The sequence below is a fragment of the Papaver somniferum genome, chromosome 3, assembly GCF_003573695.1.
Source record: "Papaver somniferum cultivar HN1 chromosome 3, ASM357369v1, whole genome shotgun sequence".
Classification (NCBI taxonomy): domain Eukaryota; kingdom Viridiplantae; phylum Streptophyta; class Magnoliopsida; order Ranunculales; family Papaveraceae; genus Papaver; species Papaver somniferum.
In genome coordinates, this window is record NC_039360.1 from 140,869,196 (window position 1) to 140,941,284 (window position 72,089).

Sequence of the window (72,089 nt, forward strand, 5' to 3'; positions counted from 1 at the left end):
CAAATGAGAGAATTTTCATCAAATCATGGAAAATAATGTATTAAAAATATAAAACTGGCGTAGGACTGACCACGACACGGTCGGTTGGTCGTGTGTCCGTGTTCCCAGCACCTTGGTCAATATTTTTAATTATTTATTATTTTCTTCCCTATTTTGCATAGGTTCATCGTTTCGTTGTATTTTGAAATACTCGTTCGTGCGGTGACTGTTAGTGCATCGTCGTTGAACACACTTTCACCATTTGGATCGGGGCTTACTTAGAGGTAGCTCAGACACCCAGTTGTTGATTATTTAATATTAATTGTGGAATTCAGTGGAGAATAATTCACAAAACTGAGTGATAAGATGTTTATTATTAATTCATAGGATCAGCTGAGGATTCGACTACGAATTCAAAATAATAAAGTGAGCATTACCATTCCATGGGATCGTAGATTCGACCATAAAATCAGAGTAATTAAGATATATCTATTACCATTTATGAGACCTGTTGTGGATTCGATCATGAAATCGGAGTAATGAGATAATATAGTTATTGTTATTCTATGAGATCAGGCCGTGGATTCGATCATAGGATCAGAACAATTGTTTGTTGCCATTCCATGGGACCAGTCGTGGATTCGACCATGGAATATGAGCAATTGTTATTGCCATTCCATGAGACCAGTCGTGGATTCGACCATGGAATAGGAGCAATAATATATTATTCTGGGAATTCATTAGTGAATGTCACGGCAGAATTAATCTTAATTAGGAATAATTAACTTTGTGGCTCTATACTAGCAAAGCAAGCTGTCTAGGAGGATTAATTATCCCGATATGAGCTTTTCGGTAAGTCATATCCTTTACATAGTCAGGGTAAACTCGTTGTTTGTTCCTGAAGACGTTATCGCTCTATACTAGCAGAGCAAGCTGTCTAGGAGCCGTCCATCTCGTGATACTATATAGAAATAATCACTAAAAGTGTTCAGTATTCATGAGATATGTCGTTGTCCAGTCGTGAGACTACATATCTACATGTAATCCGAGAGAAAGTACTCTCCGTTGAGAATTCAATGAGAGGCCCGTGTCTCAATACTCACGTCTGATTGTTGGATCAGACCTTTGTATAATAATGAGTTTACGATTTTAGCCCTTGTCGAAAATCCACCATCTACAGCTTACAAGGTGTAACTCAACCGGATGATTTAGGTTTTGTGAATTTAGGTTTGATCCTAGTAGTTAGACTCACTACGGTCGGTCTACTTGCGAGGGTTGTGTCTACACATGATTGCTTTACAGAATCCCTCTGCAAGGTCTCGCGTTCTCTTCTTGTGTAAGGAATTATTCAACAATTACGAATATCCTAACCCTTACTAGCAATAGATTAGACTAACAAATATATTTAGTTGGCCACCTAAACAATCTATCAATCAATCATAAATATTTTAATAGTAAACACAAACGATAATCATACAAAGAAATCAAAATAAATTCATATATTAAATCAAATCAAGTTTACAACTTAGAATTCATCCTCAATCAATAGGTGTTTAGCTACTCATGGATGCAGAAACATCCATGATATACATATAAGAAAAGTAAAGAGATAACGTTACGATTGATAATCGCTCCGTATGATGTTTCTTTGCTCCAAACCCTAACAATTTCGTGACATAAAGATGTGATATGATTTCACATAACCTAATACCTTTTTATATGTTTTACATTGCTTGGCGTTCACTATTGGGTTCAGTTCAAGAACCCGACCAAAATAACGAATTAACGTTCCCAAACGTGCCCTTAGGCCTTCCAAGGTGTGAATACACGTTTCCCATTTGATAAGTTCGCGTACCCAGTCCGCAAACTTCAAATTCTAGCAGAAATTTTCGGAAATAAGTCTGCGAACTCGGTTCGCAAACCCAGTTCGCGGACTTCACTGTCTTTGGTATTCAATGAAAACTGTTTTGTCCACAACTTCTTCATCCGAACTCGTAATGACCTCATTCTTTTTGCGTTCTTTTTATCTTTAAATTATCTTAAAGATTATGATGTTAAATCCTTAATTTTAATGAGTTAAGATCGATCTTTGTCCCTTCTCTTGATTTTGAGCGTTTTGCTCCTTTTCGTCCCTTTTCTTCCACTTCTCTTGGACTTGGGCACTTGGATACTTGGGATACTTCTCTTCTTAGATCTTTTCATAAATTTGTAGCTCCTTTTTGGATGATTCACCTATTAGAGGCAAATAAGAGAAAACAAGAGTAATAATACGAATACATGCAAGAATAATAGCTAAAACAAGTATGGAATGGGTACTAAAATCATATGAATTATGCACTTATCAGTAGTAAACACTCACCTACCTGAATGAGGAAGTGGGTCACTTACTATGAGAGTATGATCTGATTCTCTACAGTATTCTGAGAAATGGGATATGTCCACGACCAAAATGGACATAACGACACGAGCTTGGAAGCAAACTTGGATATATCGTGTGTGGTTGTTGTCGTGAATTATATCCAACGCTAGAAGTTCAAGACATCACGTTTATTATCTCTAGCAAGTAATTATGAAAATATCTCACTAAGAAAAGGTTCAAGACCTCATGTACACCGCTGCCTAAAATGGTATTTTTCCTGCGATTTTATGTGATTTTTTCATGTTGTTTTGATGCTTTTGGTATTATTGGAACTTAGGACCTAAGGGTCATTAAGGGATAACTAGCCCATTTTCACTTTGGAAAACGGAACCTTTAGTCCCATGTATGGGAATTTAAAGACGAAAGCTCTCTATACTACTATGTTTTTTGCAACCCATAATATGACCCTGCGGTCAACACACTTTTGTGTGAGGGAGAGGACGTTGGAATGTCTAGTATGACTTTAACATGCACGGTCCTTTTGTGAATCAGTCAAATCGGTCGTGGAATTGGGGTACTAATTTACCAAGATCTATCTGAGTTTTCATGTTTACTGAGGTTTTTATTCATGCGGGGGTTTGTTGGGAAAAAACACGTATTTTATTTTAAAGTTTTTAACTAAATAAAACAAATACGTGTTTCTTTTGTGAATGAAAATCTTATTAGTCATACATCAGGGAGTTTCCAATCTTAAGTTTTTTTGACAGATTATATAAACCTTTAGTCCCACATCGGGGAGTTCCTTTCCTAAAGTTCTATGATTCGATTATATAAATAAGCTTTTCTCATACTTTTGAAAATCTAAGGAAAAGGAGTTTCTCTATATTTTAGAAAGCCCCCAAAAAAATATTTTTTTTATTATTTTCTTAAGCGTTTGCGATTTTTCTTAAGTTTTTTTTTGGAGTTGCCAAGATCAAGTTGAGCATCTACTAAATATGCTAGTAATATGTGTAGTAGGGTGTTTTATCCTGGAGGCATCCGCCCTATGGAGGCTATAACATTACTTTTGGGTGTAGCCGAGCGCTAATGACTTAAGGACGGCGTGTTGAACATGTGACTCACTCTGTTTTCCAAATTGTTGTCATGTTATTGTTGCGGAGACCTGGGGAGATCGTCCGTTTCGTCAAATCGATCACTTCCATCATAAGGGATCTAAGTATCAACAAGTGAAAATGCGGGGGTACCAAAATACACCGCCGACTTCTTCTTAGGAAACCTGTATGGACTAAACTCATATAAAATTCTGAGAGTTACATGAATATTAATCAGTAATTATATTAAGAGTTTATATCTCTTTCTCTCGCGATCAATATGTAAACGAAAGCAAGACCGTGAACCTGATTATACCGTGAGAGTTCTTGGATGATTCTAAAGATCAATATCCAAGATCAATCAAGTCGTATCTAATATTTATGATGGATGTATCTACTTTGATTGATTTACGTATAACCTGTAATATTTTAATTATAAATTTAAACAATATAATGCGGAAAAAAAAACACAGACACCAGAAATTTTGTTAACGAGGAAACCACAATTGTAGAAAGATCTCGGGACCTTGTCCAGATTTGAACACCAAACTGTATTAAGCCGCTACAGACTCTAGCCTATTATCAATACTTCGAACTGGAATGTAGTTGAGACCGAATCCACCGTCACAGTAATTCAGTTATAGTCGCGCTCCTTACGCCTCTTGAATCCCACAAGACTCTGCGCAATTGATTCCCTTATATGACGTCCTTTACAACCTAAATTTTGCTTCAACTCAATTGAAGACTTTAAACCAATCTGTCTCCCAAAGATAAGAATATATGTGATTTCCGTTTTGATCAAAAGATCAAAGTGAGATAGGAAATGTTTGCAATAGACAAAGTCTAGTAAACCTCAAAATCTGGTACTTACGACTCCTGAATAGTAGCTTATATTATTATTCACCTCACAAATAAAGCATATTCTGATTTCAACAAAGAATCACTACAGAGGAATATACTTGTGGAATCACAAATTCTGATACGAATAAACTTATTTCTATATATCTTGCCTGATCGGAGTGAAACTCAATAATCAGTAGCAAGATCAGGATACACGAACGATCAAGATAAAGATAGTCGGACCTGGATTCATGAACCCCTAAGAAAAATCTTTTTAGTTTCTAAACCTAAAAAGGTTTAAAAGAGAGGACAACTATGGTTTACAACTAGGACACACAAGAAAAGTGTCGGGGATTCAAAAATCCCAGTTGCTTGAGGTTCTCCTTATATAGACTTTCAAAATCAAAGGTTGTTTTAGATTTACTCTAAGGTAGCTTTGGAATCAAGCAATCAATAACCATCGTTAGATGAATTTTTGATTTGAGATTAACACAACAAAATATACACTCTGGTTAGGATTAAACATAACCGGACCGTGTATAATGACTTGTTCATGAAAGGTTAGCCAAAACTAGCCAGCCGAACTATAAGCTTAACCATTTTCATATAACACTTTAAGACTTTAATCTTGAGTCACAACCATAGGTTATAATGTGATAAAAATATGTCTAGATATGTTTTACAGAGTTGTTCAAATGCCCATTATCTCATATAAATAATTCTGATGCATCTGAAAATATTCGACTGGGTAAGTACATGTACTTGGTACGGGTACTTTCTTTCTAGTTCGTGAGTTATTTTGTCATGGTACATGTACCTGGTTTGTATACCCTTAAGACAAAACAAGTTCAGGAGTCTACAAAACATTTTCGGTATGCATACTAGGTATGTGTACCATCCTGAGTTCACGAGTCAACATACCTTTTTTTGGTTTGCATACTTAGTATGTGTACCAAAAGTCATTGCCGAACTATATCTACGCCGGTACGTGTATTAGGTATATGTACTACGGCTCCGTACCTATAACAGTTGCGCCAGTACGTAAGCTGGTACGTGTACTGTCATGTATCCAGATTTATAGTAGTTATATATCTCTCTAATAATTAATTTAAAACATTCCCGAATAACATCAATGACACATATCACTGTTCCAAGATATCTTCAAATGATTAACTTGAATCATGATTTAGGTCATAAACAATAAATTCTTCTGAACCAAATTCATCAAATTTTGAGCAAATGTTCTTAATCTTAGTCAACATATTTCGAGAATAATTAAAATAAACTTGACTCAAAATTTTTGTTGTGCGTGTAAAGTTCACTTTAGTCATGCGGCATAGTCTCATAGATAGAAAGGTGAAAACTTGAGTAATAGGTGGTTCAGTCTTCACTTACCTTTTGTTGATGAAGTTCTCTGAAAGCTTCGGTTGATCTTCGCCTTCAGACGGTAAAACGCATTGATGTATGGTACTCAACTACACACTTATATCTTAATCCAATACTTGACTAAATGCATACTAGAAATCAAGATATAGTTTTGATCAACTAAATTTGACAACAAGCTTGAGATGGCAACACTTGTGAGTTCGACTAAGCAACGCTCTAAGAATATCTTTTTATCATTTGATTTTTTCCTTGTTTTTGATTATTGCACCCAACACATATCAATATGTACTGGGTGAAACCCTATTAATATCGGTATGTACTGAGTATCATAGCCATAAAATACTCAAGGGTACCTTACGAATCTTATAGCATTTGGATGATATGAAAAGTGGTGGTAGCCTCAGTAACATCCTTATCATGAACCTGTCAGCAAAAAGTAACAAGAAAAATGAAAGCCGCAACCAATAGGATTTAGATGTTTTGTATATGCGGAATTTTTGGTAGAGGGAAGATATAAGAATGGTGATGATGAATATTAGGAAGCTTTGTTTAGGAAAGAGATGGGTGCGGATATATGTACTTTCATTAGGTGTTCAAGTTTGCCCATTTGGTAACTAAAATAATACATAATTCTGCATATAACAACAAACATATGGTGGTATGTTCGGTTGTATTTCTGTTTTTCTAGCCGAACCTTCTCTCTAAATCCATTAAAGAGGATGTTTGGCTACCTATACTTCCATTTTACCAGCCAAAACTATAACTACTTTGTTGATCTACCCTTTAAAGGTTTCATTTTCGCAAATCACTCATTACCGAATCGTTATTATGAAGATTAAGGATTCGTATTCCTCAAAATTGGCTTTCAAGTCAGTTATTAATCTCAAAACCTAGTTTAAAAAAAACATTCCCCAAAACTTTTATTCTCGTTCTTCCCTTTCAAATGATCTTTAATCTTGATTCTCTTGCACTAAATTAAATCAAATATATAATCTAATCTTAATAACATAATCTATTACCTTAAGTAAGTTATTAGTAATAAATTAAAAAGGGTATTTCGGCCTTTAAGAAAAACATTTAGATATGGGTATTTTCAAATTACTTATAAATAACCTACCAACATGGGAAGAATAGTCCCCCACAAACATAGGAAACTTGTTTTGAGGCACACCCATTTTATTTTGAGGCATAATGGTGCCAAAATAGGGTCACTAAATAAAAAACATCATAACCCCTTATCCACCTTTTTTTTATAATAACATAACTACCCTTAATTAATTAGAGTTAATAATTATGATTAGATTTAATGACAATGATTTATTAGTAATGTTAAGTTGTAAGTACTATATTAGTAGAGAAATCAGATCTTTGTGAGAGAGTTTCGTTTTTTTGAGAGGGAGAAGAAGTGAAAAAACCTAGATTTTTGAGATTGTTGAAATTCATGATGGGTGATTCAAATGACGAAGGAGAATCTTCATCTCGTAAACACAATATAATATATAAGTATGTTTAATGTCCTTTTATAGGTTGAATTCCTCAAAAAACTGATTTTTCACATGCAAGTTCGCCGAACCAGGGTGAGGTTCGACTGATAACCGGTATGATACGTAGATGAACATTTCGGCTCATTCGAAATATAATACTTGTTAGCCGAATTTTTATCTTGAGTAAAAACACAAGTTAAAGGTTCGATATATAAACTAAAAATCGAATCATCCAAACCATTTTTAAATAACAAGTTCGGCTTATAAAGTAAATAATCCGCGAACCTTACATACATAGACACCATGAGAAATTAGTCACAAGGTTCTGCTAATAAATCAAATTTTCGAATCAGCCGAACCTGGCAAAAATACATCTTTTACCTTATTGTATGGTTCGGTTAGAGCTGTCAACGGGGCAAGCTAGGGTCAACCCGGCCTTAGCTTGACAAGCCATGGACGGGTTAGGATCATCCATAGCCCTAGTACTATTCATGTACAAGCCAAAAATCCCAACCCTAGCCCTAGACGGGTTGGCTTTAACGGGTTGCGGGTTGGCTTGTTAAATGGGGTGGTTGAAACGTAAAATCACTTAAATGTATAAAAAAATTAGTGGGCAGAGGGATCACTACTCCGTAACCCTAAATCAAATGAAATTTGGATTGTATTAAATCATTTAAGGAAAAATGAACTTTAATTTCTATCACAAAACCCTAAAATTCTTAAATTAGTAACTTAAAATTCCTAAATTAGTAACTCACATGAAATTGACGGGTTGGCGGGTAACCCGCGGGTTGACCCTAGCCCGGCTTGTTTTTACTAGGGCTAGATATGACAACCCTAATCGGGCTTGTTTAGACAACAAGCCAAGCCGAGCCGGGGTAAAACAAGCCAAGCTAGGTCCAACCCGCGGGCCGGGTTAGAAATTGACAGCTCTAGGTTCGGCTCTATTTTCATATTATCTAATCAGCCGAACTTGCAGTTCGCTAAATATATTAAACTAGGTTCTGCTGATAATCGAGATATATACATATAAGTCGAACTGTTCGTAAGCACCTTCAGGGTGACGAGCGGAGTGAAGTTCGGCTTCTAATTCGTATCAATTATAAGACGAACTTCACTTTGTAATCGCAAAAAGCTACGGTTTTCTTATGATTAAACTTATTTTGTCAATAAAAAACAAAAACAAAATAAGAAACGAGTTTATATAAAGTATCTTCTAATACTCATTTCACGAGTCGGTTGAATTTCTGGTTGAATTTCAGTTTCAAAACCTCAATTTCTTCTTGTTCTTCAATTGACGAATTAGAAGAAGAATTTAAACGCCTACCTAGTGCTTGTTTCTTTATGCGAGTCATTTTATATCTATGTTTAATAGACGATCAATGCCTAGGGTTGGGACATGAGGGTCTCTTAACGCCTTATTTTTTATTCTTGTCGGAGTTACTTCACAAAGACTTGCCATGAGAAGGAAGAAGCGGGGGAACAAGCACACTTGGAGAGCGCAATACAATAGAGAGTTGTATGTTGCGTTCGGGAAGGACAAATGCTCCCGAAAAACAAAATTTTCATAAATCGATGATTAACCGTTGCAATTAAAAAAATATGGATTTTGATTTTAAAATTAGAGAAGAAGAGAATGTGTTTAAGTTTAAAGGTGATTTTGATATTTGATATTTGATTTTAAGTTTTTAAGGGTAAGGAAACTTTAGTAATTTAAATCGTTTAAGGATATATAGATAATTTCACTATCCTTTAGACACCCCTTATAACCCACCCTACATGAGATAATGAATATTGAAAAGTGAAAACTACTATAACCCCCCTACTACATGGGTTCAATATAGAGAAGCCCCACAAAATGGATCCTTCACTATCAACTCCGTACTTTTGCTTTTTGATACTACTAGGCCCAAAACTTTAGAATTTCGGGCTTGTTAATAAAAGTTTTATTTAAAATAATTATAACAATACCAAAAATGCCCTTTAGTATATATATGCAATAAAACTAGTTATAGGTTTCATTTTCGGTTTCATTTTCTAATTTTTTTCTCTCTCCACTGCTCTGCAAATAACGAAGAATAGAGATTCACCTGATGAAACTCGAAGAGAACTTGAGGATTCAGCATCACACCGAAAGAAAAAGATAAGTTTCCCATCTATATTTGCAGTCCTGTTGAATTCTCATTATGTTTTAACCAAAAACAAGTTCTGGAAAGTTCAGTGACAACTTCAAATACCTAATAAGTTCGATTTTACGTCGGATTTTGATCAGATTTTAGAATTGTTGCTTCGATCTATATTCCTTGTATCATTTTCTTTGATTTGAACTGTTTCTTTTCGATTTCTTTTTACGAAATATTTTTAGGGTTTGTAATCAACCCTGATTTGTAATTTTTTATGATTTCAACTAAATTTTCTCGACTGTTCAAATCTGTTATAATATAATCTTTATCTTGCTTTTAAGATGAAAGATTTGAAAGATTTTGAAAGAAAATTACAAAAAAAAATTATAGGTTTCTTTATTGAAAATCAATCAATCTATTTATCTTAAATCTTGGTTGAAAATAGGTTATCGTATTTGAAATCTTCGAATCAACATCTCTACGAATTTCATCTACTTTGATTTTCCAACTGACTGCTTGTATCTGATATTGAATGTTTTATTATAATGCAATCAAAATTGGAATTAGTTGTTTAAGACACAACATCATATGCAGTATGATTGCAGGATGTCAAAATCCAATGTGATTGAATTTGTCATGTTGATGAGATCTTTTTAGGTGATGTTGTACTTGTTGTTCTTATGTTTATTTAATATGGTAATTATATATCTATTTTATGTTCATTTTTCGCTGATTATAATGGTTTTCATGTTGTTTTGTGCAGGGGCAAAGGAATTCACAGATGCATCTCATAAAGGTTCAGAAACAATCTTACTCAAACAAATAAGACTTTGTGTGATACTCATTAACTTAAAGTCAATCTAAACTTATATATCTCCTAGGATGGTTACCTGAGGATAACTTTTAATATGTAATCCGCACATCTATAATTTATCTCAATATTATCATATAATGCTAGTTTATGAATGCAAGTTTTTGAGTTTCAATTGCTAAGACATGATGCAATTTATATTTTAAGCTTGAGCTTGATTTCTATGAACTGGTATTGTCATTTGATCTCATTCATTAAGTAGACCTCACAGATTGGAGTCCATGGCGGCTCTTAAAGGCATACCTGCTGATTTAATTGAAACTCATCTTTGTTATTCAATTTTTCTAAATTAACATCTTACCTTTTCAGAGAATGAATTGTGTTTCCATTTTCATATACTTATGGTTAGGTCTTGTTATTATGTGGTCGGTCCAAGAGGAAGTAGATGCGGATGAGTTTCTTTTTTTTCTAATGCTGCAGGATTTGATGGTTATATGGTAGATTTAATATCCCAAAATTATTTAGTGCTCACATTGGATGAGCCGAGAAAAACCTTCTTTTGCAGTTACACAAACCATATGGATGTGTAACTGATGATTACACAAACCATATGAATGTGTAACTGTCGATTACACACTCCATATGTATGTGTAATTTCCTATTACACGAGCCATATGGATGTGTAACTGCTGATTACACATGCATTTTGATTTCACACACTCGATCAGAATCCATGCATATTATATTGTCTGTGTTGTTTTGTGTGGTTTGTAATAGAGTTTTCCTATATTTGAAATTCTATGTAGTTAACATAGTGTACGTGCCAGATACACGAGCCATAATACTGATGTGTAATTGCGGCTTACACATGCCATATACATGTGTAACTGCCGATTACACATGCCTATGCTACTACTAGGTTAATGATTTTATTCATTTCATGTAGTAGAGTTTGCTTATGTACGAACTTTGTCCAAGTTTTTAGTTGCTTTACTTCTTTTAACTGCCTTAGTATTCAAAATGTTCTTTTACATTTATTTCATGTTATTTTTATGTTTGTGTTAGTGAAATTCTCAATATGAAGGATCTTATCTGGTCCAAAGTAGCGGTGGTGGTGTAGGTGCAGGTTTTGGAGCTAGTGGTGGTATTGGAGTTGGAGGTAGGGTGTGAGTGGTGACCCCTGAAGTATTGCGTAATGAACCTTCGGATAAAAAGTAATCCCTCAAGGTGAATGATTCATATAGGGTCCATTAATTACTGATTGTGGTCTTGTTGCTTTCTTGGAGTTGTATAAACTGTAGATGTCTGGAAGCATGTGAAAATTTATCCCTTGATGTGATATAAATCATTTGTTAGTTTGTTGGATCCGTTTATGCTAAAGGGCATCGGTAAAGTTCCTTATCACGTCGATTTTTTTTTATTTGGACAGGTCTGATGTTTTCAGCTTTGGTGTAATTCTATGGGAACTAATGACCGAGTCAGTTCCATGATCGGAGTTAAACTCGTTACAGGTATACTTCAGTACCTTTCTTCCCCTAAAGAAATCAACTACCTGAACTACCTGGAAAGATAATACTTCGGTTGTATTACTAACTTGACAGAGTTGCTTGATAATTTGAGTTTGGTTTGGTTTGACTTTTTCTTTTTCTTTTCGAAGGTTGTTGGTGTTGTTGGATTCATGGATCGTTGACTAGATATTCCAGAAACACTTGATCCTCGACTTGCATCCATATAGAGGACTGATGGCGAAGGTAAATGTATTTTATGTCACAGTTTCCCTATTCACAACTCAATTAAGTGTGCCAACTGAGACCCAAATTCTGTTATGTTTAATACACACAGTGAACCTGAGAGTTTCCTTCATTCCAAGAACTAATTCAAAGGATGATAGAATTGATACAAAAGTTCTCACACTAGTGCAGTTCAAAATAACTCTAAACCGTAGTGGTATATGGAATAGTATAGGTCAAAAAACTATGCACATGTAACCTCTAATTACACTATTCATATGTATGTCTAACTGCTAGTTATAAATGATAATTGGATGTATAACTGCTAGTTACATATGCTAATTGGATGTGTAACTAGTTTGACTGAACCGAAATAATGCATGGTTCTGTTTATTGGTGGTACTGTTGGAGTTGGTGGTTATCCGTTGATATTCATATAATTAAGGCTCTCGTGGTTTAATATCTTAAAAGTGCTATGGTAGTTTTACCATCTTTGCATTTAGACTTTTAAAGACCAACATGAATGAACTTCAAGATTTTTTTGTTTTTCTTTTCACATGTGTATTTAGTGTGATAAACTATCTTCTGTTTACATCAGGTTGGATCCCCTGCACATGTTGGCCTTGTTGCTCATATAAATATTATTGTACCACCAGGTCTTGATCTCTCTTACAATTTGTCTTCATCATCGTGTTTGTTTGATGAGTTTCACAGTGATCTCAAGTGGATCTCCTATAACAGTTGATGTTAATTCTAGTTGATTTTTTTTTTGGGAGAGTTTTTTTTACTATACCGAAACTGTCGATTGATGGGCTAGTTATATGCCTTTCAAATTAGTATGTTGCATTTTTAGTTGATAAGTGTTATTGAGTAGATTTTCCAGTTTAAGAATCGCAAGTAGCTCTGTGTGATGTCCATGTTTCTAGCGCTGATGAAGAATATGCTCTGAGTACACAAGGCATATGGATGTGCAACTGCAGATTACACAAGCCATATGGATGTGTAACTTCCATATGCACGTGTAACTTTCGTGTACACAAGCCATTATATGTACTCTGTAATCATAATCAGCTGCTGATGCTGCTACTGCTCATTTATTTTTTTCATAGTCCTTGGTTTTCATGTATTGTAATTACAACTCTTCGGTATAAGTCAGGCTTCTGCTCTTTGCTCTGCATAGATGATGTATTGTATTAGTCATGATGTTACATGGAGAGTTATATGGTGTCTGAAGCTCGGTAATAACAAGTAAATGTATTCAGTACCATGGTTGTTCTTGAAATACAAGTGGTCTTCTAGTTGGGTTGTTTTCATATAGTGTTGTAGTGGAGGTAGCAGCAAAAACTTTCATGTTTGATCTTATGATGGTTGGATATGTAGTAGCTTTGAGTGTCTCCAGATTATAGAATGGTTGGATAGGTAGTAGCTTTGAGTGTCTCCAGTGTCACTAAGATCTCTGTTGATTTTATGTCACCTTCATGTGAGCCTATTTTTTGTTTTAATAGCAAACCACCATTCTGTAAAAAGAATTTCTATCTGAGTTTGGATAATTTTCTTTTTTTGATGCTCAAAAATAACAATGAGGTTGTTCAATTATAGGTTCAAGTTCTTATACTTCAGCTAAGCTTTTTTGTTGTTTAATTTTGTTTTTCAGGTAACTTTTCGTGCTAAAATTGGTAAAGCAAATAGGAATGCAAGGTTGTTCAAGATACTGCAGCACAACTCTGAGAGGTAAAAACTAAAGTCCAAGAACTTTAATTCTTTTCTCAATTCTCAACATTTTGTGAACATCTGTAACTCTTAGTTACATGAGGAAAATGCACATGAACTCTTAGTTACAGTAGGAAAATGCATGTGTAACTACCAATAAACTAGGAAGATGTTGATGATTTTGCTAGATTCAATGTGAAATTGAATGCGACTGTTGTTAAAAAGAAAGAAAAAATGGAACTAGAACCAAAACCAGAAGTAGTGGTTGTTTTTGGTGCTGAATTCCAATATGAATGTGTAACTTCTAGTTACACTAGTCAGATGCATGTGTAACTGCTAGCTACACTTGCCAGATGTATGTGAAACTGAATATACATTGTTGCGTGTACTGTTCATTCAATCTTATGAAAACTGATTGTTTGTTGTTATATTTCAGGTTGTCGATAACTTCATAAAAGCTAATTGCTTATTTGTAGTATTGGTCTCACTGGTACTAGAGTTGACGATGATTATACAAGTCAAATGCATGTGTAACTCACAATTACACTAGATAAATGCATATGTAACTTTCATTTACACGAGACAAATGCGTGTATAACTCCTAATTAGACATGCTAAGAAACTATTGTAATTTTAATAATATTTTAATAATTTTTTGCTTAAATTTAAATTTTATTTAATTAGGGGCTTGATAATATGCATAAGGGTATGTGTGTCTTTTAATAATTCGGGGCCTAAATTTAAACTTCTTTTAATTAAGGGCTTGATATTATGGGTAACCCATGGGTGGGGCCTCAGCTAATGAATAAGTATGTTTCAAACATGGGGAAATTAGGGGGAGACCCAAAAAAAATAATATTCTCATTGTCAAACCCACAATTAATTTTGGGTACCGTGACACCCATAATTATTTCCGTGACACCCATAATTATATGAAATTCTTAAAAATGTATACATGACGGATTATGCATCAGGGGTATAATTGGCAACGCAACTTGGATATAACATATCTAAAAATCCGCGCCTTGGAACGTTACAAATTTTATATCGTTGGAAATCTTTTTAAGAGAGCTGCGCAACGAGTACAAACAAGAATATCAAATTTTTGTTTTTCACGAAAAAATTGGAGGTGATCATCATTTTAGGCAAAATTTTCAAAAACTTGATACATAACCATTATGCAGCCACCAAAAAAGATGCATAACACATTCTGCAGACGCATAACAAATTATGCAACCATTTTCTCCACTGCATAACAAATTATGCATTTGGATAACAAAGTTATGCATCTATAACAAGTTACGTAACCATTGTATTAGTGCGTACATAAAAAATTGATGCATAATGCATTATGCATCTATTTTGTCGATGCATAAAAGATTATGCAACAATTTTCCCGATGCATATTGCATTATGCAGCCATATTTTCGGATGCATAACAGGTTATGCATCCATTTTCGTGACTGCATAACATGTAATGCAGATGTTATTGTAGGTGCATGACAAGTTATGCAGTCTTTGTTTTTGTTGGTTTTTAATAGTGAGAAAAAAGTTGTTGCATAATGTGTTATGCAACCGTTTTCTGGAATGCATAACAAGTTATGCAACAAATTTTGTAGATGCATAATAGGTTATGCATCCATTTTCACGACTGCATAACATGTTATGCAGACATTTTCTCGACTGTATGACAGGTTATGCAGTCATGACGGTCATCATCATCTTTCCTGTTTCAATATCTCCCATGCATACAAACCAAAACAGCATAAACACCCAATTTCAGTTCATTGTTGTTGAACTTCCGGCAACAATCCGTACAAAACCAGCCAAAAATTATCATTCCCTAACTCCTTTGTGTTCAGTCACATGACCAACCACAGATTATAGACTACATTGCCTTTCTGAAACTGCAATAACTCATAGGGATGAATTAGTCAACTAAGTTGGTAAGCATCAACTTCTTATTGAGGTCCTGAGTTTTCAAAATTTAAATTTCGTACACATAGAGATCATTCAAGTTCCCTTGCCATCACAAATTTGTTGCGGCGGAGTTACAAGAGTAAAGGGAATGTGTGTGACTACAGATGACAGACCTCTTGCCTGCAACTGCATCAAACAAGTAGCTACCTGCATCAGTGTCATCAAAAAAAGTGTTGTTACTTCCCTTCCCATTGCTTGCAACCAACCTCTTCCCTTCCCTATCTCCGCCTCGTTCGACTGCAACTCGTACGCACCCTTTGCATCCATTTCAGACCATTTTCCTCCATACCAGGCCTTCCACAGTAACCAACACCACTAGCAAATCTGTATGTTCTCAACAACAACAGCCGCTTCATCTCCAGAATCTGTTCTTAACTGACTTCTCATCACCATCTCTAACCCTTGAGTCTCTTCACTTTCTGTAGCTTCTTAACCAGATTCAAACCAAATCAGAACTTATCTATTTTGCAGCCAACCTCAAATTCAAATCAAACCCATGACCATCAACACCTTTATCCCCTAAAACCCCATCTAATCACACAAGTTCTTCATTAAATTTCTTCACATAATCAAACATCCTACAAACCCTAACTTCTCTGTCCTCAACCAATTCAGCTGGATTCTCAAACTCACTGTGTCAGTCTTAAAATCGAAGAGACCCATCTACTAATTTCATCGATTCTTCCCTGATTCTTTCATCAAGAATTCTTTGGTTCCTCATCTCTTTCTCATCACAGACACACAAATTCATCTCTCCTTCCTTCAGTATCCACCAACACAGCATCTTCCCTGGTTTCTCTTCGAATTCACGTGAAGAACAAGCTCAACACTGTAATGATTACCGACTAATTGACGGAGTTCTTCTTTCTTTTCCTCGGTTTCTTTCTATATTTAACCTCACGATAAAAAGAGAGAAGAAGAAAAGAAGAAAGAAGAATAGTATGGTAAATCTCACAATAAAACTAAATTTCAATAATTCTGGGTGAGAGAATAATTTTTCCTTAAAAAATAGGCGCGCGCCTTTAGATTTCTGGGCGTGGATTTCACATTAGGGAAAAGTGTAAGAATGGGTGTGGCTGTAGTTTTCACTTCAAACATAAAGTGGTGCCCAAAGAATGGTTCTAATTTAATGGGCTAGGGGTTGCCATGCCCGGCCCGTCTTCACCCATTAATTAATGGGCTTGGCAGAGCCGCCCGACCCAATTTACATTTCTAGGATGATTGAACTCGGTTAATTCTTGGTTAGAATTTTTGTTTCATTAATTTAATGCAATTATGAGAAATGATAACCCTCCTCAGGAATAATAGTAACCAACTACCCACTATGTAACTCCTCCCGTATTTCCTCACTGGTCATGAACTACCTATATGCAGTGTGCCTACACGTGAATCACTTGGAATATTCATAACTTTGCTACTCATCAGTAGAGTTGGTGTTCTTCCAGGTGATCTTGATACCTTAATTTTTGCTTTCATGGAGATATATAAAATGAAGAGGAGTTCATTGTTAACAACGCCGTAATTCTTTTTCGTATTTACTCCTTTTTTGAGGGGAAAGATTTCTTTTTCTTGTAGCACAGATCAATTACTTCTCATATTTCTTCGTAATTACCGTATATCGTGTCGGGGTATAACCAGAAAGCCCATTGAGTTCATTTTTGTTAATTTCGTCGTATTTACTGTACATTTTCGTAGTAATATGCAAAAGCGGCGTTTATATGAAATTGAAATGCTTAAAATAAAATAAAAAATGAAATTGAAAATCCAGTCCTAAATTCGGTGTTGTAGAGAAGGGGTTTAGATGTGCTAAACGATTCTGTATCAAGTACGTACGAGAGAAACACAAAATTATCCCTTTGGGGATTTTTAATATAATACTATTATTATCAGGAAAGAAACGGCTATTTTGTCACCCCGCAGTGATATGTGGGCGCACGCGTCCCCGTCTGAAGAAGCATACAAAGCTAGAGATCGATTGGTCACTCTCTATATGAGTTTTACATGTTTGACCTTATGCTTTCAATGAAATTGCTTTACCTAACAATCCTAATCCACCCCTCCAGGATGTTATATTTGTCTAGCCTGTTGTCTTATCATATTGACCAAAATGCCCTTTCATATTTTTATATGATCATTATTTTTATCGTATTTTTGTGTAGGTTAGCCAGAGAGCGACCGTTTACATGCTATCATCAGAGAAATATAAAGTAGAAAAAATCAAACAAATATAAAGTTGACAAAAAAAAAGGAAAAATGGGTGTTTTTCGTTTTATAAATACTTATCTAGTTAAGTTTCTATATGAAGAGGGATGTCCTTACACTTTATTATCACATTATCTCACACGTTGGACGTTATTTTTGCGAATAAGAACCAAATCGTAGAGGATTTGAAGCTAATATTTTGGGGATATGTTACTATTACATAGCTCTACGTCCTACCAAAAATGAACATATTCCGAGACGTATATCACCACCATCTACTACTTCAAAAATGAGTCGTTTGAAATCAACAGATTACTGGCCGTCGAAATTAAGACCGATAGATTGGGAGGTTTTATATTTTGGAATGTGCTCATTTTTGGTAGGCATGTAGAACTTGGTAAGAGGAACATATCCTCAAAATATTAGCTTTAAATCCGTTACGATTTAATTTTCATTCATAAAAATGACGACCAACGTGTGAGATAATGTGATTAATAAAAAGTGTGAAGGAAGAAAAATACGTAATTTAACATTTTTTTTTGGTTGGTAACCTAGCAACAAGCTGGCTCCAACACCTTTTTGAATAGCAACACCTAATCTATGAAAAATAAAACTGCATATACCACTACTAGCATCGTTATTAACTAAACAATTATTCAAACGTTTGAAAACCCACATAGTATCCTCACCAAGCTCCCCTAAAGTAGTGAAGGCTAAAACATCCAAACCATAGCCATGTAAAGCGCATATATCCAAATATGTAGTACGTTTACGCAATACAGCTTTCGAAATAGCTTGTCTAGGAATGAAAGAACGAGTATCTTCACCAGTGAAGGGAGATTCCCTTACGTCTGTAACTAATATCTATACACACATCTTGGCCATTCTCCAAGTTAAGGACAAGGATATCCGTGAGATGTAAATCCTTATTATCACATGACAAAAAACCCAAAACAACCTCTTTGCGCGCGGGCACACCAGCCTAGTAATAAATGTCTGTGATTACATCACGTACAAGGTCGTGTCGAAACTTGAGTCCAACATCTTTGGCACAATGGATCGCGTGATCACCAAAGATATTCATAAGTCTATTGCAGCTAGAGCACAAACCATCCTCCACAAACAAGGGGATGCCAAGCCGGTAGCAAATTACCGCCCTAAACTGTCTGGGTCCAAGGCATTGGTCAAGCCCGCTAATGGGTACTGCCAAAAGATAATCTTGTGCATCTTTGACCCGGTTACATTGCACATAATGGAGTTTCTTGCAGACATCGATATCTGAACATGGATTCGCTTCTTAACTGCATCAAAATAAGTGACTTCCAGGGAATGCATGGAAGGGGGGTGGTATCATCGACACAATTGGAAGGAAATCCACATACCTGAACGAAATTCTGAAGAGCCAACTGATAAGCAGAACCTTTATCTGTTGAAAATAAGCTACCAAGTATCACCTTCTGCATCAAAGCGGTCCGACTCTGGGAGGCAAGTTAACAGTAGGTGCGAGTGTCCGCCATAGTGTAGATACCAAGGCCACCATCTTTGATAGGCAAGGTGGCAAGTCTATGCTGCAGAGGCCCATAACCGGCTCCATCCCCAGTGACTAAAAGTCTAAACTGGAGTAAATGGTCATCAAAGAGAACTGCGGCCTGTTGCAGAGCTGCAGGATTGGTAGTGCGCATTGCAAAATATAATCTGGACACACCGGCGCAATTGCGAAGTAATAACATCTCACTCTGAGGGTCTTTGAGTTTTTTGATGGCAAACATTAGTTGGACAGTCTTGTTCACCCTGCTCAACACCGTGTCACTCATGAAATTCAGATTCATACTCACAGGCCCCCCAACAGTTTAACGCCATTACTAGGCCTACCAATATCATTGGGTAAAACACCTTCAACAATGCTTCGAGGATCAACTGAATGCTAAAATACTTCAGTTTTCTTAATATTAAGATGTAAACCACTAGTCGGCCCTTCAGATTCTATTATACTCAAGGCTTTGGCCGCCTCAAGCGTATCACTAGTAATAGTACCATCATCAAGGTACCAATCATGTAAATCAATCTTGCAATGAGATGCAATGAACTTCACAAAAGGATGAAGTGTCATGGCGAACAAAAGGGGACCAAGAGGATCACCTTGTTGGACACCAAGCACAGAAGAAAAAATATTTTGGTCATAATACAATCTAGAAGGCCTAGCGTAAAAAAAACTTTATCCAACGTGAAATATCTGGACAGTGAAGTCGAACCTCCATGATGAGATGAGTTATGCACACCATGTTGAAGGCATTATAGAAGTCAATAAACAACATTGACATTCTATCCGAATGACCTTTCAGCTCCATTAGTCCATTTACAACATGTAAAATAGTCTCTCCCCCGACCGGCACACCAACACCAAACTGATGATCCCCAAATAAGATGTCATGACCTTGCCGACAAAGTAAGCAGCCACCTTAGACACAAGTCGGCGCCAAATAGTACCAACTGAAGGTTCCAAGCATTTTCTAGTTAATCCTTTTCTTTATTGATTTTGTTTTTACTTGGATGAAAAATTATGAAAACAAGTCTAAATAAAAAAAATATATAAATTTATCCTTGAATAATGGGTTAAAGGGGAAGTTGAGTTATAGTATAATGGCCAAATTGTCATCATTTCATCACTGCGATCTTCCGACTGGTGCATTCCAAAATAACTCTTACTCTAATATTTTTACCCTTTGCCATGAACCCAATATCCAGTAGTTTGAAATTTTTAACGGATGTCGTTAAGATTATCCAACCATATTTTTCAGAAGATCACATATCTCGAATTACTTCTTATCCAACACATTAATCTTTTTTTCCCCCTCCAACTCTAAAGTCGATTGTAGTGGAAAGACCATTTGTCTGCATAGCGGAAAATATTAGTTTTATTCCATTTCGCAAATCGCCTTCAAACTAGCGGTTTACAAATAATAAATAAATAATATACGACTACAAATATTGAGGGATCACTTTAGAAAAGAAATCCTTAACCGTATACTATATGCGTTTTCCTTGTTAAACATTGTAATTAAAATCTCGAAGCGTTTTAGAATAGTAAAATGAAAAAATTGATGTTTCAGCTTTTAAATTTCGAGACAATTGCTGGTGTTATCGAAGAGAGTAGCCCAAGATAATATTTGTATGATGGTCATTTTAAAAAATTACAGTTCATTTAGTATAACGCAGATTCAATAACTTATTTTTTTTCCGGAATGATTAGCATGCATAAATCGCATCATTTGGCTCGATTATTCCAATAAATAAAATCGTCCAATGTTCAAAATACATCACATTTATGGTTATAAGAAAAAGGCATACCATTTACAATTAACATGAAAAAGTACAATATATTTTAAATGACTTCCTTCAATTAATTACAAAAAAAAAAGTTAAATGAAATTCAGTTAATTGTGCCAGCGGCTCAGAAAAATGAACTGTTCACCTCGTATAGAAATAAGCCAAACACAATATATCCAGAAAAAAATATGAAATGAATTTACTAATACCTTGAAGTGTTTTAAAATAAAAAAAATGAAAATTTTGGTGTTTCAGTTTTTTTTAATTTTAAAATGTTTTTGAAGAAAATAACCCAAAACAATATTGGTATAAAATTTTGAATGATCATTTTAGAAAATGACACTTTAATTCATATACTACGGATTCAACAACTTATTCTTATTTTTCGGAATATTTAAATCAATGACGAAGATAAAATGTAAAGGAAAACTGATAACTCCAATAAATAAAATCGTCCAACGTTCAGAATACAGCTCATTCACAGTTATAAAAATAAAAGGCAGATCATTCACAATTAATAAATAAAAAAGTACAATGAATTTTAAATGACTTACTTCAATTAATGATAAAAACGAAAGTTGATAAATTTATATAATTGTGCCAGCGGCTTGAAAAAATAAATTGTTCACCTTGTATAGAAATAAGCCAAATACAATGTATTTGGAAGAAAAATGAAATGAATTTGATTTATTAATTTTAATATAATATGAAGGGTATTTTAGGAATATAAGTCACATTAATTTGTAGTTAAACTATAGTATATGACATAATACAAAAACCCTACTAAATCACGTTTTACATGGAGGGTCCATCCTATATTTACCATGACAACTCGTTTAGTAACCTTTAAGGATTATATCAAACTTAAATTCCTACCCACTGGATCATAAGAAATGAAAAGATTAATGGGCAGAAGGTAATGTACAATCAGAAAAAAATGAGCCATTTCTAATCATGTCTAATCATGTACTGTATTCAATATTATATATAATTCATTCATCAAACGGAAAGGAAAAAACCAAACAAGTCCCTTCCTAAAAAGAATCATCAACCCACAACTCTAAATTCTCTCCGTTACTTGGTTTCTTTCTTTGTTAGTAAATTTTTTTGGAGACCCATTTTTATTTGGGGTTTTTCTGAAAATCCATGTCCTTCACTTCCATTTCTCTCCTTTACCCTAAAATTAGTCTCTCATTCCTACATAAGTCCCCTTTTCTTCCTTTGTCTCTTCAACCCATTTTCACAGACCCCTCTTTCTCACTCACTCTCTCTCTTTTCCTCACTCTATCTATCTCTGCGGATGCAAAGCATTTCATTTGCCGTTTCATCGATAGTTTTTTGAGAAAATCTGGTTTGGGTTTTCTTATATTTGATGAAATTGGTCTACAGAGAGAAGTGAGAGTGAAAAGAGAGAGCTTGGGGGGATTTACAGTAAAAAATAAATAAGAAATGGCACCAAGTTTTGATTGCACAGGTCTTCTTTGTGCTGAAGATAGTCTTTTATGTCTTGATGAATCTGATATTGGGGATGATGATTTTAATGACGGGTTTATTGTTTCAAAAGATGTTATTACTAATCAAAACCATAACTTTTTTAATGGGGATGAGGATTTTTCTCTAGTGGGGTTTCCTTTACTGAGTGAGGAGTGTATAGTTTTGATGGTTGAGGGAGAATCTGATCATTTACCTAGAGATGATTATTTGATTAGATTAAGAAATGGCGATTTAGATTTAAAGATTAGACGAGAAGCTATTGATTGGATTGGAAAGGTGGGTTCTTTGTTCTTTGTTCTTTTCTTTCTGATTTTGACACTGGTAATCTTAAGTTTGTTCTGTGATTTCATTTAGCTATTTATAGTATTTGTTTGATGGAATTGATATTCACCTTGTGTGTTTCAAGTGTTTTATCTAAAGATGGGGACTTGGGGATTCTCTATCCCTTTTTTTTTTGGTTAGAATAGATATGAACTGGATCTAAGTAATTTTCTATTTTGATTTGTATTCTGTTGAATCTTCTATCTTTGATTCATAAATCTATAGAAGTTTAGTATTTACATTGTTTTTGTAGTAAAATGCTTAATTTTTGATTGTTTTGATTGCACAGGTTCAAGCCCATTATAATTTTGGACCATTGTGCGCTTATTTATCAGTTAATTACATGGATCGGTTCCTTTCAGCTTATGAACTTCCTGTAAGTAGATAGCAATCAGTATCACATTGCCGAATGTATGCTAATTTTCTAATTGTTACATTGCTTATTGATATTTTATGTGTTGTCTGTCTTTGTATATGTGTAGAGAGGTAAAGCTTGGATGATGCAGTTATTAGCTGTAGCTTGTCTATCTCTAGCAGCAAAAGTGGAAGAAACCGATGTTCCTCTATGTCTAGATTTACAGGTGAAGATTATGTTAATTATTGCAATGCTGAATGTGAAATGTTGAAACCTAGTATCTATATGCATCCTGATTAGTATTCGGTTTATAATGTATCAGGTTTGTGAATCAAAATTTGTATTTGAAGCTAAAACTATACAAAGAATGGAACTTCTCGTTTTAAGCACTTTAAAATGGAGAATGCAACCAATTACGCCATTCTCTTTAATTGATTATTTCTTATGGAAGATTAACCATGATCAACGTCCACCTAAATCATCGATCACTCGATCGATTGATCTCATATCAAACACAAATAAAGGTTTGTAAAATTATTTCTTTTTGCTTGTAAACATCAAATGTGAGTAACATTGGTTATGGTTCTGATATTTTTTGGTGTGGGCATCGAACGCAGGGATTGACTTCTTGGAATTCAGACCTTCTGAAATTGCTGCAGCAGTGGCAATGTCTGTATTAAGAGAAACCCAAACAGCATTTGACATTGATAAAGCTATATCATGTTTCATTCAACATGTAAAAAAGGTAAATCTTTTTTCTTTAGCGTGGTCCCATTTTAGACGATTTAGAACCGACTTAATGATCAAGAACAAGTAGACGAATCCGAATTAGTGAAGCTTTTGTTGTCCACCCATGTTTTGGTTTGCAGGAAAGAGTTCTCAAGTGTTTTCAAATGATCAAAGATGTATCGTCATCAGCATCAATACCTTCTTGTATTAGTGGAATTGTTAAAGTTGGAAATAGTTCTTCATTACCATCCGCGCCTCGTAGTCCAATTGGGGTTTTGGATGCTGCATGCTTGAGCTATAAAAGTGATGAATTAACAGTTGGGTCATGTGCAAATGAATCACATTCAACTCATGCTGCTAAGAGAAGAAAATTGAACAACAGCAACCCATATGAAGTAGTAGATTTGAAGTCATGAGAGAAATGGGGTTTCTTAGAAAGGAAGTCATGAAAGTAGGATTTTTTTTTATACTTGAACCAAAATCAATTTAGTTTGGTTTGGTTGAAATGGAAATTTTGTGTGTGGTATTGCCCCCTCCCTAGAAGGCCAAAACAAGAACCAAATAAACAAAAAAGAGAGATAGAACCAAGAGGCAGCATAAACTTTTTGTGGCAGGGTAGCAGTGGGGAATGGACAATGCTCTCATGGATTTTAGCATGAATGGAACAGTGATCATTAGCACTATGAATTTCGAACAACAACCGTAGAGGATGGAGAGAAGAAGAGCAGAGATACTATGGAATCTGGGTAGAAGATTACAGGTTGATGTTGTCTTCCATCACTAAAGAACCGAAAACATACAATAACAGAAAGAAGAAAGAAAATGTGAAGGGGGTTTTATTGTTTCTTTTTAGCTATTATTTTTTTTCTTTTGTGAAAATATTAGGAGAGTCTTATAAAAAAAAATCAGTCCCTGTAAGGGAACAAAAAAAGATACTACCCTGATAGGATATTTCTTTTACTATTAAATTAGTTTTTTTCAATATAATGAAATTTAATTTATGCCGTTAAAAATATGGATAACCAATTCGTTTTCATGAGAATCTTCAGGTGATGGTAGTGCTATAATTACTGTCATCACCAGTGATCCCCTCTTTCTTTGTTTGACTTTGACCGACTGTGTGTCTCTGGCCTCCAATCCTGGGTTTTGCTGCTTCTTTCTCTGGCTCGGAAGACCTTGGGAATGCAACATGCAAACCGCCAACTGATGAGATGAATTCGATGAGATCGTGAGAAAGCATCTCAAGTGAGAAAAGAAAAGAAAAGACCCAATGGGGACCCTTCCCTCGCTCCCCCTCTTAAAAGTTTGGGGATTTTTTTCTTCTCTTTTTTAAATTAAAGATAAAGGTTCTTTATAAAATGACGGGGGAATTATTCTTTCTCTGTCTCTAATTTAACACAATCTTTCACATTTTTCTATTTGGCAGTCGGTGAGGACTGACTTGGCTATCGTATACAACATGCCTTCTCCACTCCCTCTTTTAGATAACATCTGGACTCCTGTATTTGCTTTTGGCTGACTCGGCTGACCACGCATCATGTGACTCATCTGCATGTGATACAATTTTTTAATGTAAAACTTATTGGAAAACCCATACTATATGGGTTCAAACCCCACGAAATGGATCTTTTCATATCCACTTCATACTTTTATAATTTGTAATTTCTACGTCCAAATTTTTTAATTTTAGAGTCGGATTTCGAATTTTCCTGGAAACCCGACGTCATCAATTTTTTAATAAAATTTTTAATATCAAACTAACCTCCAATAAATAAAGTATCTATCTTACAAAAGCAAATACTTTTGTAGCCATCTGACGGTTATAAAGGGGTCTTTTAAAGACATCGACGACTCTTGTTCTTTTCAAAATGGAAAACGTGAATCGTGGTTAAAAATGAAGCTCATTTTTAGGCCCTAATCCGATAGACGGGATCACTTTTTTTTTTAACCTTTCGGGTACAAAATCTAATTAACACCAATCCTATTAAAAGGATTTTCTTCGGTCAATTCTTCACCCATTGTTTGTCGGTTATACAAGCCATTATCAAAACCATTATTTACAGCATTCAATCCCTTAGATTGATACCTGATAATCAGCTTCTTACGTTACAGGAATCTGTTGAAATGTTCGAGTACAAAAATCTCGAGATAGGTTGTCATCTTCCAAGGTTTCTGAAAAAGCGGGGGTCTAACAACACCACCCAATATTTCGTTTGGCAATCTGAATAGACAAACTCCAATATACTTTCAAGATAATCAACTAGACAGTTATACTCAATCTCAAAAGTATATCAAAGAGTTTTATATCTTTATCTCTTGATTCAATCTGCAATCAGCAAATAGGGATTTGCGAGCCCGATTGAATATAAGAGGTTTAACTTGAACGGTATCAAAGACCAATGTTCAAGTGTCAACCAATTCACTTAACAACCATAAGGCCGGATGCAAGAACTGATTGATCTTAACGTACAACCTGTGATATTTCTATTATATAAATAAAATATAATGCGGAAAAGAAATAACACAGACACCAGAATTTTGTTAACGAGGAAACCGCAAATGCAAAAAAAACCCGGGACCTAGTCCAGAATAAACACACACTGATAATAAGCCGTTACACCAAATTCCTACTACCTATTCAGACTAGATGTAATACCTTCTTCAGCACTTGTAGAACTCCTAGCAGAATACCGATTCTCTTTAGAAATTCTTCACACAAATCTTCTAGCAGAACCTAGGCTCTTTTTAGAAGATACCACAATAGGATTGATACGATTCGATATTTTGCTTGCACAAAACACCGGTTTGATTTCCATTTAGATGTAAATCAAGGTTTTGGAAATCTTGTGTTTATTTTGATAAAAACAATTACTAGGTAAAAGTAATATCAAAACAAACTTGTAGATTAGGGTTTTAACTGACAATCAGTATGCGTACACACAAGGAGTCCGTGAACCTGATTTCCGTAAGTAAACTTGGGTGATTCCAAAGATCAATTTCCAAGTTAAGAAAACCCTAATAAATCTACCACAAGAATAACTAGAATAAATCTAGAGATATCTTGTTTAAAACTTCTCAAGAATTTTTACGAGATGCCTCAAAAGAAGTTTTTCTTTCTAGTCTCCAATTTCGACTAACAAGTGTTGGTATACGATCGGAAACTGAAATCTATCAAAACCTAGGGTTTATGATCAACAACTCTTGAATGGTTTTATATCAGAAGAGAAAACCTTAGAATATACAAGAGGTGAAAAACCTAGATTACAAGTTGTATGATCAATCACGAAGATTAAATCCAACTTGGCTTTGTGATCCCTAATACAAAGACTTTTATCTCACCCTCGTTCACGAAGAACGGAAGACGTGGAAAACAATCTGCAGAGCTTACGCCAATTTTCCAAAGGGATGAAAAATGTGTAAACTCGCGAACTCCTTATTTATAATGAACAATAGCTTGGAAGCTAAGCAAAGCTATTTTCCTTTTACCAGACTCTCCTAAATATGGGAGTCTTTCCTAAGTTACAACTCTTGCCAAAATAATTAAATAAATAACTTATTTAGCAAAAATCACATTTATGTGAATAAATCACATTTTAACTTAGGCAGGAATCACAAACACTTTAATATGGTAAAGTGTTTGGACCAATAGCTAACTTGCCTAGATAAGGAAACATCACCAACTTGACCAAAAATCCATTTTAGTCACGCATTGGGCCCAAGTTCGCGGACCACTCCAAAGCCCATGAAATGTTTCCTACTAATGAATTTAATCACTCATAACTTTATCGTTATGACCCGGAATTGAGTGATTCTTGGCTTATTGGATTCGCAAGCTCATTCACTATAACATGAGATCCTTTAGGGATAAAGGTTATTATCACCAAAGTCATGAATCAAATAACCTCAAGTATATATACATAAATGTACATTTACCGTCATCGGAATTGTTCCATATAGTGAGCATATATATTGATAGATTAGAAAGGTGGAATTGAACAAGAATCCAAATGAAATCAATCACATACCTTTGATGAAGTACTTGTTGATGTCTTCTTGTAGTCTTCAATCTTCAACCTTCATCCTTTAAGGATAGCTTCGATTCAACTTCTTAGACCTAATCTAGTCCTAAACTATCTTTAGTATGCTAAATCAAGAATGCATTTTGGCAACTAAAATTGACAACTAACTTGACATACCAACGCTAGTGGGTTCAACCGAGCAGTGCTCTAACAATCTCCCCCTTTGTCAATTTTAGTGACAAAACCATTTTACATATGGCTTGTATTTGTTAAAAGTAAAAACGACAATCTTGATTTCCTTGATTCTTCAACTCTTCATGTGTTCATCCTGTACTTGTTGAAGATCCATCATAGTATTATTACACAACATCAAAGTTCATTGTATCACAACTTTGACAATAATACTACGGTGATATGTATCACTCCCCCTTAGTCAATACTCCATCTCACATGGAAACCACCCTCCCTTACACAATGATTCGAAAACCATATGTATATGTAGTAGAACTACACATTAATTCTCCCCCTTTTTGTCAATAGAATTGGCAAAGGTACAAAAACGGGATCCTAATGAAATTTTCGAGAAGAGACGTTTCATAGACTAAAAGCAAAAATACATACCAACTTAATTTAGATGCAATCATAAAGCCGAAGCTAAATGCATTCATCAAGGAGTTTTAAGATACAAGATAACCCCTATAAAATTCCACAGCCGCACACCCCGTAGGATATTACTATTAAGCACAAGTTCAAAAGAACTCTCCCCCATTTGATGTCATTCCCGAAAGAACAACAAGAGCGACCTTACTCCAGAGATAAGGATTTATAAATTGGATTTTAGAAAACCCACAAGGAGATATGATTTAAGAACCAATCATTGAAAGTCTCTCATGAGATCATGTTACTAAAAAAGTTTAGAACTATCTCATGGTAACAATACACAATATGTGATCATGAAGATCAAGTATTGTGATCATCTTTTCTAAGATACAAACTTGTATAAATAAGACTTGATATGCTTAGAAGGAAGAATAAACTTTTCCACAAGGATTTACACCAAGAATGGTTACCATAAGAGTATGAAAAAATTTCTTTGACAATAAAAACCAACATCCATGGCTTTGATAATTGCTTCTAACCTGTTAAATTTAGGAATTTCAATCACAAATCAAGTTAGGTAATTAAGACTCATACATGTGGTATCTAGCCATATGATCACTTCCATATAAACCATATTCTTCTTCACCATAACTAGTTCAATTGACTCAAATGAACTAGTTAGAGAGTTGTTCAATTGCTATGAAATCTTATGTAACTACACAAGACACAATTGAAACAAAGACGATTCGATTCGATGAATCGGCTCATGAACTTTATAGCCACGGTTTGCATAAAGCATTCCTTAGTAATTTAAGTTTCATGTTCAGAGCACATCTTTAGATCATAACTACTTAAGCTCACAAACAAGTTCGCGGACTTAAGATAACCGGCAGAGTTTTCCAAACGCATCATAAAATCTCGGCAAGGAGACTTCCGCCAGTTCTCGGACTAGGTTCGTGGACTAAACGCGCAAACAAGTTTTTGGAAAACCCAGCAGAAATTCTCGGTAAGAGAACTTCCGACAGTTTGCGGATTGGGTTCGCGGACTTGGCAAAGCCAATTCCTCTGGTTTCTCTTGATCAACAAAGTTTGAAAACTTCGGTTCAAGGAATACATGGTTATGTAATCTAAACCCTTATTCCAATAATTGAGACATTTTCAGAGGACGTTATATAGCCGTTACTCACAGACCGTTTCACGTCAGAGCAATTCCCAAAGTAATTGAAACTTTTCATGACTTTCGTCACTAGGTGAAGATAAACTTGATTGAAGCGAAAGCTTACCAACACATGTCTCGAAGAATATATAAGCGAGTTAAACTCAACTCGAAACAATAAATTGTTCCACATATTCAGAAATTTTCCAACTTAATATGTTCGCCCCAATTCTTTTGCAATCCTCACCGCATTTATTAGGGCTTCTTGGCGAGGATGCACTTTCAACACAATCAGGTTGTGCTGAGGTGAGCAAAATCTTGCTCACTACAGGTATTCGAAACAAAATCATGCATGGACTCTAGGAATTTAAAAACTTCCTTGAAACTTTCAATAAATATTCCATACATTTTTAAGATGTTATCCCTTGTCAAACTCTTGTCTGGGAGATCCTTCTTAATAGAACTCGTTGCTTTATTGGTCTTCTTTGGTACCCATTTCTGAGTAGCTTTTGGAGCAACGTATTTCTTTTTCTCCCCAATATAATTGTGAAACTTTCGGAAATACTAAAAGAACTGATATTATGAGACTCAATTTTTCTCCAGTTTGGAACATCAGATCTTGTCATCCTAACAAAATCATATCTGGTTTTATCTCGTTTAAGAAATCTGCAATTCCTTTGCAGGTGACCTGGTTTTCCACAATAAAAACAATGTTTAGTATAATGGAAAAAGTTATGTTTAGTATTACCTGAATATGTATGTGCTTGCTTTGGAGCTTGGCAGGATTTCTTCTTTTCGCCATCCGTAGTTGGTAGAGATACTTTACTTTTGCCAACCGTGGAAGGTTTTGGTTGAGAAGAATATTTAGCTTTGACAAATTTTACCTCTTTGCAAATACTAGAAGCGTCTATTCCTTCATAGCCCAATCCTCGTGTATCACGATGAATTCTACATGCTCCCAATATCGAGGTTAATTTATCTGAGCTGCTATTTCTAGACAAACTCTCTTTTAAGCTCAAGTTTTCTTCTTCCAAACTTTTGACCTTCTCAAGTGAAATAACTAGATCATTCTTGGATGATTCACATTGAACTTTGAGATCTTCTCGTTCCGAATCAAATAACAAGTTCATCTCAATATTCTCCAAGTTATCTAGCTTTGATTGAAGAGTAACTTCCCGATCTCGACGTTCGGCAATTTCTTCTTTAAGCTTTCGTATTTCGTTGAGATAATCTCTTGCACCAATAGAATCAAGTTGTTCTTGCAAGTCTTTATTCCGACTACGAAGTCTGTCATATTTAGCTTTCTCACTGAAAATGGTGCTTTCAGCCTCCGAAAGTTTCCGATGACTTTCTTTAAGAAGATTATTAGCTACTGGATCATCATGGAACACTTCTTCGTCAGAATCAGTATCAGAAAGAATTTTTCCAGAAGCTAATGCAACCTCGCCTATGAGCTCTTGAGGATTATAATATTCAGGTCCATCATCGAGAGTAGGAAAGTCTGCTGCATATGCTAATTGTCTACGACTCCAGCTAGGACATACTGCAGACAAGTTCCCGAAACCACGACAGTTATAGCATTGTGCATCATCCTTAGGAGATGTTACACTTTTAGAAAAACTCTTTTTCCTGTCTCTCAAGAATTTTCTAAATTGTCGTGGAGTAACATCCTTAGTATCTGGTGAACCAGATTTATCCTTAGAGGATTCAGAATTGTTTGCAACTTTAAGAGAAATCACCTCTTTTCTTGCGTGTTCATTATCAAAGATCTTTAACTTTCCAGCAAGAGTACTTCTGGAGAGTGTAGAAAGATCGTTTCCTTCTTCAATGGCATGTTTCTTAGACTCGTATCTTGATAGTATGACCTGAGAATTTTGCACTCAATATCTTTCTCCGGAATAGTTTTTCCTAATGAAAAAGAGGAGTTAACTATTTGAGAAAGTCTTTGGTTAAACTCATCAAAGGTTTCATCATCAGACAAGCGAAGGTTTTCCCAGTCAGAAGCTAGATTTTGAAGCCTTGCTTCTTTCTCTGCGACATTCCCTTCGAATACGGTTTCTAAGATATCCCAAGCATCTTTAGACTTATTGCACGTAGTCACGTGGTGCTGAAGATCTGGGGTAATGGCATGGTGATAGCATTCAAACCGTCGGAGTTTTGCTTTGCAGCAAGTATCTCGGCAGGACTGTATTCACCAATGTTCTTGGGAACGATTACATCTCCAACTTCCACAACGGGAGCATCATAGCCATTAACTATATATACCCACGATTGAAAATCACGTGCTTAAAGAAAAGATCGCATAGCAATTTTCCACCATAAGTAATTAGTGTCATCAAAGGCTGGTGGTACGTTTATAGAGATAACACCTTTGTCTATAGAATCAGATTGCTACAAACACAGACTTATGAGGTCTTAGCGTGTTTGCCTACTCTGATACCAATTGAAAAGGCGGGGGTCTAACAACACCACCCAATATTTCGTTTGGCAACCTGAATAGACAAACTCCAATATACTTTCAAGATAATCAACTAGACAGTTATACTCAATCGATCAAAAGTATATCAAAGAGTTTTATATCTCTATCTCTTGATTCAATCCGCAATCAGCAAATAGGGATTTGCGAGCCCGATTGAATATAAGAGGTTTAACTTGAACGGTACCAAAAACCAATGTTCAAGTGTCAATCAATTCACTCAACAACCCTAAGGCCGGATGCAAGAACTGATTGATCTTAACGTACAACCTGTGATATTTCTATTATATAAATAAAATATAATGCGGAAAAGAAATAACAAAGACACCAGAATTTTGTTAACGGGGAAACCACAAATGCAGAAAACCCCCGGGACCTAGTCCAGAATAAACACGCACAGATAATAAGCTGTTACACCAAATTCCTACCACCTATTCGGACTAGATGTAATACCTTCTTCAACACTTGTAGAACTCTTATCAGAATATCGATTCCCTTTAGAAATTCTTCACACAAATCTTCTAGCAGAACCCTAGGCTCTCTTTAGAAGATACCACAACATGATTAATACGATTCGATATTTTGCTTGCACAAAACACCGGTTTGATTTCCCTTTAGATGTAAATCAAGGTTTTGGAAATCTTGTGTTTATTTTGATAAAAACAATTACTAGGTAAAAGTAATATCAAAAAAAACTTGTAGATTAGGGTTTTAACTTACAATCAGTATGCGTACACACAAGGAGTCCGTGAACCTGATTTCCGTAAGTAAACTTGGGTGATTCCAAAGATCAATTTCCAAGTTAAGAAAACCCTAATAAATCTACCACAATAACAACTAGAATAAATCTAGAAATATCTTGTTTAAAACTTCTCAAGGATTTTTACGAGATGTCTCAAAAGAAGTTTTTCTTTCTAGTCTCCGATTTCGACTAACAAGTGTTGGTATACGATCGGAAACTGAAATCTATCAAAACCTAGGGTTTATGATCAACAACTCTTGAATGGTTTTATATCAGAAGAGAAAACCTTAGAATAGACAAGAGGTAAAAAACCTAGATTACAAGTTGTATGATCAATCATGAAGATTAAATCCAACTTGGCTTTGTGATCCCTAATACAAAGACTTTTATCTCACTCTCGTTCACGAAGAACGAAAGACGTGGAAAACAACCTGCAGAGCTTACGCCAATTTTCCAAAGGGATGAAAAACGTGTAAACTCGCGAACTCCTTATTTATAATGAACAATAGCTTGGAAGCTAAGCAAAGCTATTTTCCTTTTACAAAACTCTCCTAAATATGAGAGTCTTTCCTAAGTTACAACTCTTGCAAAAATAATTAAATAAATAACTTATTTAGCAAAAATTATATTTATGTGAATAAATCACATTTTAACTTAGGCAGGAATCACAAACACTTTAATATGGTAATGAAAAGTGTTTGGACCAATAGCTAACTTGCCTAGATAAGGAAACATCACCAACTTGACCAAAAATCCCTTTTAGTCACGTATTGGGCCCAAGTTCGCGGACCACTCCAAAGCCCATGGAATGTTTCCTACTAATGAACTTAAATCACTCATAACTTTATCGTTATAACTCGGAATTGAGTGATTCTTGGCTCATTGGATTCACAAGCTCATTCAATCTTTAGGGATAAAGGTTATTATCACCAAAGTCATTAATCAAACAACCTCAAGTATATATATATATATATATATATATATATACATGTACATTTACCGTCATCGGAATTGTTTCATATAGTGAGCATATATCTTGATAGATTAGAAAGGTAGAATTGAACAAGAATCCAAAGAAATCAATCACATACCTTTGATGAAGTACTTGTTGATGTCTTCTTGTAGTCTTCAATCTTCAACCTTCATCCTTTAAGGATAGCTTCGATTCAACTTCTTAGACCTAATCTAGTCCGAAACTATCTTTAGTATGCTAAATCAAGAATGCATTTTGGCAACTAAATTTGACAACTAACTTGACATACCAACGCTAATGGGTTCAACCGAGCAGTGCTCTAACAATTTCTATGTTTCTTTCTTCGACATACTCTCTCAAAAATTCTAGGTAACTACTATCTTCGTCTGGATTAATTTTATCTAAGATTTTTATTTGATTGGATTGTAAACAACTCAAAGACCATCTCACAGGTTCTCTTTTGTATATTCAGATTTGGGTTTTTAGAGTTTCTTAATATTAGTTGGTGGTTAGTCAAATTTGTATACCCAAAACTAAACTAAGTATTTTATTCGGCGAAATGAAGAAGAACATGATACTCATTGAGTATCAATTTTTAGTTTTCTCATTAATGGAATAAAGTTTTCCAAATGAAGGAGAATCACAATGCCCCGCTATATCCCAATCTTTGTTATCAGTTTTCTCTCTTACTGAATACTTTCTGCAGAAGAGAACAATAGAAAAAGAAAATTAGTGATTAGTCTTGCTAAAGAAGTAGTAAGTATATATGTCTTATTAATCTTCAGTTTATTATCTCAAACTTATGGGTCTAAAAATCCTCAGGAACCACAAGAATATTAATATATGTCTTATTAATCTCGAGAATTAGATAAATATGTGTCTTATTAATACCTTATGGCAGACAACCAGAATCAAAGAAATTTTGGATAAGTTTAATAATTTCGTCCCCTATTATATGTCAATGTTTCTGAAAGAATCATGGGGATAACCGTCCGTACCCGGTGCCCCCAATAATTCATAGACTTCAAAGCATTCCAGATTTCATCATTTTATGGAATTTCTGTTAATTCAAGGTTTTCACAATCAGAAATAACATAACCCAAGCAATTATCAAAGCATTGATCTATAACAGCATTAGAGGTGTATCATTAATAGACTCAAAATGATTTTTTAAAAGATTGTCTAGTTGTTCTTTTCCTTCTATCCACAAGCCAGTACCGTCTCAAAGTTTGCTAATGTTATTAAAACTCCTCCTCCATGAAGCCTTAATGTGAAAGTACTTAGTATTCCTAACATGATCTTTTAAGAATATGTCATGCTATTCTCTTGCTAATATATGTGTTCAATTTTATCCCAAGTTTCTAATTCATTTTCAATTTTTTTTAATCTTTTTCCTATAAACTAGATTTCATGGTTTATTATTTTCAGCATCAATCTTTTTGAGGACCAACTCTTTATTCTTAAAATATTGTTGAAATGATTTTTGTTTTAAAGTTTAAATCCAGATGCTAACTCATGAAAGTATATCAAAAAATTATTATTATTCCTAATTTTACACACGGACCAAGCATTACTAAGAAAACAATCAAAATCCTTATGTTCCATCCAGTCTCAAAAAAGTTTGTATGGTCATTCATATTTTGGGAAAAATGGATTAGAGTCAAACAATATGGGTGTGTGATCATATGGTACCCTAGTTAAATGTAAAACAGCAGCATTAGAGTAACTAGTATACCGGGATTGATTGACTGGCACCTTGTCTATTCTTTCCCTAATATTTTCCACACCTTCTTTATTATTTGACCAAGTAAAGGGATCCCCAATATGATTCAAATCTAATAACCCAATTTCTTGTATTGTGTCATGAATGAAACCAGTGGCACTATTTATTTCATCGTTCCCTTCTTCCTTTTCACTACTATCTAAAATAAAATTTATGTCCCCCATTAAAACTCATGGCACTTCTGAATTACCACCTAATTGTTTAAAGAATTTCCACTGCGTATATTTCCCCGGGCATCAATAACACCCTAAATATAGGAAACCAAGCAAATGAAATTCCCTATTTGAACTCTTATGTGATAAACATTATACTTAAAAGCTATCAATTTCACATTCCGATTATTTTTTCATGCAACTGCAATACCTCATAATCTACCACTTGTTGGTATGATAATCCAATCATCATAAAAAATTCTCTTTAGAACAATTTCCATTTTTTTCGAATTTCATTTTTGTTTCGGAAAGAAAAACTAGATCAGGTCTATATTTTGAAGACAAGTATTGAAAATGATTTTAAGTTTTTCGGGTTATTCCCCCCTTGCATATTCCAAGATAAAAACTTCATACTTAAAAAGCAAATATTATAGTGTAAAAGGGAATTTAAAACAAAATTAGTGCAGATAACTATGCCGAACGGATTACGGAGAATGACTTCAATGCACCCTAAGTCCAAGCAATATGTTGAGGGATTCCCCTTATCTATGACTTATTTAAGGCTAAGGGAAGTGGGTGTAAAGCCAACCTCATAACGGTGTTGTGCCATCCCTTCGCTATACTTTCTGTGCAAATAGTACTACACGAATACCCAGTGTCCGTGTAGTAAAAAAAAAACGAGTAAAAGTAAAAAAAAAAAGTAGGAATGACAAATATGTACTATTATTATAGGCCTAGTTAATGGCAGGTCCGTCCTTCAAAAGAAAAATATATTGGACCCAAGTTTTTAATTCCAGGTCATGTACACGTGCATGACCAGTTATACGTAATTTTAAAATACCCATGCTTCCCTAGATAAAGTAAAACCGTATCTTTCATTTTTTGCTAAATCGTAATTTATGTTCTTCATTTTCTCTCTTTGTTTCTGTCCGGAAGAAGAGCTCTGGCAATGGAGACGAAAATCCAAAAAAATGTCTTTCATCGATTGATCAAGTATCATCAAGCAAGATTTTCCCATAGATCTCATCTTTATCTTCTTCATTTTGATCATCTCGAACACCCAAAACGATTGTGAGATTCTTTTTTTAGTTTCTTTTTTACTTTTTTTAGGGTTTTGATTTTCCGATCTATTCTTTTTCATTCAATAGTTATTTTATTTGTATAATTAGTTTATTTTGGTGTTCTTAATGAAAACTGAATGTTAGATCTACTACTTACAAATTGTTAATATATATCTGAGTTTTTAGAGTTTGTTTGTAGATTTGTGATTGTAAGATTCAGCAATACATGTATGGTGTACTGAAGATAATGTGATTTTTCTGTAGATATATGATGTACTGAATATAATATGGTTGTTGTGTATCTATCAGATCGTAGCATCCATATTTGTGTATTTGTTTGTGTGCTTTGTATGAAGATAAATATTAGTTTGATAATATAATGATTCGGTATCTATTCTTGTACTTGATGATATTTTTGATTGGGTAGATTGTGAATTTCAGCCTACTTTACCTTTTCAGTTGATTGTCTTTTTATTTTTGTAAAAATCATGATTTTCTTGTTGTTTTTAATTGTATGACCACGGAGTACATACATAATGTACTGAGTATAATACGGCTGTTGTGTATGGATAACATGTGTAACATCTTGAATCTGTGTATATATGTGTGCACTTTATACGAAAATATAAGTATTAGTTTGATAGTCTAATGAATGGGTATCTTTTGTGTATTCGTTTTTGCTTTTATTTTTGTTTTGGATGGATTCGTGTTGCGTTTCAAGTTAGTTACATGAGCTGCGTGTATACGGACTTTGCAGGATGGAATAACTATTCTGGTGTTACCTTAGATTCATTGAAGCGGTTTCGTACTTCAGTTGACACCGTTTAATCAGTACATATTGTTTGTACCGTGATTTTTGTCCTTGTTTTTTTTGCTTTTGCATCATTTATAGCTGTTTATTTTTGTTTTCGTGAGTATTGTCGTGGACCTTTATGTTATGTATCATTATAGAGACTACCATTTGTTGTTTACAAGAGTTTGAGGGGGTATCGCCCACTCACTCATTAATTTTTTATAATGTTTTCAGTTTATTTGAGTTCTTCTTTGTTAATATGTATTTATATCATTTGTAGTTGTTTTTTTTCATTCGTTATATTATCTCATATGGTTATTTTGATGTTTATTTTTTCTTAAGTTGCATTCATGTTTCATCTTCTTAGATTGACGAGATTATCATAATTTCAGGCTAGGTAGTTCTTCAAGTTTTTGCTATGAATCATAAGTGATTCATCTTTTTTGTTTCAAATTAATTATCATATTTGCTCAGTTGATTTGGGCATTATCCAACAGTACGTCATTTTCTTTCCAATGTATTGGAGCGTTTGTAAGTTTGATTTTTTATTTTGAGTTTATGCTGTCATATATATTTTGAACATGTATCTTGAATACTGACAAACTGACTTATGAATTCAGTGAATCGTTGCAGGTGTTGGTATCGATAAGCAGTACAATAGATATGTACTCGAATTTGTAAGCAGTTCAGCGGATACATACTCTATTTGTAAGCATTGTGGCAGATATGTACTAAAATTTGTAAGCATTGTAGTGGATATGTACTCGATATTGCAGCTGAAATCCATTATTGAAGTCTCGACATACCCTTTTTGGTTGCTTATTTGGGCATTGAAAGATACACAAGGGAAAATCAACCACATATCCCCCCGGAAGTTCCACCTAAAAGATGCACATCTAGCCACAGGTAAAAGCTTGTGAACCTCGGAAGCGCCACTCCGCGCATTTGCAAACTAATTCAGAATGATGTTGAGTTACTAATTACTAGTGGCAAAAGGAATAGTGGAGATCCAAGTAGATATGAAGGAAGACATCGAAATATCTAAAACTTACGATCGTTATTTACTTTAACTCATTGTGAATTGTTGCATTCTTGATATACTGTTTCTGCATGTAATATATATAAAAGTATCTGTATGTCAATAACAGGTGCTAAATATCTATTAAAATTGATTAACTTTTTCAATATAGCCAATGTGTATTGACATTTGATAATCAATTTTCTTTTGTGTAGCCAATATAAACTGTCAGTTGATATCGATCTAGTTTTCTTTAGTTTAACCATGTATATGACATTTCATAATATCAAATTTGACATAGTTTTTTTTAAAGTACGACCAATATGTACTTTCAGTACAATATACATGTATTGTAGGATCATATTGTAAAAATGGACCTAGTTTTCATTGTTGTTAGCCCTAACACGCTAATGGAATCAAAATCTTCAGAATCATCGAATAAATTAGCATTGTTCATTGTATTATTTATTGCATACTAACAATTAAAATATACATCAAGGATACATGATTAAAACAAAAAAGAAGAATTGAAGATAGACAAAGAGAAAAAATTAAAATTAGTATTGTTCATTGTATTACTTATGGTACACTAACAATTAAAATATACATCAAGGGTTCATGGTTAAAACAAAAAATAAGAATCGAAGGCAGACAAAGAGAAAAATTAAACATAGAACTAGATCGTCCACTACAATGCTACCAACACCAAGACCACCAGCACCACTACTAAATTATGGCTCCCGACACCACTACCTGTTGGAATATATTGTAAAAATTGGTTTCATGTCAGAATGAGTATGTAATACAATTAGACCACATCTATATAACTTTCTACTGAATTTCGTGACAACCTTACCTGCACAATTAAGTAGTTTTGTTTCAGTATAGCATTTATGTATTGTAATCATAATGTATAAAACACGCACACTCATATATGTAAGCATAAACATGGGTTTTTTATCAGTATGAGTGTTGTGTAATGGAAAATTATTGTAACTAAAACACACAATTATATAAGTAAGCACAAACATGGGTTTTCAATACCGGGAATATTTCTAGTCGCTTTAGCAATCTTAGATCCTTTGGTACCGTAAACATGATTAAAAGGGACCTTTATCATAGTGTTTGTTCCTCATATTACCTTTCTCTAGCCTAATTTTATCATTATCCTTCACCATTTATACATCAATGTAAGCACCAAATTGTTTCAAAACCTTATTAGCATCATTATTTTTCTCGACGCCTTCGATCGAATCATATATGTAAGCATAAAGAATCATAAATGAAAGTATAAACATAGTTTTTCGGTATGGGAGATACGTACTCAAATTCATACTGTCTAACAAACATACAATCATATTGAAAGCATAAACAAGGTTGTTTAATTAGTATGAGAATTATGTAATGCAAATTTATAGTTCATAACACACCTACAATCATATATGGAAGCATAATAGTAGTTATTTAATCAGTATGGAAGTTATGTACTGTCAATAAATAGTGTCTAAAACACACACAATCATATATATAAGCATAAACATAGTTTGTTTTCTTTTCTTCAGTATGGATATATGTACTCAAAATTCATATTGTCTAACAGATGTATAATCATAAGTGAAAGTAATCTAATGCCTATTTCATCGGTATGGGAGATATGTATTGATGGATCATTGTCTCATAAACCAAAAATAACAAGCAACATACTGATTATATTCTAGCATAAATTTTTTTCATCAGTATGGAAGATATATACTGGTGGATCATGGTCTTTGGAAGCAAAAATAACAAGTTGCATGCTACCTTTTCATATATTTCTCTGGCATAAATTTTTTTCACCAGTATATGAGTTTTGTACTGGTGGATCATCGTCTTAGAAACCCCCCAAAAAAATGCATATAACTTTCTCATGATTTTCACCAGTATGCGAAATATGTACTGGTGGATCATTGTCTCATAAACAAAAATTACAAAGAAAACTGAAATAGAACACACATTCGCATACCTTTCTTCTTCGATGCTGATACTCCTTTATTGGTTTTTATGTTCACGTATTTTGGTTTTTCGTCTTGATGATCTTCAAAATCACCTTCTTCTGACCAAGAATCAATACTATATCTTCCTCTATTACTTATTCTTCTTGAATCTTTGTACCGATACTTCTCATCTTCTCCAATTTTCTGACCTAGATATGAAATTAATTTTTGTAGAATTAGTTTTGCTTTTTCTGAAATTTAGAATCTAGGTTTTTATGATTTGGATTTTTTTTTGTCTGAAAACATAATAGGGTTTTAGTTTTTGTGATTCTTCGATTGGATCACTTGATAATCTAATGGGAAATGGATTTCAGTGGTTTCGTTTTTCTGAAAATCTTTTAGTTTTTGTTTTGCAGGTGGTGTAGTTGAGAAGTGAAGAAAAGGTTGCTTCACACGTATCAGTAGTAGGGTACGGTGGTCATTTCCTTGTTTTAAACAATTATGGACCATAACATAAGTATATAATCCGGCTGGACACGATAATACATAACTATATAGGCCTTGGACTAACCAACAAATTTCCCAAAAAAAAGGTGAAAAAAAGAAATATTAACGTAAAATAGTGAAAGCCAAAAACGAAATAGTTTCTGTAAAGTGAAACAACAAACGGATACTCAATCTTCATGTGATTTACGTATGCTACAAAACTCATCAGATCTGATCAACTTTATACAGTAGCTAAGGGATATCGTTATTCCAAAGCGATATGGAAGACCATAGTAGTTCCATTTCGCTACAATTAATCTATAGCGTAGCGAAATCACCAACCACTGTGCTTGGCGTAATAAGTTCAAATAAAAAGAAATAAAAAAAGTCTAAGGAGAGTCTGAAAAACTAAAATTAAAGAAGATAAATAGTATATGAAACATACATTTTCAAAACCTCCAGCACTCTGCCCTTTCTCTTCCAAGCTTAAGTCCTTCACTTCTTTGGAAACCATTTCTTCTTCATTTAGAACTACTTCAGTTATCTCAATGGGAATTTGATTCTCTAGTTCATCATCTCAGCCTTATTTTCGGTAGCTTCCTTATTCTCGTCTAAAATAAATAACATAACATAAAAACAATGGTAAAATCACTGGGTAATGATACCAGTGATCTGAGTTCAAAACTCGCCATCACCAAATTCTTTTACCGATAAAAAAAAACATTTTGGAGATTAACCCAGTGGATAAGGGATGTCGAATTTTACTTCCTAATGACCTTACCAATATGAAAAAGAGTACTCCCCTTCAAAATTTTCATGTGCCCCAAAAAAAACGTTCATCTAAAATCTCCCGAAACCTATCCCTTTCCGTGTTCATTCCTTCAGCTGAAACTCGGAAGACTTTCTTCACTCGTCCACACCACCACCACCACCACTCTCACCACCACCGGTGGAATCTCAAAGCATCACACACTCCAGTAGCTCTCTCTCTTTTTCTAGATCCCTTTCAGGTCTTGAATTCATACTTTTCTTTCGGATCTTTGCTTCTTTGTGGTAAATTTTACCCAATTCAATTCAGTTCTGGTGACTATAAATGGCATCAAAATCGTTGAATCGAGGAAGCGGAGGTGATAGATCAAGTAAAGTATACTCAAGAAAATCACAGAACAACAACAAAATATCTAGTAAGAACCTTCGTCAACCTACATCTTCTTCATCTAAAAAAACCCTAGAAAAAAATAATCAGCAACCGCCTCAGTTATCTCGTTTCGATGCAGCAGCTTCAGACGATTCATCTAATCTGAACCGCCGGCAACTCAGTTCTCGTGGTGGTGCTGATACTGCTCCTCCTTCAATTTATACGTTTCCGTTGCAGTTAGAAAACCGTGTTATTATTAATGTTTCTACGAAATTGAAACAGGAATTAAGAGAGATTCGGAGGAAACTAATTACTGAACTTGATCAGGTACGTAATTTGGTTAAGAAGTTAGAAGCTAAAGAATCACAACTTTCTAGTGCTAGTAATAATTATAGTAATTCACAGCTTTCGAGTAATTATGTCGCTGATAATAGTGGTGGTGGTGGTAGTGTGAAAAGAGAGAAATTTAAAGCACCATTACCTCGACTGAGTGTTTCCTCGATGGAGGATAGTCAATTAACTGATAATAATGCACAAAAAGAAACTAACAAGAAAGCGAAATTGAATAGTGGTAAGAAGAGAAGTGGAGAAGGAAATGGAGGGTTTGGGTTGGACAACAATTCTAGTAAAGTTTTTAAGAATTGTAGTGATTTGCTTGCGAAATTGATGAAACACAAACACGGATGGGTATTCAATACACCAGTTGATGTTAAAGGTCTTGGTTTACGTGATTATTATGTGATTATTAAGAAACCAATGGATTTAGGAACGGTGAAAAACAAATTGAACAAGAATGGATATAAATCTCCTAGTGAATTTGCCGAAGATGTGAAATTGACATTTGATAACGCAATGACATATAATAGGAAAGGGCAAGATGTTCATATCATGGCTGAAGAGTTGTTGAAGATATTTGAAGACAAATGGGTGGGCATACAGGCTGAACTTAATCGTAAACCAAAGTCTATAATTGATCATGAAGTAGGTGTTCCTAAATCTAAATCTATTGGGAAAAGAAGTTTTTCTCCACCTCATCCTCCGGAAACGAAAAGGAACTTCGATAGATCAGAATCGCCTGTAGTTCCTGTTAATACCCAATTGAAACCTTCAGATGCTGTTGGTGCAGGTCGAATTTCAGCTCCAAAGAAGCCTAAGGCAAGTGATATCAACAAAAGAGAAATGACTTATGAGGAGAAGCAGAGACTTAGTACTAACCTACAGAGTTTGCCTTTGGATAAGCTTGATAATGTTGTCCAAATTATTAAAAATAGAAATTCATCGCTGCTCCACAATGACGATGAAATTGAAGTGGACATCGATAGTGTGGATACAGAAACTTTGTGGGAGCTGGATCGCTTTGTAACTAATTACAGAAAGGGTTTGGGTAAGAAGAGAAAAGCTGAAAATTCTGTTCAACCCATAAAAGAATCTGAGCAGATAGTTGAGGAAACGGTAATATTCTAGGCGCTATTATTTATTCATTTTTCTATTTCTTTTTACCGGTACGAGATTTTTGATCTGTTGGTTCATTCTGTAGAAGCCTGATCCTCCGACGGTAGAGCCGCCAAAGGATAAAGAAACAGGTAACAGTAGCAAAGTATTAAGGATCACCTCTAATTCTCCTGTTTGTCTTGTTGAATTGGTTAAGATCTAATAGTATTTTTGTATTATACTTGCAATCTACAGCTCTTGATATAAATGAAAAAGATATGTCTTCTTCATCTCCTGTTCAAGAAGAGAGGCGAGAGGAGGCTGCAACTAGATCAAGTAGCTCTAGTAGCTCTAGCAGCGACTCTGGATCCTCTTCAAGTGGTAAATTTGTCTATCCTCTATAGCTAGACAAGTTTATCACCATGTATTTTATATTTTTGATTAATCTGAGTTTATCTGCCTGATCCATTTTTTACTTGTCTTCATATGCATCATCCAGATTCAGACACCGATAGTTCCTCCGCATCAGATAGTTAGGCATTGACATAAGCGTTGCTTGGAATTGCTTCAGGTAATTCAATATCATTAGATTTGTGTGATTTACTTGTTTTAGGCAATTTTCTGTGATGTATCAAGTCCGAAATAGTGTCTCACCTTAGAGATTGTATTAGGCTTTCAGGTTAACGCATACTTGCAGCTCCTTATTGTCGCATGCTTTTGAGGTCTTTAATAGCAGTATGTGCTTTTCATGTGTTTGTGAGGTACTTAAGCATGTAGCACTAGAGAGTAGAGACACCATAAGGTCAAGGACATAGTCAGCAGTAGGATACATTGTGTTTCTTTTGGATGTTCTGATTTGTATTAGCTAGCGCCTAGCGGTAGCTGAGAGAAGGGAAACGCCTAAAGCACTACCTTTGGCTAGTATTTACTTAGTTAGGGGGCCTTCTGCGCTTTCCCAAGTAAGCATGAAGATTGCTATCATATCGGTAACTAGATTTCCTTGTCAGTGTTTGCTTTTAAGGCGTACTGAGTGCGTACACCTCAAAAACATATGCTTTATTTTATGATAGTCACATTTTAAAATCCAGTCCTAAGCTGAATATCTAGGGTAATTTGGATGCCTAATTTTGTGACAACATCTTGGTGTTGTTCTATTTAAATATCTGCAGTCTTAAGTTATGTAACATCGGTAAGGTCGTTGTTCTCTGACATGGTACCTGATAGTGATGAACCTAACAGTGCCTACAAATCAGCTAAATTTGTCATGATAAACCATAGTTATATCTTTCAATCTATTCGTGATTGTAACTTGTAAGCTGTATCTCTAAGCTGCAAGGACCATTAGAGGAGATGGACCACATGGTCAATAAAGATAAACAAATGTTCTATAGCCACTACCTGAGATCCTAAGATTTATATAGATCAAGATTTACTTGAAGAAATTGTTCAGGTATTCCACTATGTTCGTGCAGTGTTTTGGGCACGACAAATTTGTAGAAAAAAGCTTCATTGATGTGTTGTACTAATCGAGTTCCGATGTGTTTATTTCAGTAAGTTTTCTGCTATGATAATCACAGTACTAAAAAAATGATAGTTATAGACTTCATTGTTTTTGCAACTGCCAGTTTTTGCAACTGCCAGTTTTTGCAACTGCCAGTTTTTGCCCCGGATACAGTTAATTTCCCGTTAAATCCTATAGACATTGGTTTATGCACTTAATGACAGGAGCAGATGCGAATTTGCTTTTCCCGTATGATTGACAATCATTGATAAGAACTTGCCCAAATACCTAGACATTAGCATATGCACTCGATGACTGGAGCAAATGCAAACTTGCTATTCCCTTATGATTGACAAACGTTGATAAGAACCTACCATATATGTGGTTAATGAGAATCAACAACATTTAACCCAAGTTGTGGAAAAATAAGAGGAGAAACATTCCATCTTAGGAATTTTTTAGTCATGCATCACCATGATCCATGGATGTTATTTATGAATTTCAAAGGGCGCTTAAACTGTAGTTTGAAGGTGGGATACTATTTTCTTGTGCAAAATGATGACAAAGCTGATTCGAATTGCATCTGTGTTGTACATAACTTTAATCCATAATGTTCGCTCTGTTATGGTCCGACAGGTTACTGAAATGTGGATAGATGATGGCTGAAAATGTGGATAGATGATGGCTGAAATCTTGACGAAGCACACTGCTGCAGATCTGTGCTTTAGGGTTGTTAACAGGTCTGGGACTTTTGAAGCCTCATTTTTGACAAGTTTGAGACTTTTGAAGCCTCATTTTTGACAAGTTTGGGACTTTTGAAGCCTCAATATACATGGTGAGATCTGGTGCAATGGGTGTGTTGTATTTGTAGATTAGTTGGTCAAAACTCCAACCAATTTCCTGTATTTGTTTTCTGTATGAATATTTGTATAAAGTGTATTCTTCAAAAGGGAGTACAAGGCTGCCTATCCTAGGATAGATGTAAGAGGGTCAAGCTTGATAAAGATAATCAAGATGGGAGAGTAGTTGAGTTCAATAACATCCATCTAGATTGACATTAAGCACCCAGTGTTTGTATATGTATTGACACTGTAATGGTAACCACGTAGGTTAACGGAGATTTTCCTAGTTTGGCTCACAATATTCTTCCATTTGTATGAACAGTGACTGTTCTCTTTTCTTTTCTATTTTGATGCGTCTAGACTTGACCTGCTAATCCATGTGAAGGTAGCAGCTGCTCAAGAATGGCCTCAAGGCTATTTAATGTGAACTATGAGTGGCAAGGTGCTGCTGCGTCTGGGTTTAGTGTTGAGGTATTTGAGTTGTAGTCGACTACCATATGGTTACCGGAGGATGATGGTGGCTGCTGCAATGTTTGGTCTCATCTTTGTACATAAAATTTTGAATCGGCCATCTGAATAAAGCAGATGTTTACAGTTATGGGTGTATACAGTTATTCAAAGCATGCTTTGGGGGTCGTCACGAGTTCACTTGATTTTTTTCTGAGATCACATGTCGACAGAAACAAGCGGCCATAAAGTATGCTTCGTCAAATTGACATACGTGTCCCTAACTCACCCTCGACGTGACAAGTAATGAAGACAATAGATATCCGTTATCTATCCATCTGACCTGCAATGCATACGGAAAGCAAATCTTCTTTTTTTTTGACAATACCTAAAACAAGAAAACTAACGTAATCCTAAAATGATCCACATCGAATTTAAGTCCACCTCAATCTCTAACCATCGGTTTAGCTCGCAGATTTGAGATATCCTCAAAATCAATGGTGGATCAAACGTAAGGAAGATTATTTTATTATACTCTCCAGGTCCACTGTAGCATCACTCTTCATTATATTAACCCAATATCATTTGGAATTTTTCTCAAAAGGAAAAGAAAACAAGAACAAAAGCAATTTGAGAGAGAAAACAGAAATGAAGTTTTGTAAGAGATATCAAGAATACATGAAAGAACTGGAGAAAGATTTGCCCGGGGTTCAATTTAAGAAACACAAAAAGATCTTTAAAAAATGTAGAAGGAGACAATTCCCATCTCAGACTCATGAAAATGATGACAGAAAACAACAATCAATTTCTCATTGTCCTAACCATTGCTCTGGTAAGTAATATATAACTCTGAATTAAACATACCTTTGATTCAATATCTGGGACTGGTATTATTTGTGGATACTCTTGGATTTGTATGTATTTGAGAATAATCCGAGGATCCGGAGCGCAAAAGACGCACGTCATTTCTATAACTTGTTAGATGTTTTTGAGATGTCAATATTCCAATTCGCTTGATCACTTTAGTGTGAAAACATCATCTGCAGTCTAAAAAAAGACTCGCTCGTAGCACCTATTTGATGTTTGGGATCAATTGTGAACTCGGAGACTTTTCTGAGTAACGTTCTTTGATCTCATTCTTTTTACTGAGTTATTATTATTAGTACTTCTAATTGGGGTTTTTAATGAATGTTTTGATTCTGTAGTTTGTGATGGGACATTCTTTCCATCTCTCCACGATGAGATGTCTGCAATTGTGGGTTGTTTCAACCGGCGTGCACAGAAATTACTGCAAGTTCATCTATCTTCGGGTTTCAAAAAGTATTTTACATGGATTAAGAGAAAACTTGTGAAAGGGAATCATGTTGCTATGGTTGAAGAAGGCAAAGAGTTGGTTACTTATGCAATGATCAACGCCATTGCCATACGGAAAATTCTTAAAAAGTATGACAAGGTAAGTGTCTTTTATGGGTGAAATGAACCATGTAATTGTTCAGGTGACGATTTCTTATTTGGTTTGTTTATTGTCTTTATTCAGATTCATTACTCAAAGCAAGGGCAGGCATTTAAATCACAAGCGCAGAGTATGCATACTGAGATCCTTCAATCTCCATGGCTATGTGAGCTAATTGCCTTTCACATTAACTTGAAGGAAACCAAGAAAGACATGAGGAATCTACCCGGATTTTTTGAAGAATGTTTGGTCACTTTTGATGGTGGGAAGCCATCGCTCTCTTTTTCCTTGTTTGATTCTGTCAAACTTGATATCGACTTGACGTGTTCCATATGCTTGGTGAGTTCATTGGTCTATTTTTTCTCAGATTCCCACCATTCAAAATGAAAATAAAACTGTTTATGCGACAATCTGTGCACGACATTTTACGTTTTTGTCATCATTGCAAATTAGGATCCCATCATTTCTGTAAGTGATTGTAAAGTGATATCAAGTATTCTACAAAGAGAATCAAGATTTTATCGATGCTCATTTGAGACTGGTTATTACCAATCAAATCCACTACACACTGACCAAAATAGTTGGATTATGCTTGTATCAGGACACTGTATTCGATGTGGTTTCTCTTACGTGCAGTCATATATTCTGTCACATGTGTGCTTGCTCTGCCTCGTCAGTTACAATAGTGGATGGACTTAAAGCGGCGGATCCGAAAGCCAAATGCCCACTGTGCCGAGAGGTAAATTATGTTTCTGTTCCAAATTGTCCCATTGCCACATTTCATGCTATGTCGAATTAAGGTTAAACGTTACTTGGGGAAGCCGCATGTTTATATGATGCAAAAAATTTGAAATGGGATTACAGGAAGGAGTATTCGAAGGTGCTGTGCACTTGGAAGAACTTAATATCTTATTAAGTAGAAGGTACGCTTCATATATATGCCGTTACTGCGAACGCACTACCGCACTCGGTTCTAATTCCATTTGAAACACAACCTTTAAATTATTTCGGTTAATCTCTGCAGCTGTCCTGATTACTGGACCGAACGGCTTCAAACGGAAAGAAAAGAGAGAGTTCGTCAAGCAAAGGAACACTGGGAATCTCATTGTAGAGCTCTCATGGGAGTCTAGTGTACAGACTATTCGAATTGCCTCGTTTGTGATTCGCCATATTCTTTTGTATTCCTAGGATAAGAATTACCTCGTTTGTGATTCGTCATATTCTTTTGTATTCCTAGAGTAATCTGTCTAAAGGGTTAAGAACATGTTGCCAACTTAGGTTAAATCACTAGTTAGCTTATATGGTCCATCGTTCCTTTTCTCTTATTTTGTTTTCTTTTTGTTGCTTCATGTTGTTGGCGGGTGCATTTATCCGACAAAACAAAGCCTTGTATAATGTTTACAATAAGTGAGTATCTTAATGGAGTTGAGCAAGGTTGTTTTTCTTATAACTGCGGAATTGGTCAATGACTAAGAACTTAGTGAACCTAAAACCAGAAATATATGCAGTATAAAAGCTCAACTTCGATGGCTTGCCGTCTCTGCCGATCATAAGTTGTCGTATCAGTATCTGTCGACACTGATCCAAAATGCATGCTTTATCTATATTTCCTGTATCAGTTGGTAAAGCCGATCGATAAAATATGCTAAATAATACTAATATTTTATTTTATTTTTATGCAGAAACCAAATAATAACAACCGACTCTGGATAACTGTTGGTGGACTATCCAACCAGACTCCCGAAATATTAAACTTCTCGCTGAATTTTGCTAATTCATCAGCTAAATAATACTAATTATAAACATTATTTCATTAAATATCTTTCAAGATACCGGATAGGACACCGATACCTGATATGGCGAACCATGCTCCCACGGCATTGGTTGATTCTCATTATATCACGATGCAAAAGTCAACTTTTGTGCTATTAGTTGCTTCTTAATTCACCGGGTTACAAAAGTCCAACATCAGTTGATTCTCACATCTCCCATGATGCATGAGATTCTCTTTGTATCGCAAAAAAGGAGCTGACAAGTGACATTGCCATAGTTTTGAGCAAATGCGAAAATCTTCATTTTTTAGGTCACAGGTGGCCAATGCGTTCGTATTCCATATATATTCCAGATAAAATAAAAAAAGTCCAACACCCATATGGAAATGTTCTTAAGCAAATAACTGGTCAAGGTAAATGCTATAGAAACTTGGAAAAATCCAAAGCATAATTTGTCATTATAATACCCAGTTGTCTACAAAAGGCTTGCAATAAGCAGCAAATCTAATAATTAACTCCAAAACCAAACAAAATTGAGAACTTGTAACCTAAATGTCAGTGGCATGTAGGTCTCATTTCATTTGTTTTACATACAGCTCGAAATGCAGCCTACTGCGTCATTAATTATATCATTCTCGTCTTGACCACAAAAATAGGCTAGCCAAACACAAAAATAGAAGCAGCATCCTTATATTTTACTTGCATTGTTTATCTGCAGCAGCAAGTACAGTTTAATATTGAGTAGCCTCGTATATTATTCGGTCAGCTGATGTCTCATATTTCAATCAGCTTTCAACCTCAAAATTTCACTGGCTGTCCTACGCCGGAAGTAGGGCATGTGCTCCTGCAAAGTTGAGGATAGATCATTATAAGAAACTCATACTCACTAACCCACCAACATCTGAATTTATTACATAAAATTCCATAAATAGAAAACTCAATAAAGGAGAAAACAAGCTCAATAAAACTTTTTACAGTTGTATTTCTCAGACAAGACAGTGTTTGGATGTTTAAAACGATTAGCATCCCATGTTTGGCATGCTCTCTCGGAAATAGGTAAGCAGCAATGCCACGACAAGTCACAAGTACACAGAGAACAAAAGAACAGATGTAATACACCCCATGGCGTCATTTCTTAAGCTCTCATATCATATGCAACTGAAGCCTGATAGTGATTATACGGTACCTATTTTTTCAGTGTACGCTGAAGGTCGATTCTATTGCAGATCTTTCTATTACTTTGTTATGATCTTAATCAAGTGGCGCTTACCAAGCCAAAATTCAGAACTGCTTAAAATAGCAGCAGTATTCTACACAACAGTTGGTAAAAAGTGCCCAATTTCACTATTTTCAATGAGACATACTTCTACATCAACTAGGGAACCTAGATGAGGGTTGCCTAGGTTAGTTTTAAAAAGTAACTACACATCCGAGACATGTTTGACAAGTAGCCTTCCAAACAATTAGGAATAGGATACATAATAGAAGGGTGTTCATGAGGAATTCACGGGAAAGCCGTTGCAGTTTGGCCTTATCATCTTCCAATGTAAAAACTGTATCAGTATGCATCAGTATGCAAAGCCGTTGCGGTTTGGCTTTGCATCAGTATGCTGCCGACTTACCAACCACCTACACAGTCTTAGTAACTGCACGCTGGGATTTTGGTAATAAATATAACACAAAAGATTATAATAAAGTAAGAACGTTAACAACCGTTATATGTTTATCCAGTGATGTAACTTACCTGACTAAAACGAAGCCCAAGACCTCTGCTGTAAAAATCGGAGTATTTAATCATGAACATTCCACAATCCCACCTGTTGAATAAACCCCATGTAAATAAAACGGAAAGCACAATTAAGATATCAACAAATTAGGGGATGACGTTAGTTGCCACACCTTAACTCTTGTCAATTATGAATGCACAAACAAAAAGAGGCTTCTAAGAGCACAATAGCATTTTTAAAGATTTTAAGTGTGCTGTTCTAATAGATGAATTGCCTTGTGAAATGTTTTGAAAACTCTTCCTAATGTTCGTAACTTCTTAACACACCTGTCTTGTTAAGTCATTTCGCTACTAAAAAGTTAAAACTACTAAAGAAGACATTCCTTTACAACTTTCCGCAGGAATATTGCATTTTTTATCAGAAGAAACCACATACCCATTTTGTTGTTCAGGAAGATGTTTAACATATTCACGTGTCCAAGAGCTCACATCAATATCTTTTCCACTCTTATCCTTTACTTCGTCCACGAAATACCTAGCCTGACCAGCAATAACATTGACCACGCTGAAGGTATTAAAACTTTCAATTAAGACTAGTTATGAAATTGAATGGAATCCTGCTGAAGTACAATAAAAATGATTGAACTATTTTTTTATCCAAGATGTGCCAAAAGTACTTGATAATAGAACATAAAACAAAATTGGAACTTGCTGGAGTACAAGTTGCCCCACATTTTAAAAGAACAGAAAAATGTCACAATTGCTGCCAAACATACCAGATTTTCCAAGACTTCAGTATCGACGCCTTTAAGAGAATCAAGATATTGGAGCTTCTCTTCCTTCTTATTGATCACTGCTAAGCACCAGTGTATTTGTTGATGTATGGGGACAAATATCTGCAGAGCATTAATAAGTCATTACACTTACAAAACCTGTGACATAGAACAAGTTCATCAATAATCAAAATAGTATTCGGAGAGAAGTGAGGAAAACAGTATACTTTGTCACACTCAATAAGACCGTATCCGATCTTCCTTTGGGTAGTCCACCTCTTGACGGCTTTGTAGTCATATCCTGTCCTCCCACTAGCCAACTGAATTGGGACATTGGAGGATAACAGAAAAGCAGGGAAACAAGAGCTCATTGTCAATAAAGAGAACTCTTACAAAATTGAAGTCATCATAAAACCTAGACACTAGTGAAGAGGAACAAATCATGATGAGGATAACCTAACCTTCACAATTTCTATATACGATTTTTTTTTTGACAAAGAAAAATATTTGTAAGCAAATACATGGAGCAGGAATACTTCTCAAGGTATGTGATCAAAAAAGTGGTACTTAACATCAAGAAAGAAAGCATCACTTTTTATATTTAAAACACACAAAGTCCAGATAGTAGCAGAAGTAACAGGCCTAATGGGCAAACTTGGCGCTAACAACATCTGGAGGGTATATCAGTGCACAACTCATACCTTCTTATAAAAGAATGTGTTGAAGAAATGGCATTTCAGAAACTTTTTTGGTACTCGCCTCTCCCGCTCCTTCAGTAATTCCAGATAAACATTTATGACCTACAAAAAAAAGAAAAGATATGCATATCGAGGAGAAATTCGAATTGTTAATATCAGTGCCTTGTAGCATAAAGCAGCTTCTAAGACATGTGAAAACTAGGTAACAAAGCTTTTCCAAATTAGCCAACTGAGTGAGTGGGAGTTAATAGCGGTGTTTAAAAACGGCCCATGATAATGCTTTTCAAAACTGGTATTAGTGTAAGAAGGGTCATTTAAATACAAGAATTAGCCCTTTGATCATCTCCTTATAAAATTCCATTAAAGTGGCCATCAATTAAGTTTGTCAATGTGATGCTTAGTAACCTTCTCTGATACATAACATAATACCTTTGACGTCTAATTTCATATAATGACCTTCAGAGACTATCTTTATCATCCTAAAGATAGTTACAGCCATGGAACACAGTCTTCTTTTTCCTTCTTTAGTTTTTTTTCACTTTTTCTAAGAAGAAATAGAATACAATCGAAACTGATCAGTGGTCACTGACTTACCTCATCATTCAACCAACCACCTGGTGTCAAGCATCGTAGAAGTTCCCCAGTAATCTCAATATTAGAATTCTCATGTGCCACCAGAACTTTCCGCCTGTAATATAACGACTAAGTTAGGAACTCTTATTCCGCAAATAAATGCTATTTACTAGAGCCACTAACTGGAGTTCCATAAATTCAAACTAGTTATACCTTTTTAATGATGAAAAGGCAGCATCAACTTCCCTATCCTCCTCATCTGTAAGAGGTGTAAAAAGTCCTTCAACTACATCCTAAATACCATTGGCATTTAAAGAAAAAACAATGATAATGAGTATCGCAATGATAAAACCAATGACTGAAGCGCAATTCACAAAAGAGTAATTCAAAAACACATTTTACCTCTTCAGTTTTCTTTGAAGGTCTTGGGAAACCTGATAATCTTTTGTTCGCTAAATCAATTTGAAATCCCAAAGATTCCAACTTAGCATTCCTTTTCTCTGCTGATTTGTAAAGCGTTTTGTGCACAGGCACGCCCGCATATTCCGAATCTCGATCCACATACAAAGCTTCCAACATTTTACCAGTCTCATCAACTTTTGGTTCCTGATTGCTCACATCCGACACCATCGAAGACGACCCAACAGGATTATTAGCGAATTCTTCATATTTCTCAAACAAATATTTATGTCCACTAGTTTCAATAGGTTGTTGTTTCTGTTCAGAAATCACTGACCTTCCATCTACTACTTGAACAACTCCATCCTCTATTACCTCTACTTCATCAACATTCAAATCATCCTTAACTATATCCACCTCCCTCTCCTCCTTCTTCTTCTTACCCGAACCCCACACTTTTCTCTTCGCCTCTTCTAAGTGACTCAAAAAATTCCCCATTTCAGTATCTCTACCTATACTCCACGACAATGATGATAAAACCCTAGGTTTACGAACAGGGGCATGTACTGCTCTACCGAAACGCTTACTAGGTTCGGGATATCTACGAACTCTAGAAGCTATATTTGTTTTAGTTTCAACAACAACAAGAGAGGTCTCTGAACTAGTAATTTGCATAGATGAAAACCTAGGTTTTTTCAATACTTGAAAATCAATAACAGAACTTGGAGAAATTGGAGATTGAAAAGAATTTACGGCAGAATTTAAGTTGAGATAATCGTTACCACGCTTACGGTTATTGATAGTTAAGGCACCCATGGTGACAAATCTTCAGAAATTCGTGTTTGAATCTTCAATCTGAACGAAACCCTAAGAAAGAATACTCCCATTTAAGGTTTATCATTACAATTAGAACAAAATCAAGACCCCCCTTGACAAACCCTAAATGAATTTGAGTAATTTGAAGGATTGATTAAACCCTAGAAGATGATTATTTAGAGTGAAGAAGGAAATCCTAATTTGGAGAATCCGGAGATCGGGAGGGAAAAAGTAATGAGATTTTACAGAGACAACTCCCGCCTCGAGCAAAAGTTGGGCGTGATACTAAGAAGAAAGAGAGTGAAAAAATAAAATAAACCTACTATAGAATTATTTTTAAATGGCTAATCTCCTTTACACTTTATTTTTCTTTGAAGTCATTTACACCCAGGACAAGGTGAAAAGAAATAAAAATGCTCAAGAAAAAAGATTTTTGTTTTGTAGCTTAAAAAAAGAAGTGGGAACACAATTGTGGAATACTCTCACAAATTAGGAAGAGCAAAGGTCAAGTAAATTGACTATTCGGGGAAAAGGGGTGCATTTTGTCCAACTCTGCAACAAGGTATCAACCATGTGCGAGTCTGACTCAATATAACCCGTCCACTGAGTTTATCTGATTCATACCAAACCTGCCCTTCCTAGTCAGTTAGGTTAACTGTTCTGGTTAAGTTTTTTTAATGAGTTGGGCTTACTCTGATAGAAAATTGTGGTTTTAACTCTCTTATAGAAATCCAGTTTCTTCTTTCGAATTAGAGATACAAATTATATAGTTCCAACTCTCTCCAAGATGTTCGGGATAAATTTTGACTGTATTGGAGCCGTCACTAGTTGGTAAATTACACTAAATTGAAATTGAAGCTTTCAGAAAAAGAAACTACATAGAAACCGGTTTAGTTCATCACTTATCCACCGCCCAGTAAAAAAAAACTGGGAAAAACCTTTCAGAATCTATACATACTTAGAACATCATGAACAAAATACTCCTGGTCTCGTAATAACTGCACATCAAAGGAAAAACCCCAAGCTCAATTACCAGAAGAAATGCAACCTTGACCATAGTCATTAAGTGCCTAATAGTTGTCACGAACTGTCTAATAAGGGAGGGAATTACATCTGTTATTGAAGTGATTCCATTAAGTCTCCCCACAACCAGAGCCTCACCCTTAACATAGGGTATCAAAGCAACGATTACAAGATAGAAAAAGACCATATAAACAATAAATATGTAACCTAAGCAATAATGGCATCAGATAGCCGTGACCTAGCATCTACTCGTAGTTTTCCGACACCTTTTGAAACTAAATCTAGTCCAGTAGTAGTTGTATTCAAAGTTTCGGCAACCACTTCCAAAGCTTGAGAAAGCAAGCCATCTTCATGTGTTTCAGATGACAAATTTGTAACAACAGATAATGCAGCTGTGGAAAACATTGAGAACATGGGACTTGCAGTTGTGGAGAAAAACCAAGAAATATAGTAGAGAATGATTTGGCATATTGGAAAGGGGAGAAAGGTTACTACACCGAGGAATATCATATTGCATGCTAGAACCTGGACACGAACATAGCACATTTTTAGGATCAATTTAGAAATTGCAGAGCAGACTACAGAATAAACATATAAGAGAATGTATTAAAAAATTCCAAAGCACAATTGAGCAGTTTCAGGTATCCTGCAACTGGTTTGATAGTTGAAGTCCGAGAACTTAGTATGCATACCCGTATGCGTACCCGCTGAAAAGTTCAAGTCTGAGAATTCAACTGAGTTTGGTCACGTACGACAGTATGCATACCCGTTTGTATACTGGCGAACCCAGACCAAATCCGAAACTTTAAGTATGCGTACCCGTTTGCATACTTGAGTGGGTTAAGTTCTAAAATCGGTTTGTTCACGAACAAATACATTTATTTATTAAGGAATGCAATCTTTTGCAAACTGTGGCTATAATGTTCATGAATTGATTCAGGTGAATCAAAATCGATTTTGCTTCAACTGTGTCTTGTATACTTCTATGAGAATATAAACAATTGAACAACTCCATAACTAGTTTCATTTAAACTAGTTGCAATTAAGATGAACAAGGTTGATATGAAAGTGTTCATATGGCTAACTTCGGTTAACTATTGTTGAGCCAACTATGTGCACACGTTTAGGTACGGTTACTTATATCTAAATGAAGTCACATTTTATTTGTGTATAACAAGCTAAGTTCGATCTAACGGTTGAAAGATATTATCTTGACTCTAATCAGGTTTTCATCTAACAGTGAGTATTGAATGTTTTGTTACCAAGGTAGCATTGATTGCAAACCCTGATTTGAAGACTATATAAGGGAGAACTCTAGCAACTAGGAAACCCAATCCCACACCTCCTGTGTTATATTAGTTGCGACTAGAGTAGATTCTCCTTTAACCTATAGGTTTTTCCTAAAACCATTATAGGTTAACGACTTAAAGACTTCATTGGGATTTTGAAGCCAGACCCAACTATTTTCTCTGTAGTTGCGTGTTCTGATCTTACTTTGTTCTATCGTATTGAGTACTATCTTCTCTAAGATTTGCTCGAGATTTAATCTCCGATAGGTAAGATAAAAAGTAGTCACAAACATCTTCGTCTCATCGTTTGTGATTCCAAAATATCTTGTTTCGCTTCCATACGATTAAGATTATTGTGTGGTTATTGATATTACTAGGCTGTTCTTCAGGAATATAAGTCTGGTGTATCAATTAGTTCTTGTTCACCTTGATTTATCATAAGACAGAACAAAAACTCGTAGGTATTTTTTTGGGAGGCAGATTTATCTATTCAATAGACTTTTCTGTGTGAGACATATTTGTTTATCAAGTCTTTGACTTTGGGTCGTAGCAACTCCTTTGTTGTGGATGAGATCAGCTAAGGAAATCAAGTGCACAGAATCCGGTGTGGCTCAAGAGGCGTAAGGAACGCGACTATACCTTAATCTGTGTGAGATTGGTTATGGCTCAACTACATTCCAGTCCGAAGTTAACTTGTAGTATGCTAGAGCGTAGCGGCTTAATACAATGTGGTGTTCAAATCTGGACTAGGTCCCAGGGTTTTTTTGCATTTGCGGTTTCCTCGTTAACTGATGAGTGCCAAATATTGCATATTTTTATACCTTTTTATTGGAAATTAACTCATCTTTTGCGCTTTAGAATCATATATTATCCCAAATTATGTATTTCCTTTGTTTTCAAGAATAAATACTTGTACTAATTAATTTTGTGTTTTTAGGTACTAAACAAAGCTTGGATGAATTGCAAAGCCAAAACAACAGAGAATTGGTGATATTAGAAGAAGACAACAAAGCTCCCGATAGAAGGCAATGAAGAATGTTGTTTGCACCTCATCCGCGAGTGAAGAATGTTGTTTGCAAGACATAAAACTATAAGTGGGCTTGAGATTCTTCGCCTTGAAGAAGACATGGGCCTAAAAGTAATAAAACCCAAGACCCAAACCCTCTGCCATATCTGAGCCATCAGATTTGATAGAGCTCCACAACATCCAACGGTGGATCCGCGCGGTACATCAAGGTTTGTTGCTCCTGCTCAACACCATATCTGCCTATTTTCTTCCACAAATCGAGCAGAACCAAACACTCCTTCTCTTCGTACTTTCTTCTTCTCCATCCTCTGCAAAACTATCAGTTCACCATCCCTCCATCAATCACATCCATCTCTGACCAACTCTGAGCACAGCCAACCTATCTGCCACCCTATGCAATCAATCAAACTCCAAGCCTCTATCTATCTCCATCATAGCTTCTTCTCCACATCAGTAACCCTATAAGCTAGGGTTGAGAGAGATAAGGCTAGGGTTATCCTCAATAGCTAAAACCAAACATCAAATCAAGAGTTGCAGGTAGAATTGCATAGGGGGTTTGTCGGAAAACACGTTTTGAGTAAGTGGTTGTTCTCTAATTTATCAAATTTAAGTGATTGAGTGAAATTGTGTATAAATAGGGATGAGAGTTATGTGTAAAATTCATGCCCAGATTAGCCGGTGCACCAAGCAGTAGTTCATGTTTGATTTTATTATCTCCATGATGTTCTAATTTCATAGTTAGGGTTTAGATGAAACCATTAATCTATTGCTAAGTTTGGTTCATGTATAGATATTGTTTTTGCTGTGTTATAATGTTTTGGATAAATATTGAAAAAGCGGGGTTCTAACAACACCACCCAATATTTCGCTTAGCAATCTGTATGAAAAAACTCCAATATACTTTTTATGAGAATCAACTAAACAGTTAGACTCAATCAATAAAAAGATATATCAAAGAGTTTATATCTCAATCTCTCGATTTGATCTTTACTCGAGCAAACGAAAATCTGCGAGTCTTTATCAAAGAGAGATAACTTGGACGGTACCAAAGACCAATATCCAAGGATCAATCAATATCAATCAACAACCAAAGGTTGGATTTCCAATTGATGATCTTAATGTACAACCTGCATTGTTTCAATTATATAAAATATAATGCGGAAAAGAAATAACACAGACACCAGAAGTTTTGTTAACGAGGAAACCGCAAATGCAAAAAAACCCTGGGACCTAGTCCAGATTGAATACACACTGTATTAAGCCGCTACAGACGCTAGCCTACTACAAGCTAACTTTGGACTGGACTATAGTTGAACCCCAATCAGTCTCCCACCGATTCAAGGTACAGTTATACTCCTACGCCTCTGATCCCAACAGGATACTGCGCACTTGATTCCCTTAGCTGATCTCACCCACAACTAAGAGTTGTTGCAACCCAAAATCACAAACTTGATAATAAACAAATCTGTTTCACGCAGAAAAGTCTATCAAAGGATAAATCTGTCTCACACAGAAAAACCCTAGGTTTTGTTCCGTCTTAAGATATAAAATCAAGGTGAACATGAACCAATTGATAATTCGGTCTTATATTCTCGAAGAACAGCCTAGATTAATAAATCACCTCTCAACAATCCTTCTTGACTACACAAGCGGTTTGTCGAGGAATCACAAACAGTGAGACGAAGATGTTTGTGACTTCTTTATCTTGCCTATCGGAGAACTCTCACGATCTCAAGCCAATCAAAGATTGTACTCGTACGATAGAAGATGCAAGATCAGATCACACAACTAAGATAAAAGTAGTATCGGTCTGGCTTCACAATCCCAATGAAGTCTTTAAGTCGTTAACCTGGTTTTAGAGACGAAAACCAAAGGTTAAAGGAGAATCGACTCTAGCGAGCGCACTAGTATCACACAAACGTGTGGGGATTAGTTTTGCACAATGCTAGATGTCTCCTTTATATAGCCTTCAAATCAGGGTTTTGTCTTAGTTACAAAACAATCCATATTCACCGTTAGATGAAAACCTAATTTAGATTCAAGCAAATATTTCTCAACCGTTAGATCGAAAACTTATCTTGTCACACACACTTGGGTAGACGTTTACTGGGTTAGTGAAAACCATGCCCAAACGTGTACGTGTATGTTGGTTCAACATAGTAACCAAAAAGGTTAACCATATGAGCAATTCATATTAACCTAGTTCTTCTTCACCATAACTAGTTCAATTGACTCAAATGAACTAGTTAGAGAGTTGTTCAATTGCTATGAGATCTTATGTAACTACACAAGACACAATTGAAACAAAGATGATTCGATTCGATGAATCGGCTCATGAACTTTATACCCACGGTTTGCATAAAGCATTCCTTAGTAATTTAAGTTTCATGTTCAGAACACCTCTCTAGATCATAACCACTTAAGCTCACAAACAAGTTCGCGGACTTAAGGTAACCTGCAGAGTTTTCCAAACTCAGCATAAAATCTCGGCAAAGAGACTTCCGCCAGTTCGCGGACTAACGCAAACGAGTTTTTGGAAAATCCCAGCAGAAATTCTCGGCAAGAGAACTTCCGTCAGTTCGCGGACTGAGTTTGCAAACTGAGTTCGCGGACTTGGCAAAGCCAATTCCTCCGGTTTCTCTCAATCAACAAAGTTCGAACACTTCGGATTAAGGAATACATGGTTATGTAATCTAAACTCCCATTCCAATCATTGAGACATTCTCAGAGGACGTTATATAGCCGTTATTCACAGACCGTTTCACGTCAGAGCAATTCTCAAAGTAATTGAAACTTTTCATGACTTTCGTCACTAGGTGAAGATAAACTTGATCAAAGCGAAACGCTTTACCAACACACGATTTCGAGAAAAAGATAAGTAGTGAATACTCAGCTCGAAATGTCAAATGTATATGATCCAGTCTATATAGCATACGACTTTTTGTCTCATAAGAAGTAGGAGATAGAATAGATAGACTTTTGAGTGATAGGTAAGTTCAAGTCTCCACATACCTTTTTGTTGATGAAGTTCCACAGTTCCTTGAGTAGATCTTCGTCGTTGTATGATGAATCTCCATGAAGTCCTTGAGCTCAACTACACTTTTCTATCCTAGTCTGAGACTTAGCTATAATAGACTAGAAATCAAGACTCGTAGTTTTGATCACTAACATTGACAAACATGCTTGATATAGCAACGCATGCGAGGTCGATCGAGCTATGCTCTAACAAATATAATCTGAGCCTTCAGCATTTTGCTCTCACAGTGTATGCCATGTATTCGTTGTAGTTAGAACAACACTATGTTGATTATGCCACAACTCATGCTTAACTGATTATTGTCCGATCCCTTAACTAGTTGTGCTTTAACTAAACAGTTAGTGCTTCGGAGGGACACCTTAGTTGCGATTAGAATATCCATATCAGGGTTGTTTAATTATCTAAGTGATTGATCTACGGTTCGTTGTTTTGTGAGAGGGAAACTAATACTAGGATTAGGAATCATCTTAGTGACACTAAACCATCCCCATGAAACTACCCTGGATAGGCGGAAGACCACCTGTGTCCATTATAAGGGACAAGAATACTATTGAGTCTGAATTGACTTTGTGTAGGTTAAGCGGTGGATTCGACTGCCCTAGCACCTTATTTATCTGCTTGTAGATTACTCTTTGCTTTCGTTTATGTTATTTCAGTCACTACCAACTTCTCTGTTGTATCCACACCCAACAAAACCCTTTTGTGTTACTCTTGTTTTGAATCAGTTTTAGTAAGACCGTAGCTTCAACTTACACCCACCTTGTCCCTGAGGATCGACCTGTATTTGCACTATATACAATAAGGCACTGTGCACTTGCAGTCATTGTAGGTACTGTTTACAAGCCTACCATTAACAAAATTTCTGATGTATGTGTTATTTCTTTTCCGCATTATATTTTTATATAATTGAAATACCACAGGTTGTGCGTAGTTCAATCAATTAAATAATCCAACCTTTGGTTTTTAATAGAAATTGATTGACGCTTGGGTATTGGTCTTTGGTACCATCCAAGTTATTTCTCATATTAATCCGGCCCACATATTTCTATTTGTTCGATTGAAGATTGATTTGAGAACTTGATATATAACTCTGGGATGTATTTTACTTGATTGAGTCTGAATGTCTAGTTGATTCTCTTAGAAATATATTGGAGTTAGTCCATGCAGATTGCCTAAACGAAATATTGGGTGTGGTTGCTAGACCCCCGGTTTTTCAGTTTTGTCACTAATTGACAAAGGGGGAGATTATTAGAGCATAGCTCGGTTGAACTCACCGAGCGTTGGTTTGTCAAGTTTGGTTATCATTGTTAGAGCACTGCTCGGTCGAACTCGCAAGCGTTGCTATCTCAAGCTTGTTTGTCAAGTTTAGTTGTCAAAACTATAAGTCTTGATTTCTAGTCTACTTATAGCTAAGTCTCGGATTAGGATAGAAAGTGTAGTTGAGCATTATACTTCACGGCGTTCATCGATTGAAGACGAAGAACTACTAAGGGGAGCTTGTGGAAATTCATCAACAAAAGGTACGTGGAGACTTGAACTCATCTATCACTCAAAAGTCTATCTACTCTATCTCCTATTTGAGATAAAAGTCGTATAGCTATATAGACTTCGATTATACACATTTGGTATTTCGAGCTGAGTTTAACTCGCTTACATATTTATCGAAATATGTGTTGGTAAGTTTTCACTTTAACCAAGTTCATCTTATATTCTTGACGAAAGTCAAAAGATGATTATGTAAAAATCGTCTTGTAACATCTTACATGATTTGTGTGAAACAGTCATTTGATGTAGACTCGGAATGTTTCGTATTGATCATTCGATCACTTGAAAATTGCTTTGAAGCTAATAGTTTGTGTGAGAATATATTGTCGTCTTCTAAGAATGATTCAATGATTGAAACGGGAGTTTAGAACAATTAACCATGATTAGATGTAGCATTGTATGCGTACTTGTATGCTAACTGTTGCAAGTTATTCCAAGTCTGGGAACCACAATATGCGTACTTGTACTGGCGTGAGTTTCAAGTTCTGGAAATTCAACTGAGTTTGGAAGGTATGTGTACATGTTCGCATACTGGCGAACCCAAACTTAGTCCGGCCACTTAGGTAAGTGTACCTGAATGCATACTTGAGTAGGTTATGTTCTGAAATTGGTTCGTTCATGAACTAATACATTTATATATATAATAAGGAATACAATATTTTGCAAACCGTGGCCATAATGTTCATGATTTTATTCGAGTGAATCAAAATCGATTTTGCTTCAATTGTGTCTTGTATACTTCTATGAGAATATAAAAAATTGAACAACTCTAGAACTAGTTTCATTTGAGTCATTTGAACTAGTTGTGGTTAAGATGAATATGGTTTATATGGTTGATATAAACCAACCCGCCAACCCAACCCGCACCCGCCAGAAATTACCCGCACCCGACCCAACCCGTCTAGGCGCGGGTCGACTATGGGTGACAACATGAAAACCCGTTGTATGTTGGGTTGGGTGCGGGTAGCAACTTCCCTCACCCGACCCAACCCACCCACCCGTCTAAAATACCCTAACCTAAGACTATCTAATCCTAGTCGTTCAATTCTCATATATAAGAGAGACTAAACCTAAACTTAATCGTTTTTTTTTCCCTATTATGTTCTTCTCTTCTTCAGTCTTCTCTTCTCCGCACCTTCAAATAGTCACTATCAAGATTCAACAACAACAATGGCAAGTAAAATTAATTGTCATTATTTATTAGCGTTTTCTATTTTATTTCAATTAGGCTTGGAATTTGGTCATGAAACTGAAAAGTTAATAAACTATTAGGATCAAATACGCATGATCATTTGTTAATACAGATATCAGAAAAAATGGGTGTTGATTTGTTTGAGGTTTTAAGCTATATATAGTGGTGTTTTGGTGATTTTCGGAGTCGCAATTGAGAAACAAGTATAACAGTAAAGCAAACAGATCTATGGGGTTTATTTATGGCATGAAATTAAGGATACAGTCAACTATAGGTTGAATCTATAGTCTTCTACTAATCTGAAATTGGTATTTGTTTTGATACCATTGCAGATGATGATACTTGATTGAATATTTACAGTCTTGTATTCTTGTAAGTTTTTTTCTTATACAAGAAACACACTTTTTTTCTTGACAGTTGAAAAATGTAGTCTATCTTTTCTTATTTTTATCGATCTGAAAAAATAAAATTGGGAAAGAAGAAAAACGAGTTCACAAACGATTTGGGTAGGTATACCCGCCACCCACCCGATCCAACTCGTCGTTGTGGGTCGGGTGAAAACCGATCCATTGTAATGTTGGGTTGGTTGCGGGTGACAACTCCTATTACCCGCTATCAGTGGGTTGGGTGGTGGATGAGGCCAAAACCGAACGAATCCAACCCATGTGCAGCCCTAGTTGAGCCAACAAGGTGTACACGTTTAGGTATGGTTACTCATATCTAAATGAAGTCACTTTTCATTTGTGTGTAACAAGCTAAGTTCGATCTAACAGTTGAAAGATATTAGCTTGAGTCTAACCAGGTTTTCATCTAATTATGGATATTGAATGCTTTGTTACCAAGGTAACATTGATTGCAAACCCTGATTTGAAGACTATATAAGGGAGAACTCTAGAAAGTGGGAAACCTAATCCCACGCCTCCCGTGTGATACTAGTTGCGACTAGAGTCGATTCTCCTTTAACCTTAGGTTTTTCCAAAACCCAGTAGGTTAACGACTTAAAAACTTCATTGGGATTGTAAAGCCAAACCCAACTATTTTCTCTGTAGTTGCGTGTTCTGATCTTGTTGTTTTCTATCGTGTTGAGTACTATCTTCTCTAAGATTTGATCGAGATTTAATCTCCGATAGGCAAGATAAAAAGTAGTCACAAACACCTTTGTCTCATCGTTGTGATTCCACAATATCTTGTTTCGCTACCATGCGATTGAGATTATTGTGAGGTGATTGATATTACTAGGTTTTTCTTCGGGAATATAAGTCTGGTTTATCAATTGGTTCTTGTTCACCTTGATTACCAAAAGACGAAACAAAATTCTTAGGTATTTCTGTGGGAGACAGATTTATTTATTCAATAGACTTTTCTGTGTGAGACGGATTGGTTTATCAAGTCTTCGACTTTGGGTCGTAGAAACTCTTAGTTGTGTGAGATCAGCTAAGGGAATCAAGTGCGTAGAATCTGGCGTGGTTCTAGAGGCGTAAGGAATGTGACTGTATCTTGATCAGTGTGAGATTGGTTAGGATCAACTACATTCCAGTCTGAAGTTAACTTGGAGTAGGCTAGTGTCTGTAGCGTCTTAATATAGTGGTGTTCAAATCTGGACTAGGTCTCGGGGTCTTTCTGCATTTGCGGTTTCCTCATTAACAAAATTTCTGGTGTCTGTATTATTTCTTTTCCGCATTATATTTGTTTATATAATTGAAATATCACAGGTTGTGCGTAAGTTCAATCAATTGTGAATCCAACCTTTGGTTGTTGATTATATTGATTGACACTTGGATATTGGTTTTTGATATCGTCCGAGTTATTTCTTATATTCAATCGGGGTCGCAAATTCCTATTTGTTTGATTGCAGAGTGATTTGAGAAATAGAGATATAACTCTTGGATGTACTTTTCTTAAGATTAAGTCTGACTGTCTACTTGATTCTCTTGAAAGTATATTGGAGTTAGTCCATACAGATTGCTAAGCGAAATATTGGGTGTGGTTTTTAGACCCCCACTTTTCAATTGGTATCAGAGCATACAAACACGTTTATGACCTCATAAGTCTCTGTTTGTAGCAATCTGACTCTATGGACAATAGTGTTATCTCTGACAACGCAACACCAATTCAGAAACATCACGTCTTCTCCATTTTATGAAACTGCGCTCGATTGGGGAAAACGCCTAGATGAACAGTTGGATGATCTTTCAGATGAAAGTGATTCATATGAGGGACAAGATATTGATGAGGATGTCTCACAATATATCAAGCTTTTCGACCAACTCATAAAGAAAAAGAAGTCAACAGTCTGTTTGGCTAAATTTCTGACTCCTATCTGTCTAGAAAACAGGAAATTGAGAAAACTCTTTAAGGGATATGATTGTGGTTATTAACTCTTACAATCTCTTCTTAAATATCGTGAAGAAGATGTGCGTTCAAAAAATTCTGAATGTGATAATCTTCGTCGAAATCTCTTTGTGTTGAAAGAAAGACTTGCAGAAACTGAAGCAAGATATGACTCTTAATAAAAATGTTTTAATGACAGAGAAATGGGCTTTCTCACTAGAGAAAAACAATTGGAGGCTAATCTAGTTGCTGCTCTTGATAAAGTCAAATCACTGGAAGAGAATCTGAAAAGATTCAATGCTAGCTCTACAAAATTATCCACTATGCTGGGAGCATGTAAAGAACATCGTGATACACGTGGTATGGGATATAAAGGAATATACGCTCCAAGTACTAGTAATATCAATTTTGTTTGTGCTAATGACAAGTTCATAAGTGAAAATTTCACCGACATCAAAAGTGAAAAACTACCTTCAGCATCTGATGTTCCTAAGAACAAAAATTGTCAACCTTCAAAAACATTTCATATGAGAACAGTCAGAAACATTCCCTACAACTGTTATTATTGCGGAAACAAAGGTCACCTTTAAAGGAGATGTCGTTTTCGACTGCAGAATGAAAAACTTCATATCATTCTTGTATGGATGTCTAAAGAAGTAATCAAACCTGCATCTCATTTTGCTGGAGTAAAAGGTCTAGTCTGCAATCAAGAAAAGTGTTGTATTGAGCCAATTCTTGATTGCAAATATGACATAAAACCTGTTTACAATTGTAAAGGGAAGAATGTTATATGGACGACTGACACTTTAAATTACTCTGTGAAGAGAAAAGTCATCGAAGAAAGAAGAAAATTTCAAACTCCTTGTCTATTGCTGAAGAAAGTCTTGAATCTAAAGTATATGTTCCCGAATACATTCACATCAATAATTGTGTCTCAAATCTCAAGACCAGTATCAATAGACTCAAACGCAGTATTAAGAAGGCAAGAAAAACTGCTGCATCAGGTAATACTTGTTCCCCTTGTTAGATCATAGCTCGGCCAACCTCGCATGCGTTACTATATCAAGCATGTTTGTCAATGTTAGTGATCAAAACTATGAGTCTTGATTTCTAGTCTATTATAGCTAAGTCTCGGACTGGGATAGAAAATTGTAGTTAAGCTCAAGGACTTCATGGCGATTCATCATACAACGACGAAGATCTACTCAAGGAACCGTGGAACTTCATCAACAAAAAGGTATGTGGAGACTCGAACTTATCTATCACTCAAAAGTCTATCTATTCTATCTCCTACATCTTATGAGACAAAAAGTCGTATGCTATATAGACTGGATCATACACATTTGACATTTCGAGCTGAGTATTCACTACTTATCTTTTTCTCGAAATCGTGTGTTGGTAAAGCGTTTCGCTTTGATCAAGTTTATCTTCACCTAGTGACGAAAGTCATGAAAAGTTTCAATTACTTTGAGCATTGCTCTGACGTGAAATGGTCTATGAATAACGGCTATATAACATCATCTGAGAATGTCTCAATGATTGGAATGAGAGTATAGATTACATAACCATGTATTCCTTAATCCGAAGTTTTCGAACATTGTTGATTGAGAGAAACCGGAGGAATTGGCTTTACCAAGTCCGCGAACTCAGTCCGCGAACTGACGGAAGTTCTCTTGCCGAGAATTTCTGCTGGTATTTTCCAAAAAATCGTTTGCGTATTTAGTCCGCGAACTCAGTCTGTGAACCTAGTCCGCGAACTGGCGAAAGTCTCTTTGCCGAGATTTTCTGCTGAGTTTGGAAAACTCTGTCGGTTGCCTTAAGTCCGCGAACTTGTTTGTGAGCTTAAGTGGTTATGATCTAAAGATGTGCTCTGAACATGAAACTTAAATTACTAAGGAATGCTTTATGCAAACCGTGGTTATAAAGTTCATGAGCCGATTCATCGAATCGAATCATCTTTGTTTCAATTGTGTCTTGTATAGTTACATAAGATCTCATAGCAATTGAACAACTCTCTAACTAGTTCATTTGAGTCAATTGAACTAGTTATGGTGAAGAAGAACTAGGTTAATATGAATTGCTCATATGGTTAACCTTTTGGGTTACTATGTTGAACCAACATACACGTACACGTTTGGGCATGGTTTTCACAAACCCAGTAAACGTCTACCCAAGTGTGCGCGACAAGCTAAGTTTTCGATCTAACGGTTGAGAAATATTATCTTGAATCTAAATCAGGTTGTCATCTAACTGTGAATATGGATTGTTTTGTAACTAAGGAAAACCCCTGATTTGAAGGTTATATAAAGGAGACATCTAGCATTGTGCAAAACTAATCCTCACACGTATGTGTGATACTAGTGCGATCGCTAGAGTCGATTCTCCTTTAAGCTTGGTTTTCTTCTTTAAAACCAGGTTAACGACTTAAAGACTTCATTGGGATTGTGAAGCCAGACCGATACTACTTTTATCGTAGTTATGTGATTTGATCTTGCCTCTTCTATCATACGAGTACAATCTTTTATTGGCTTGAGATCGTGAGAGTTCTCCGATAGGCAAGATAAAGAAGTCACAAACATCTTCGTCTCACTGTTTGTGATTCCTCGACAAACCGCTTGTGTAGTCAAGAAGGATTGTTAAGAGGTGATTGATTAATCTAGGCTGTTCTTCGGGAATATAAGATCGGATTATCAATTGGTTCCTGTTCACCTTGATTTTATATCTTAAGACGGAACAAAACCTAGGGTTTTTCTATGGGAGACATATTTATCCTTTGATAGACTTTTCTGTGTGAGACAGATTTGTTTATTATCAAGTATGCGATTTTGGGTTGCAGCAACTCTTAGTTGTGGGTGAGATCAGCTAAGGGAATCAAGTGCGCAGTATCCTGCTGGGATCAGTGGCGTAGAAGTACAATTGTACCTTGAATTAGTGGGAGACTGATTGGGGTTCAACTATAGTCCAGTCCGAAGTTAGCTTGGAGTAGGCTAGTGTCTGTAGCGGCTTAATACAATGTGTATTCAATCTGGACTACGTCCCGGGGTTTTTCTGCATTTGCGGTTTCGTTGTTAACAAAACTTCTAGTGTGTCTGTGTTATTTCTTTTCCGCATTATATTTTATATAATTGAAATAATACAGGTTGTGTGTTAAAGATCATCAATTGGAAATCCAACCTTTGGTTGTTGATTGATCCTTGGACATTGGTCTTTGGTACCGTCCAAGTTATCTCTCTTTGATAAAGACTCGCAGATTTCCGTTTGCTTGAGTAAAGATCAAATCGAGAGATTGAGATATACACTCTTTGATATATATTTTTATTGATTGAGTCTAACTGTCTAGTTGATTCTCATAAAAAGTATATTGGAGTTTGTCCATACAGATTGCTAATCGAATTATTGGGTGGTGTTGTTAGACCCCCGCTTTTTCAATTGGTATCAGAGCAGGCAAACACTGTAAACCTAATAAGTTTGTGCTTGTTCGTTCCTTATAAATTTCCTTAAGGGAAATTTCTTTGGAAAACTTGCTCCTAGCATCTGCAACGCATGCCAGATTTCCTTAAAGATTGTTCAGAGATTATTATGGAGAAAACCTTTGGATTCTCATGATAATTCTTCTTCATCTAAAAGGGAATTTTTAGATGTTAAGAATCAATCAGAAGGAAAAAATAAAAAGAAGGAAAGACTGAGAAAACGCTCAATAAGTTCAAGGATATGGAAACTCACTAGATTAACTCTTGATCTTTTTGAGGAATACTATAGAGATGGATCAATTGATAAAAATATGTTCGAAGCGTTCGAAGGCGTTTTTAAATTCTTAGAAAAACTTAAATCTGTTAAGTCTAAGAATCATTCCGAAAAGGGTTTTCAATGTGTTAAATCTGTTAATACTAAACAACCCAGAAATTAGAGGTATCCTTCTTCAGGCCAGAACAAACGAAGGAAAGAAAGCTCTGACTATCCTGACTATCATCATTACTTTGATTATACCACAGGGACTATTCACACATATCAACCGGAAATGTCGCATGAGAATATATCTGCATATTCTGCCTCTTGGTAACGACACTGGCACTTCCCCTTTGTATATATCTTGTAGAGGGGCAAGAAATAGATTGTGTTGTGTACAGATGTGCTTTCTACTGCATCCCTTGTTTATGTTGTCACGGATTGCATAACCTTTAGTGTTCTAATGGCTAAGAAAATCCCATAAGTCTTATGTGGATCACGGTTCATGTTCGGCCCAAGCCCATGAATGAGGGATATATGTGTGTATGTGGTCCGCGAACTTTCTCATCCCTCTTCTTCACGTCCGTGTACGTGAACTTCTAGGGTTTTGTGTTTTGCCTCCATTAAAGCTTTTTTGGAGAAATTGAGAGAAAGGGTATTCAATCCAAGTAAGTATTTGTCTCTCGATCCTTGCTTAGTTCTAATTCCATGATGAATACTAGAAACACGAAAAGGAGTTCTAAAAGCTCAAAATCCTCTAGCTTGAATCCTCCTCATGATCAAGACTCTCTTAGAATTAGGTTTGTGAATGATTCTTGTTCTATAATATTTGATAAGATTGCTTCAAAAGGTTTTATTCTAGAAAAGAAGTTGGATTTTTCTAGTGGGCATGAAGAGGATTTGGTATGTTTTTCAAAATTCAAGCTTGGAAATATCTTTGATGGTCTTGATCAAGGATTTGATTCTCTTACAAGGGTTTTCTATGCCAATATTCATGATGTTGATTATGATAAGATGGAATTCAAATCCGTGATTGATAGGAAAAACTTTCTTGTTGATAGAGAACTAATTTCAAGGATTACCGAAATACCGTTGGGTGACGTACGGCTACCTAGACCAAGTGATGAACGTCCTTTGTATGATGATATCTCTATAGGACTTTGTGGAAAGAAGGTTGTTTAGAGTCGAGGAAAGTTCCCGACTAATAATCTTAGTGTTGCTTTAGTAGCGTTTGGAAAACTCGGCATCTCTAACCTTTGTCCCTCCACGATTGAGAATTCATGGTGTAGTTATGAGTTTGCGGAATTGGTCTACTTCCTTGTATCCGGCAAGACAAAACTTGATATTTGTGGTTTTATCATCTTTCAAATGATGACGATGACTTCTCACATCAAGATGTTGGGATACCCTTGTTTGATTAGCCGAATTTGCCGGGATCGTGGACTCAATTTTACTGGAAATTCTCTTGGAGTTCCTAAACTTGTTCGTCCATGTACCTTCCGGCGTATAATGGAAAATATTCGAAAACGACAAAGTACTCCTCTTGATGTTGAAGACCCTACCACCTTGAGGCTTATTCAGAAAATTCACAAGGGTGTGTGTAAGGTTAATGCAAGAGTGAAGTGCTTAAAGAAGCAAGTGTCGTTGATTGGAACCAAGTGTCCCGAGCTCAAGGAAGAGTTGGATTCAATTCAAGCATCCTGGAAATTGTCCGATGATGAAGATGATGAGTAATGCTTTTAATTTTATACCTAGTAAGTCTTCTTTTTGGATTAGTTGGAAGAATAACTAGCGTTTTGAATAGAAAAGATTGTGATTACACATAGCTATTTTTGTTTTCATCTTCTTATGTTATTTTTTAGGTTTATTGGTTTTGAATTCTAAAAATATTTGGAGGATGATGTTATTGCAGTATTAATCTGTTTTGAAGTATTGCAATATTTTTATGTGATATGTATTGGTTTGCGTCCGTGAACTTTAAGGTCCCATATTGTGTCAAAAGTAAAGTCGTTCATAAATTGATATTCGTATTGATGAAAGGACGAATGGACTTTTGACAATTACAAAAGTTATGCCTATGCAGTCATTTATTTCATGGAAAATAGGATGAAATCTTTTGTTTGACAAGGATACAGTCTATTATGTCGTTATGCAAATAATGATGGAAAATAGAATAGATCCTTGTATGTTATCCACG

At 35.5% G+C, this 72,089-nt stretch overlaps 4 protein-coding genes across 4 annotated transcripts; 3 read left to right on the plus strand and 1 right to left on the minus strand.

Moving 5' to 3' along the window:
* The first annotated feature begins 22,054 nt into the window (after positions 1 to 22,054).
* Positions 22,055 to 24,927, plus strand: LOC113357543 (cyclin-D4-2-like). The gene is made up of 6 exons (XM_026600983.1): positions 22,055 to 22,792; positions 23,127 to 23,213; positions 23,320 to 23,418; positions 23,515 to 23,716; positions 23,810 to 23,937; positions 24,062 to 24,927. The coding sequence occupies exons 1-6, from the start codon at positions 22,472 to 22,474 to the stop codon at positions 24,335 to 24,337; spliced, it is 1,113 nt and encodes a 370-aa protein (XP_026456768.1). The 5' UTR covers positions 22,055 to 22,471; the 3' UTR covers positions 24,338 to 24,927.
* A 17,081-nt stretch (positions 24,928 to 42,008) lies between these two features.
* LOC113357544 (transcription factor GTE4-like) lies at positions 42,009 to 46,364 on the plus strand. The gene is made up of 5 exons (XM_026600984.1): positions 42,009 to 43,743; positions 43,829 to 43,874; positions 43,978 to 44,103; positions 44,222 to 44,293; positions 45,860 to 46,364. Exons 1-4 carry the CDS (start codon positions 42,247 to 42,249, stop codon positions 44,257 to 44,259), a joined length of 1,707 nt encoding a protein of 568 aa, XP_026456769.1. The 5' UTR covers positions 42,009 to 42,246; the 3' UTR covers positions 44,260 to 44,293; positions 45,860 to 46,364.
* Positions 46,365 to 47,121: 757 nt separating this feature from the next.
* LOC113357545 (probable E3 ubiquitin-protein ligase BAH1-like 1) lies at positions 47,122 to 49,415 on the plus strand. The gene is made up of 6 exons (XM_026600985.1): positions 47,122 to 47,344; positions 47,718 to 47,965; positions 48,050 to 48,304; positions 48,567 to 48,704; positions 48,830 to 48,888; positions 48,990 to 49,415. The coding sequence occupies exons 1-6, from the start codon at positions 47,161 to 47,163 to the stop codon at positions 49,093 to 49,095; spliced, it is 990 nt and encodes a 329-aa protein (XP_026456770.1). The 5' UTR covers positions 47,122 to 47,160; the 3' UTR covers positions 49,096 to 49,415.
* Positions 49,416 to 50,158: 743 nt separating this feature from the next.
* On the minus strand, positions 50,159 to 55,032 carry LOC113357546 (ubiquitin-like-specific protease ESD4). The gene is made up of 9 exons (XM_026600986.1): positions 53,910 to 55,032; positions 53,721 to 53,800; positions 53,529 to 53,622; positions 52,938 to 53,036; positions 52,464 to 52,556; positions 52,240 to 52,359; positions 51,900 to 52,003; positions 51,482 to 51,554; positions 50,159 to 50,581 (listed from the first exon to the last, which is right to left on the minus strand). The coding sequence occupies exons 1-9, from the start codon at positions 54,720 to 54,722 to the stop codon at positions 50,519 to 50,521; spliced, it is 1,539 nt and encodes a 512-aa protein (XP_026456771.1). The 5' UTR covers positions 54,723 to 55,032; the 3' UTR covers positions 50,159 to 50,518.
* Between the last annotated feature and the right edge of the window lie 17,057 nt (positions 55,033 to 72,089).

Excerpts from the sequence above, each read along its gene's own strand:
- LOC113357543 (XM_026600983.1), top strand. The coding sequence starts at position 22,472 with ATGGCACCAAGTTTTGATTGCACAGGTCTTCTTTGTGCTGAAGATAGT. Across the intron at positions 22,793-23,126 it reads CTATTGATTGGATTGGAAAG|GTTCAAGCCCATTATAATTT; the intron begins GTGGGTTCTTTG and ends TTGATTGCACAG. Across the intron at positions 23,938-24,061 it reads TCATTCAACATGTAAAAAAG|GAAAGAGTTCTCAAGTGTTT; the intron begins GTAAATCTTTTT and ends TTTGGTTTGCAG.
- LOC113357545 (XM_026600985.1), top strand. The coding sequence starts at position 47,161 with ATGAAGTTTTGTAAGAGATATCAAGAATACATGAAAGAACTGGAGAAA. Across the intron at positions 48,305-48,566 it reads TGACGTGTTCCATATGCTTG|GACACTGTATTCGATGTGGT; the intron begins GTGAGTTCATTG and ends TGCTTGTATCAG. Across the intron at positions 48,889-48,989 it reads AATATCTTATTAAGTAGAAG|CTGTCCTGATTACTGGACCG; the intron begins GTACGCTTCATA and ends TAATCTCTGCAG.
- LOC113357544 (XM_026600984.1), top strand. The coding sequence starts at position 42,247 with ATGGCATCAAAATCGTTGAATCGAGGAAGCGGAGGTGATAGATCAAGT. Across the intron at positions 43,875-43,977 it reads GCCAAAGGATAAAGAAACAG|CTCTTGATATAAATGAAAAA; the intron begins GTAACAGTAGCA and ends TGCAATCTACAG. Across the intron at positions 44,104-44,221 it reads CTCTGGATCCTCTTCAAGTG|ATTCAGACACCGATAGTTCC; the intron begins GTAAATTTGTCT and ends TGCATCATCCAG.
- LOC113357546 (XM_026600986.1), bottom strand. The coding sequence starts at position 54,722 with ATGGGTGCCTTAACTATCAATAACCGTAAGCGTGGTAACGATTATCTC. Across the intron at positions 53,037-53,528 it reads GTGGTTGGTTGAATGATGAG|GTCATAAATGTTTATCTGGA; the intron begins GTAAGTCAGTGA and ends TTTTTTTTGTAG. Across the intron at positions 52,360-52,463 it reads GTCTTATTGAGTGTGACAAA|ATATTTGTCCCCATACATCA; the intron begins GTATACTGTTTT and ends AATGCTCTGCAG.